At 41.9% G+C, this 72089-nt stretch overlaps 3 protein-coding genes and 1 long non-coding RNA gene across 4 annotated transcripts; 2 read left to right on the top strand and 2 right to left on the bottom strand.

Annotated features, from left to right (window-relative positions):
• Positions 1–20315: 20315 nt before the first annotated feature.
• Positions 20316–24848, bottom strand: cmpk2 (cytidine monophosphate (UMP-CMP) kinase 2, mitochondrial). The gene is made up of 5 exons (XM_079694446.1): positions 24128–24848; positions 23271–23385; positions 22676–22877; positions 22236–22469; positions 20316–20842 (listed from the first exon to the last, which is right to left on the bottom strand). Exons 1-5 carry the CDS (start codon positions 24710–24712, stop codon positions 20722–20724), a joined length of 1257 nt encoding a protein of 418 aa, XP_079550572.1. The 5' UTR covers positions 24713–24848; the 3' UTR covers positions 20316–20721.
• Positions 24849–25014: 166 nt separating this feature from the next.
• On the top strand, positions 25015–27704 carry rsad2 (radical S-adenosyl methionine domain containing 2). Its single transcript, XM_079694447.1, has 6 exons — positions 25015–25785; positions 25873–26034; positions 26188–26417; positions 26512–26661; positions 27016–27048; positions 27171–27704. The coding sequence occupies exons 1-6, from the start codon at positions 25461–25463 to the stop codon at positions 27333–27335; spliced, it is 1065 nt and encodes a 354-aa protein (XP_079550573.1). The 5' UTR covers positions 25015–25460; the 3' UTR covers positions 27336–27704.
• Positions 27705–28578: 874 nt separating this feature from the next.
• rnf144aa (ring finger protein 144aa) lies at positions 28579–63536 on the top strand. Its single transcript, XM_079694122.1, has 8 exons — positions 28579–29546; positions 51056–51206; positions 52319–52423; positions 53358–53418; positions 55084–55300; positions 57571–57718; positions 58112–58201; positions 59694–63536. The coding sequence occupies exons 2-8, from the start codon at positions 51072–51074 to the stop codon at positions 59823–59825; spliced, it is 888 nt and encodes a 295-aa protein (XP_079550248.1). The 5' UTR covers positions 28579–29546; positions 51056–51071; the 3' UTR covers positions 59826–63536.
• Positions 60029–65757, bottom strand: LOC307047256. Its single transcript, XR_013810379.1, has 3 exons — positions 65574–65757; positions 63583–63667; positions 60029–60164 (listed from the first exon to the last, which is right to left on the bottom strand). It is a non-coding gene; the product is annotated as an uncharacterized lncRNA (long non-coding RNA).
• Positions 65758–72089: the final 6332 nt, after the last annotated feature.

Here is a 72089-nt window from a genome sequence, read left to right as displayed (position 1 = left end):
GCACCCAGTTTACAAATGTTCTGATTTATCATTGTTGTTTTTTATCTTACTTTACAACTTACTTACTTACTGCACAACCAAAATCCCCCCCCTCCCCATAATAACTCAAGCCTATTTTTCTTCACTGCGATCCCCTGAGATGTTGCCAGTGAGACATACGAGATGGTCTCTTTCATTGGCTGTGGCGTAAACTGAAACAGGATGTCAGGAGTATTGCCGACAAGCAAGCACTTTGTAAAATGTTATTATGCCTTGATAGATGATTTGCACCTGTTCTGATTACAACCATAAAACACAGTTCCAAGCTTCATCATCCATCTCTTGAAGCGGAATATGTTTGGCGCTTAACTCAAATCCCCTATTGTGAGATAATAACACAACAAAAGATTGTGTGCTTGGGAGCTTTGGCAGGATTTAAAGTTTTTTTTGGCGAGATAGATGACCTGTTTTCTGCTGTCTTCTCTTGTTAATTACCTCTAACAACAGCACGGGTGCACTCTGTCAGACACCCAAAGCCATACTAACACCCTTTGGCATCTCTCATTGCCTTGTCTCGTCTCTCTTCCCCTATACTCTCTTATTCCATACTTTTGCAGTGTAGCCAGAAACGTAACCAGGGGCCTCACTGCCCAGCTATCGATCTGCGTGTCGTAATGATGGCTGAGAGATTGCCTGCGCCGGGGAGTGATCTGGGAGCTAGTGCAGGATTAAGGGAAGGCATGGATTGCTATTGATTTCTATCTGATACAATCATTTCATTTGGGCTCAAATCTTCTTCCTGGTACATTGTGATCCAATCCACATTGGAGATCTTTTAATTCACCCCCCCTCCGCAGAGGATCCTAGAGCTATAACATGCCACTCTACTAACAGGGTTAACACCTCCTGTTGTTCTCGCCATTACTACAAAAATGATTAATTAGGGCCAAGACCGAGAACTAAGACCCCAGGGCCCCACCCCCCCCTGATACGTAGACCTGAGATGAAATGAGGTCTCAAGGAAGATCACAACTTGACCAGCCGACGGTTAATATAGCTATGCCCTGCTGTAAAAGATTTGTGAATAGCGGTGTCATTTACTATAGGCGCGTTCACACCAAGTACTTTTCCCACAAAGTTTCCTTAGAACTCTTTAGTTCTCATGAACTAAGTACAGATCGCGTTCACACCGGAAATTAGTTCCTGGGTGTGGATTAGGCAAATTAAGCCGCTGACGTCACTTCTTCTTCTTCTGCTTTGGGTTTACTGGCAGGCAGCAAACAACTTCACGGCGTATACTGCCGCCCAAAATCACAGGCCGGAAGTCCCCGGAGTTAGGGACTGGCTTCAGTAGAAGCTGCTGGGACTCCCAGCAGCTTCTTCTGAAGCCTTCCGAGTAAACGGCCAGAACGCCGACACCTCCTCATCTCCACCGCTCCCATGTTTTATTTTGTGTTGTCATAAATTAGTCTCTCTGCGTTTCTGCGCTGGGCTAGGCTAATGCTAATGCTAATAATGCAATGCGAGGATAATAAAATGGCGGCTTCACAAAAGTTTTTGGGAGTTTGACGGGGCGTGGTTTGCATTCCGCCCAGCCAATCAGACACAGGAACCTTTTTCTCCCACGAAAGTCCCTGGGACTGAAAAGGAGGTAAAAAAGGTTCTCTAGAACTAATTTAGTTCCTGGGACTTTTTGGTGTGAACTAAATAGTAGTTCTCAGGAAACTTTGTGGGAAAAGTACTTTGTGTGAACGCGCCTTTTGATTGATTGTTTTGTGTTGAGAATGTACCATTTTCCCGCAGAAAATAAGCCCAATTTATTGAACAACAAGTGTCTCATGGGTGAGTGTTTTTAATTTGTTGTCTCTGCTGATGAGATGAATCACTGTCACTGGATTAATGTCCTCAGCTATGCATGCATGGGGATCTTTTAACACTTGCACGCATCGTACAGTGTGAAATCATATATCACTGATGCTCCTCTGTGATAGATAAATGAGGAAGAACGTACTTGATAGGAAACATCCTTTTATAAAATGTGAGCTGTAATTCTACGCCTCAGACCAAGTGGTATTGCTGTTGATGCTGCAGCACAACCACGCTTATCACCTAAATGAGTGTGGATGGATTTAATCAGCCCAAACACAAGCTAATATTATGTTTATCCCTTCTACTTTTCTCTCCAGACTTATGGTGGCTTATTATCTCCACCTCTGCACTTCTGGGTTGATGAGTTTCACATACAAGTATCATGCTGACACAGATATGCTTTGTACGGGGCTTGTTTCCTAGCATGCTCTTCAATTAGTCCAATTTATGTAGCGAGGCCCGGATTCACCTTCAAAGCAGGGGAGCAAACAGCAAGGCTTCTATTGATTTGGCCCTGCTTTTCCTCTCGGCCATTGATTAAATCTCCGGCATTATTTGCTGTACAAGCCAGGGGGACGGCGTTATTGCTCCGCTCTGCCGTTACCTGTCAGTTTCCAGCTCTGCTAGACGGGGAAATAAGGGCACCAGAGGTAAAAGAGAGGGATGAGATGAAGAACAAGAGCATCCCCCACTTTTCTCTTCCCCTCTTTTTTCTTTTTATAACTACAGGGACAGATTTGTCCCCTAATGAAGGTCTCACCACGGAAACGAGAGTGGTCTAGGGGGTCACAGGGGTTCCTGGAAACGCCCTCTTATCCCGTGCCGGCTTACCCCGACAGCCACTGGGGATGTCAGTGCCCCAGTCCAAGTGTTTGACCCCTCAGATTGATTCATCGTAATCAACTGTGGACCAGGAAGAATCCGGAGGATGCCTGTGTAGTGGGGAAAGGCACCTTGGGACCATACAGACAATCTCTAGACCCTCCATCAATTTAAACATGACAGGAACCAAAGACGGAGCGACAGAGAGCTGCTGCTGGTGAGGGTGAGAGAGTGGGGGGCTCAGGCGGTGAGCAAGCTGGAGAAGGACAGATGAATGTGTATATATGTGTTGGTGTGTGTGGATAGGTGGTGATAGTGGGATATAGGACGGAATATGGTCCCTAAGGCCAAGACCGTTAATTACCTTTGTGAGAAAACCATCACACTAACAAGCCAAACAAACTTATTAGACGACTCCCATTATCCTTCCCCTTCTCCCAGGGCCAGCGCTAAAGTGGCAGTTTGAGAGACAGCTTTTCTTCAGCTGCTATTGTAGATTTACACCTTTGCATGTTGATTCTGGTCAGGCACAGAGAACACCCAGAAACTATTTTTCCCCTTCTGGATGACTGCCCTCGTGTGGAGCGATACTCACTCTTTCACAGAATGTTCTTTTAGATCACCTCTGTTTTTGTTTTGGCAGGAGATGAGACCGGTTCAATTATGTGTTAGATACAAAGGGAAATGATTCCACAAGCACTCCTTCTCACTTTTCTTCAGGCATGACTGCACCACTGGCTTTATGTCACTGGTGTATAGTACAATCCGGCGATAAAAATGAGTTTGGCGCGTAAAGTAGCATCTGCCCACGCAATCTGCACAACACTGAGTGGCCGGTCTTCAGCAGCCACTGGAAGCACAAACACACTCCCCTGTCCTAACAGCGCTGCAGCAGAGTAAATAATGCTCAACATAAATCCTAAAGGAAGGGAGTGGATCACCAAATGTGGACTCAACTCTCAGCAGTCGTGATTTGAGCATTTATATGCTAACCCATAAATTGCATGAAAAGTTGGCCTCTGCATGCATAAACACACACTATCTCCCATGTCAGTCTATCACTCATACACAAAGTCACATAAAACCGCATATTCAGAGGTGTATTTATCTAAGTGTATTACCAACGTCAGCGCCATGGTCTCATGTTAAAGCACATGTAGTCTGGTACCAACGGCATATGGACGCAGGGGACGATATGTCATGCTCAACGTAAAGAGGCCACGGTGTAGAGTGAGAGCAGATGCAGTTCTCCAGGGGTGTGGCTGGCACCGGGCTGCTTTCCTTGGCCACTGTCCATGCACTCCCACTGGTGCCGGACTGTAGGAGATGCCTTTAATATGGCTTTAAGTCCCATTGAACAGTGGGGAACCCAGGGATCCAATTTAATACCAGCCAGCTGCCCAACTCGCCTGCTCACGGTCTGCCATATGTACGTCTTAGTGAGAGTGAGTGTGAGCAAGTTGTGTGTCTGTGTGCATGTTTTAATGATGCATGTATGAGTGTGGAGTTGATGTAAATGTGTACAGGAGTGTTAGGATTTCTTTTTAGTCTGAGGATTTACAATGCAAAAACATTGTGTAATGTAGAGAATTGTGTTTTGAATTTAAAACAGCACACCATCTGGACACTTTCTCAAAACCTAAAATCTGGTTATTTCAAATTACGTTTTGACTCAAGATCTAAGGTGATAAGAAAGTTCAGAATTGGTAAATTAATCATCTTATGAAATGAATTATTTAGACAAGTAGTCCAATAATGCTTAGACATAGACAGAATATTTCTGAAAAATCTAAAGAAGATACCTCAAATAGTGCTTGGCAGAATAATGTATCTGTGATAGGAAAAACAAAAATGTAGGGTGATCATCTCCAGAAAGAAGTGCCCTCGTTGCAGTTTAAAAAAAAACAAGGAGGCCAGTTATGGCTCCAAAAAATGGATGAAATCACACTCCAAATATGCTCATTTTATCCCCTCTGTTCTGGTGGGTGCGGTGTACAGGGCGGTATTAAAAAAATGTGGCATTCCAAGAACGGAAGGGCCCCTCAGTCTTCAAACTCCTTGGGTAAATAGCCAAATCCTGCTACCAACCTCCTCCTCTGAGAGCGGAGAGGCTGTGAGAGCTGAGGTTTGACATTGAGCCACTGGAGACCAGCTAGCCTAACCTCAACCCTGAACCCCAAACCACTGCAGGAGTCCTGCGGCCACCCTCGCTCAGAACACACGGATGACATTTATTGTGTGGCGGAATTCACTGCTCCCTCAGTGATCTCATAATCCATATGTTTGTGGATAAATGGGTGCGTGTGTGTAGTTTGGGTTCACAATTTTTACAGAGGGGAGCGAACTTTTTGCTACAAGCTTCATTATTTGTAGAGAGGTCTCGCTTACAAAGGCCCTTTTGACCAGAGCTGTGCCATCGTTAAAGTTTGCTGACTTTCACTAGTTCCACTGCTTTAGACAAATACACAGTATGTGGAGAGGTGATGAAAGAAAATGAACAATTGCAGATAAATAGTTTGGGCTGTGTACGTATGTGTGTGTTTGTGTGTGTGTGAGTGTGTGCGTGTGTAGAGTAATGATGCGCTGTGTCTGGCCGTAGTCGCATCTTAATGATGGATGGTCGATTATAGAGAGATTTTCTTGCTCGTCCCAGGCCCAATGCGCTCTGTTATTAGCATGCATATAAATGGATCATACCCAGCAGCCTCTTTACTCTCTCTCGCTAACGCCATTAGATATGCAGCCCTGTCTCTCCATCAATAAGGCATAGTCATACTGGGAATTAATGTGTGTTTGTGTTTGTGTGTGTGTGTGTGTGTGTGTGTGTGTGTGTGTGTGTGTGTGTGTGTGTGTGTGTGTGTGTGTGTGTGTGTGTGTGTGTGTGTGTGTGTGTGTGTGTGTGTGTGTGTGTGTGTGTGTGTGTGTGTGTGTGTGTGTGTGTGTGTGTGTGAATATGACAGACAACAGCTCTCAGTTAACCCTTTCAGACCTGTCACTAACATCTTTCTCCTCTATCCCCTATCATGAAGGGTTATTTCCTAGGTGTGTGTATGTGTGTGTATTAAAGTGTAAGGAGTGAGTGTTTTTCCAACCCCCCCCCCCCCTTTTTTTTGGGACGTAATGGGCCTGTTAAAAAAGAGTGAAACCTTGTGTTGTTAAAAGACTTATTCCTGGTTTCTTTGACATGTGTTTGAGTGTGTTTCATTATGTATCTATGTATATCATTACATACTGGCAAATGGTGCTGCTACATTTTGTTGCTCAACGTAGTGGTAGACTTGCAGGACAGTGTGTGTTTGTGTGGATGTGTCTGCATGGGTAGAGGGTACACTCTTTGCCAAAAGGCATTTCCTAATTTACTACCTGGCAATCCTCAGTGTGCAGGAAGCACGCCATCCAGGGATTCATAAATCTTTGTAACACACAGGTTATTGCTCTTTTTATGTTGAAATTCTGCTTGCCTTCGAATGTTACAAACAGTGTTTGCTTTAACAACACAATCTGTTCTACACAACAGCCATTTGTTTTATGGACTATATAAGTTTCCGAGTTACACTCACGAGCAAGAGACAGACAGGGAGAGATATAGCTGAGCATAATGAACTGCCTCCCTCCCCAATAATCTACAAAGTGACATCAGCACCATATTTAAGAGGGAAAAAAGTGAATTATGTAAAATGTCTGGCAGTATTTCTTAACCTCATATTGCTGTGGTAAATCATTAGAGAGCATCATTGAGATTTCTGCTACAAACACGGATGTTTCATAAATCTGAGTTTCTGTAATTGTGTGTACAATGTATAATGCCTGTGTGAGTGTGTACTTGTACCATTAGAATAAGCTATAGCCTTCCTTAATGATCCTGATGTGTCTTTCTTTTACGGGTCACTGTCTACCTATTTACTCATAATTCTACTAACAAACATTTCTGTGACCTTTTGCGTTTCTCACAAAAGCAATTAGCTATTTATTTTACCATAAGCATAAATTAAAACGTCTCACGCCAACTTTTTTCTTACTGTATAAAAGCATTTACCAGAATGCTTTGTAGAAATCATAGACCCAAAAGTAAAACAAGGCAACAAATGCACCAAAAAAGAAAAAAAATGACAAGTTTTGAACTTTCCTTCACCCTCAGTATCTTTAATATCTGCAGGCTTAATACCAACACTTCCTGACGTGTGAGTGAAACGTCCATGACAGGTAGCGAAAAAAGTTGACACCATTCTCTGCCGGACAAATATGTGAAATGGGACGCACCGTTTTGGAAATAATGTAGGGGCATATAGTAAGATCTGGGCCTCTCTAGTTAACAGCCACCGGCAGCAGGAAAGGACCTCAGATTGGCATGCTTGTCAAGTTAAATATGTGCTCGGCCTCCTGACAAAACCCAACGGTTCCCATGTGTGTGCACTCGTGTGGCAAAGCAACTGCTGTTAGGGCAAGATTCTGAGTGTGTGTGTGTGTGTGTGTGTGTGTGTGTGTGTGTGTGTGTGTGTGTGTGTGTGTGTGTGTGTGTGTGTGTGTGTGTGTGTGTGTGTGTGTGTGTGTGTGTGTGTGTGTGTGTGTGTGTGTGTGTGTGTGTGTGTGTGTGTGTGTGTGTGTGTGTGTGTGTGTGTGTGTGTGTGTGTGTGTGTGTGTTGTTATGGTAGTATAGAAGAGAGGACGTTCGGGAAGAGAAGGATAAGGGGTGGTGAGGGAGGCTGAAGGGCAGTAATGGGGTCAGCCTCAAAGGTGAGGACTATAATCCATCAGTAACCTTTCCTCCCACATACACAGCATATACAGCCATGTGCAGCGCATGCATCTGTGCACGTAAGCACACATAAACACACTCACTCTCATGTAACCCCAGCATCAAACCCTCAGCCCAGCGTCTGTTGTTTGATGAAAACCAGAATGCCCCTCCAGATCACACAAATCCCCCTTTAACTTTCCAACAACTTTAGCATTATAGGCCAAACTGTGTGTCTGTGTTGACAATATTTAATGCCCAGGGATTATCCTCAGAGTTCAACAAAGAATTCAGACCGCTGCCGTCTCACTGTGGGTTTACACAAGCTTTTGATGGATACCCCTGAATCTATTAACCAGCTGTGTACTGTAGGTGTAGATGTGCCCTCTGGTGTGCTGCATCACTCTTTAGTGCTCTGTAGTTTCTTGTTAATTGTACCAGGATCCATCTTGGTGCCAGCTGGAAGGGATGGAATATCCCAAGCTGTCACCGGCAGGTTGTTCTTAAGCCCCAAAACCCAGTGTTCATATTCAGTTTGTACACTATAGTATTGAGCTGAAAATGTTTGCATCTCTTTTCTCCAGTCACCCAATGAGATGTTCAACAAGTACACAGCAAGCGACCAGGGTGCCAAAACCAGAGGAAAACCGCATAAGCTCTAAGGTTTGCATTTCTTTTTCTAACACAGAAATTGAATGATCGCCTTTTTCCTTTTTAACAGCGAACTAAAGAGAATAACCCAAGAACGTACGATGCTGTTGTAATAATTCATTTTTGGTGGTTGCCACATTGCTTAGAGGCTGTACAGGCATTGAAACTGGGCTGGCCTTACTAGTGAGGAATGAGAGCTTTAAACCTCCGGCCAGGTTCTGCCTGGAACAAGGCAATCTCCTTCGCTCACTGAGCCTGCATTTTTAATGAGAACATCTGCTCCGGTGGCCCTCTGGTGGAACCAAGGCTTGCTTAATCACACAGTCGAGCCCCTCAAGTCCCTCGCAGAGGGATCTGCTCAGCCCAGTGATCAGACAGAGCCGGCCACTTCGGACTACAGCAGAGCTGGTGGGGAGAGAGGAAAAGGGGGTGGAGAGGGCATAGCGGATGTATTATATTTGATGCAAAAGAAAATCCATAGATAGTAGAAGTTAAAAGAAGACAATTAGAGAATATATCTGAAAGGAGAGTAGGGGGAGATGCAGACAGAGGTCTATTAATGTGATAACTGCACTATCCAAAGCTTATTTCTCTCATTTGGGCCTCTGTCCACACATCCTGCCCCTGAAAATGTACCCTTTTAAAAGTGCTCGAAAGTAAAGGTTGGTGTATTTGTAACTGGATGGTCTAAAAGAAAGGAAGCTTATCTAAAATGCAGTTACCTATATACATTGTTGCATAAAGGCCTTATTCTTTATACAGAAACAGAAACAGTTAGAGCCTGTTTGTATTGCCTCCAGCTCCCCCCTCATCTCTTTCTGTGTCTGTTGTTATATGATTGCACAAGCATGAGAGGGTGCTGAGCCTTATTTCAAAGGGTTAGATGTATAACAAATGTACCCCTGAACAACTGTTATATAGGGAAATTAGCCAGAAAAAAATATTCTTCTGGCAGTGCTGTTGGAAATGCAATATATAATATATTTATACATTTTTTTTAATGAACAAACAGTTATTAAACTGACTGTTTTTCTCATCAGGTTAATTTGAAATATTGTCTTCTCCCTATTTTCAGCTGCAAAAGTAAATTGTACTGTAATAGGAAGAAAAAGCTGTTAAAGCTGAAATTAAACAGCAATGAGCTTTCTTATTAAAATATAAATCTCTACTGTAGCATGTTGTTAGGTTTTTGCTCCAAAGCGGCATGTTAAATGAAGATTACAATTATATATGTTACCAATTCGCAACTAGTAGCATTGGGCATTTTATAAGAGGCAAGCTCAATGGAGTATATGCATTTTACCCAAAAAAGATATGTGAGGTTAACTTGTCGATATTTCTAAAAACTAAAATGCATAAAACATTTAATATGCCATATCCACATTTTATTGTTTCAATTATCTCTTTAGTTCTTGCCATGTTTTTGTTGGGCTTTCAACATCTTCCTGATTAAACAAGCACTTTAAATTGAATCACTCCAGTTCTTACCATAGAAGGAACACAAGTTTGTGTATTCGATTGCACAGATGATGTTTATAGTGTGTGTGTGTGTGTGTGTGTGTGTGTGTGTGTGTGTGTGTGTGTGTGTGTGTGTGTGTGTGTGTGTGTGTGTGTGTGTGTGTGTGTGTGTGTGTGTGTGTGTGTGTGTGTGTGTGTGTGTGTGTGTGTGTGTGTGTGTGTGTGTGTCTGCGCATGTGTGTCCTGGCACATGCAAAGTACATCTGTATATTAGCCTGTTATTATATGTGACTGTGGTCTCCCTGCATATCCATTATTTTGTGAACTTTTACCTGTTATTATAAATATGTGCAGGTACATTCGCTTATATGCATGTGCTCGTGCTCACATTCCCGTGTGTATTAGCGACAGACAGACTGACCCTCTTAGCAAACTGAGCGCAGTGAAATACGAGCTGCTCCGATGCTATGAGACTGCTAGCCTCTGGTTGAACCTCCAATGAGGCCCACCTCTGCCTCCACCACCACCAATTAGATAGCACCCATAATGCAACCTGAAAGATGCACTGAACCTGGTAGGCTTTTATAAACATCCTCCCTGTCTGCGACCAACGCTCACAGCCTCGTCCTTTCAGCCTAACTTTGTGTGTGGGTGTGCGTTTAAGTGTGTGTGACTGTGTGTGTGAGTTTGAGTGTTGAGAGTGATAGATGGTCCCTCCCAGGGATGCACTGCCAGCCTGACAATGAGTGTTATAGTCATTGCTCTCTCTCTCTCTCCTGACTACATTATCTTATCTGATTACTCTCTCAGCCGGGATGCTCAGACATACTGGAGACTGCAGTGTAATATAACATGCCTATATGACTTGTGGTTGCTACATGAGATATGCCACCACACACATCATACCACCGGTAACATCAGACCTGTCTGCTTGCCTCTGCAGACCTAAGCTTCATTGTTATTAACCATACACAAGAACTGAGGCACAGACAGTCGGGCATATCAATGCTGCAGAGAAACTCTGTAATTACGCCGTAAATCAAAGCAATCTCCGGCCAAGCTTTGGCCAGTTTATCTGCAGTCGTAGATTTAATGTACACAGCGAGGTTGTCTTGCCCCGTGACTTGTGTTCACCTCGCAACGGAATAAGGAACTGGCAACAGCGAGCAAAGCATAAGTGTACAACGATGATTGATGTCTGTTCTTTATTCATTCCCCGTCTTTTGAGCTGAAAGATAGTTTTCCCGGTGTTGGATCATAAAGTGGCAGTGAAACTGTAGCCTGCCATCAGTATACAGCACTATTAAATAATCCACGGTGTTTTCAGTGGCCTGTGGGGACGAAGCAGAGGATGGTATAAACATTAGAGCCAGGAACAGCCCTCCAGTTAGTTTTTTTATGCCATGCGAACAGGTGTGAACTCTGCCTCTCTGCTTTCAAACAATTGTTGGAAGTAATAAGAGACATGAAGCTTAGGATTGTGCTACGGGCTGCAGCAACACATTCTCCTTGAAGTATATCCAAATGACGGTCTTCTTTTTGCAGTATAACAACAGCTTGTGAATATCATCCTATAAATACTGTCTGAATTTTAAGTACATTTCAACCGCTTTGAGTCGTGTTGTATGCATGATGCAGTTGACACACTTGCAAGGCGTATTGCTATGTTGCGTCAGATTTGCTGTAAAGTAGAGGACTTAACTTTAAATGGGCCACGTGTTGCACCAATCCATCATTCTCAGAGCAGTGTGACTAGTTTGAGGTCAGGGGAGAGGATCAGTTGTTTAGGGGGGCAGAAAATCGAGGTCAGAGGGAAAGAGGAGAGAGAGTGTGGGAGGGAAAGTGATAAAAGGTCACGTACCTTCTTCCTTTCATATACACTAAGCTACGGTGGTCTTCATTGTAGATGCTTCATGCAACTCCCGACTTTGTTGATCAGTGTAGGCGTCTGTCATCAACTGTTAGAGATGAATTTGTTCCAGATTTTGATACATCAGAGTAAATAAAATATCAGTTTCAAGGGAGGGCTGTGACATCAGATTTGAATTAAGACATCTTTGGCTAGGATTTAAGCACAAGAAAAGGTTCCCACGTTTGTCTTCCAAGGTACACGTTCCTGTCTCCATCTCCTGACTGTAAAGGAACATTTTCTTTTGTGTAATATAGATCATTTTCCAACTAATTTACCACCATTTGATCTCGCCTCTCTTCATCTCTGTGTCTCTCTGCTCCTCTCACTCTGTGATCGCGCCAAAGCATGCAGAAAATCCATTTCCTTTTGGCTGATTCTCCGCGCTGAAGCACTCACAAGGTCTTGTACAACGAGTCAGGAAATAAAGTAAGGTGAGACGGGGTAAAATAGATGGATAAAGGAATTGGAAACAATTATTTGGATAAAAGGAAAACATGTGAAGAGAAAGAAGGAAAGACAAGAGAGTGTTTTCTGGCTAAATAACACAGTGTCAGATCTTTGTGGAGAGCAGTGTGGGCTGACATGGCTGGAACAGAGGAATCCAATGGACCGGTGACTTTTCAAATTAAAATGTTGCACTACGCATATTAATCACACCAAGCAAGAGGACTATTACACCCCGAGGTGTATTCATGAAGTGTGGGCGGTTGATCTAGAATTGGTTTTGGTTACATATTAAAAAGCAGTTAGATGGTTAGGAATGTTACACCAGATTATTACTCCTTTATGTTATTATGTTTTCCATCTCTATTCGCAATGGAATGGCTGTCAAACACATTTCCTCCCCTGTAATGAATGAGTGTGTGTGTGAGAGTGTGAGTGCAGGGGTAGGGGTGCATGCATCTATAAGATAGGCTTAACCTTGTAATAGTATCTCTGCCTTTTGTTGCTAGACTTCCTTCAGGGTAACCCAGAGGTCAGTCTTTGTCATGTGTTTTTGAGACTTACCAGTTACATTTGATAACCCTTTTTGGAAAAGATGACTCAATTGCTTTTGAACTTATACCTTACTCTTTTGGAATGCTGGGTCAATTTGATAGAATACAACATATTAGCTTAATTTCCTAGGCACGCAAACTTGAAAACTGTTTTAAAAACTAAATGCTAACTAAGTTATACACAAACAGAAGAGACTTTCTTGCTCAACAGCAAAACCAAGACTGTAGTAATTACAGTACAAATGCCTCAGAGATACTAGAATTTTGAGGAGGAAAATCCCAGCTCTCTTACCTAAATAGTTCGCTCCCGTAAGTGCTTCTATATGTGCATATGGATTGGAATGTGCTGAAGAAAAATGCATAGTGCATGCAAATACATACGATTTCTGTCCTCTGGCAAGATCTACACTATTTTAAATTAGCTGACTCCTCCACAGATCCCCGGAAAACATTTGAGAAAATGATTTTTTAAAGACAACAACAAGTCATTAATATGAAAGATCATTTTAAATTCACTGTTTATTCTTCTCCGTTGCTCTGCTTTGAGAGCACTTTAAATTAGGCGGAGAAGTGAATACCTTCAGGGGTGCTACTGTGTGTATGTGGTGTGTGAGTGTGCGTGTGTGTGTTTAGTGTGCGTGTTCACATGACTGTCTGTCTATCCCTCCCTCAAATTAGTTTTAATGATGCATCAGTCAAAACTCCTACACAACTTGACAGCATCGTGCATTTTTAATAGGTGTATACTGTTGGTACCATATATTATCATTAATACTAATGACTTTACATTATATAAGCAGGATACATTTTACATGTAATTAAGTGCTTGCCCAAACTTAAAACCATGAACAAATATTAACTAGCTTGTAACATTAAATGTAGAAAAAATAAACATTGCTGCTGTAATTGGAAATGTTACATAACTATAATCTTAGTAATGCTGACTTGCTTGTTATGCATGCAGAGTTTTTTTTTTAAAGGTCCCCTATTATACTCTTATTCAACAATATATTATAGTTCTCAGTTATATACAAAACATGTCTCTGAAGCTTTTGGCTCCAAATACCAAACAGATCATTGTAGCATCCCATAAACCCCTCTGTTTCAGCCCTGTTTCAAAAGTGCTGATTCTCTGTCTGTTACTTTGTTTAGATGAAAATAAGGAGCCACTACCCACGCCCCTCTGAGAGAGATTTGGTTAAAAAAAAACACAATGGTGCTCTAGGAGGAGATTCAGGTGATAAGGTGGGTGGGGGTTACCTTGGTTGATGATTGGCTAATGGCTACTCAACCCCAAAAAACATTATGACATCATAAAGTGGCCAAAATCTGATCAGCTCATTTTCAGACAGGTTTTTATATAAATGGATCAGGAAAAAAAGAGAGCAATTTTTTTTTCCTGAAACTTTCACAATATCTTTACACAGAGGGGACACATATGTATGTATAAAAGACATGAAAAAGTGGATTTTGCATAATAGGTGACCTTTAAAGTGACGATTTCAAAAATGTTATCGTAGTCATTTTTTGTTTCCAGCTAAATCAACACATGTACAGTATGTGCTTGGGTTCTTTATATCTACTACAATGAGTTGTTTACTTCACTATATTTTTAACGTGACTTTTGCAATAGCACAAATCCCACCTCAGCTTGATAAAAAAGCATTCTACCCAAACATGATGCTGCATCCAATAGGCAGGATTAATCATAAAGCTGCTATAGTGGGCTGCTCCATCTTGGCCCGCAGGAGACATCAAACGTACTCTCGCTGCCCGCCTGCCTACTGTTTCCCCTGGAGAGACAGAGATGGGTTAGAGAGTGGAGACTGGCCTCTGGTAGTGCAACTCTCTGTGGAGTCCATATTGATTACACCTGCCACTGGCGGCTAGCTAGAGCTGTGTACTCTGACAGCTGGCAGCACAGGGCGAGATGGATAACTGCTCCAGCCACGCTGTAGCCAGCTACATCATCACTTGGCTTTGTAGAGGGTGTTTGGAAGACTTACTTTTTCTTTTCTTTTTTTTTGTCACTGGTGCAGTTTTAGTTTGCCTCTTTACAGCCGGGTTTACCTGTGTGGGACTGATCCAATCTCAGGGCTTGTTTTCTGAAAGTGAGATCTATTGGCATTTCTGTCATACAGTAAAACAACAAAACTCAATCATCAAAACAAGCTGACTTTATCTTGTGTGTTTAAATGGCTGCTAATTATAGGACTACCGCACGCACAAGTGATTTAGATCAATAAGCCCCCTGTGTTACCCTGAATACCTGAAGAAAAGTTGTTATGCTTGCTTGTCTCCAGCGTTAACGAAGAATGAAAAGACAGAGATGATTTTTTTTTAAACGGATACTGCTTTAAACAACAGCAAATCTATACAAAAACTATATTTCTAAAAATGTTCTCTTAAACCTTACCATGTAATACTTTTGATGGGTAGCATGCATACACAAGCGCAAGATTGCAAAAAAATCTTTATTTATTTTTGTGAATATGCTTGGAAATTAGTGAGCATACGACGTGATGGAAACAAATTGGATTTTTACTACACAGGTTGTGTTTGAGTTCATGAACTGATTATTTAATATATATTTGCTTTTGTTAGATGTGCCCCCATTTACCTCGTTTCATTAAGACTTTCCTCTTTCTTTATTCTTAGTTCATCATGAAGGCCAGCAACAAAGACTACCTTTTCTTCAAGAACTGAAGGTCATTAATATAAAAAGGATCATTTTGGTGATTATAGACTAATAATAACCAGAAATGAATTCCCCTTCATACTGGCCCTTTAACGCTGAGATAGAAGCCCTCCAACAAAAATATATATTCTCCATATTGTATTCTACACATGGATGACCACAGGCTTGAGTCCAAATGTTTTCTTATCAGAGATGGAAGCATTGGAAGTGCTTCAAAGTGAGTTAGTATGAGACTTGTTGAGACATTTTTTGCTCTTTCTATCAGGCCCTGAGGGACGCTTGCTAAACTCCGCTCTGAAAGCAGGAGGAGTGACTTGTGGGAAGAGTTGGGAGGTAAAGCCACTGCCAATCCTTTTCCCCTGTTACCTCGCAGTCCCTGCTGTAGGCTGCTGGGTATATGGTGTTGATTATGGTGATGAGCGGCTATAAACTCAATATTTTCCAAAGTGCGGTGAGAAGACTGTAAAGTAGGCAAATGCCTAGTCTCTCTCACAGGAGAGCCATAGAGTGAGCAAGCTAAATGGGTGTAGAGGGATTCAGATGGCTCAGTCAGGATAAGGAATTGGGATCTAGCGGTATGTTTCTCTCATTTCTGTCTCCCTCTCATCTTCTCACTCTCTCTCTTTATCACTATTGGTTTTCACACCCCTAAGGCCTTATTTACAATCCTTAACTTTCACACGGCAGTCTATGACAACGGCAGTGTGATGCAGACATTGAAACGCAAGCCCTGACAAATCCCCGATCATCGCTTTTACAAAATGCACTCATGAAGTCCCTTAACTTAAGCAAGCATTGTTAACAGCGTTGAAATTAAAAAAGTAATTTGATATATGACAGTCTGGATAGAGTCTTGTCTCACTGAAGTTGGCCAAACATTTGCTCTGCTTAATGATTCATATTTCTCCTTATTACGCTCACTTTCTTTGTCAGTGTGCACATTGTCATTTCTTCTTTGCCTGTGAGCGCAGCTTCCCCCAACATCTGTCTTTAGTAGTGCTCATCAAAGACCAGCGGCTCCCCTGACACCGTTACAAGAATCCCAGATCAAGTTGCTCTACTTTTATTTATGTGTAGTGCCATGTGTTTAAATATCTTCATGCGATCTCAGAGCTTAGTCTGTTTTGACCCAGCCATTATTTCTGTGGTGAGGACCACAAAAAACCAGACCTCTGTGTCTCATGAGAGATCAAATCAAAGAGTTAGTCCAGAACCGGAGAGAGGGAGAGAGAGAGAGAGTCAGTTTAGGTATTTAGAGTCAGTCAGCCTCTGTCAAGCAAGTCGCTTCTCAGCTGTCTGCTGATGCCACATGAAGTAGGATACATGCCGAAGCATTAATGGAACTGAAACAAAAATAAACTATTTCAAGTATAAAAAGAGATGCACACACACAGCTGCGTAGAACTTGGCAGTGTTGCCTTTGATTTATTCCTCCGGGGGAAGAAGGACGGTATTTGTGTGTTTGTAGGAGGAGAAAAAAAAAACATGGCACACAAGGAACATTCCAAGTTCGCCACAGGAAATCAATTTATTTGAGAGGGCAGTCAGGCTAAAAATAGAGAAGCCCCAAACAATAGAGTTGGAATTAATTGCCCATATTTTGTGAGAAGGCAAGAACACTCCAGAGAGCCAAAGTTTGTTCTCAGTCTTGTTTTCATATGTGTGTTATGGAAATATTAGGCTGGTCTAGTTGTCATGTTGTTTTGTTTTAGGCATATTTTTGCATGTTTGCAGCTGTCAAAACAGAACTGAATTCTCAATCATTTCCCTCCCTCATATGACGACTTACCACTTGTCAACACTACTGCCAGCTGCCTTATTTGACAGGATATGATGATTTATCGCAAGTTCTCCACAGTAAATAGACAATAACTGTTTTGTCACACTCCACCGAGTTCTAACTGGGTTTTCGGGGAGTGTGTGAGGGAGTGCTTTAGGGGCCTTATGGGGGGCTGATGTGCCGTTTTTAATGAGATCTCACAGCAGTGTTTAAATATTTAACCGTTCCTGGTGAAGCCTCCCCAACAGCCGCAAGGCAAAACTGGTGAGGTTTCATGCAATCATCACACACTATACAGCACCTTTCCCCTGAAAACATCAGAAAATAAGCACAACCTGAATCTATAATGGCATCCTGAATACACAGCCTGCTGTGCCTAATATCCGCACCTATCGACAGAGAGGCTGTCTTCCCCCTGCAAATAGGTGTTCACGCACCATGACAAAGGGTGAGCATCATGATGAAGAGCTGTTGAATTATACATCTGAATTTTGATGGGATATTTTCAAAACTTTATTTTTTATCCCCACAAAGTAATTCCCCCATATCTACCTCGCTTTTTACCTTGACCTATTTTGAGCTTTGCTTTGTGCTTTTTGACAAACATTTCACCACCGATCAGTTCAACTCCTACACCCTTCATGTTTTTACATCCCACCACCCGTCATTCAAAGAGAATGGGGCTGGGGTGTCTTCCAGCCCCTGCTGTGTTTAGAAGAAGGGGGTAGTGCTGTGCATGCATGTGTGTGATGCTGGAGGAGGTTGGGCTGGTTGGAGGAAATATTGGTAATGCATCAAGAAAAGGCTAAGGAATTGTAATTAGGCCCATGTACTTTAATTAAGTCTACCGGATAACTTAAACTCTATAATATAATCCGATTATTGCCCCTCAATCTTGTTTAAAGGTCTTTAAAATATGAGGGTACTTGGATCCAAATCCAAGTTTTTAAATGCCCTCTTAAACATATTTAGTTTATGCAGTCACTGTCTTTTAATTAGATTGTTCTAATCCAATTTGATGTAATTCCTTTACACACCAACCCTGGCATTTGTTTGGGATGTTAAAGAGGTTGGTGGATATTTAGGAAAGACCTCGGATGGTGTTTAAATCTGCTTTGGGAACGCTACATACTGCATTTAGGGGTGAGAATAGTGTTTGGAAAAAACACTGTACCTGCCAGCTGGAGGAATCTGGAGGGATTTTAGCCCACAGATGACAGCATCCACAACATCCCCCTTCACTGCCTCCCCCCCTTTTTCAGTCTTCCTCACCAGCTCCTCTTCCTTCTTTTATCCCCCATCCCCCAACAGAGACCCATCCCTGCCTGTCTAGCCAACAGAGCTCTCCCCAAAAATTCCCCATAACATCCAGGTATTGCTCTGAGGCCCCACTGATTGAAAGGAGCATTATTAGCCCCATGCTAACCTGCTCATTCACTCTGTAAAACGTTGTTTATTTGTCAAGGGATGTATATAGACATTGCTGTAGGGGTCTTAAGAGTTTGGCAGACACTTGGTGCCAAATCATATGCATGACTCCTCTTGCCATGCCGCTTCATGTGGCTGCCAAGTGAGGCCCACTGGGTTCTTTGCCAGGGGACCCAGACTACTATTCAAACCCCCGCCCCCCACCCGGCCACACTCCTCACACACATAAAAACACCTTGTGCTTCCTCGGTGCCCTTTCTCCCTCCCCCAACCTGTACCAACCCTATGCCCTCCCATTCCCCTCCCACCCCTACAACCTCAGTCTCCGCACCACACTCATTATTAATGATCTGAGGGACAGCTTTCATTTGATCTATTACTTAGGATGGGACGGAGGCTGCTGTGCTGCTGCATCCCTGCTGGATCTTTAATTATTTCATGGAGGGCTTTCCTCCTCTCTGCTGCTCCTTCTCTGTTGTGCAGATGAAATATTGAAGTTGAGGAGTGTAGTGCAAAGTGGCCCCATACAGGGTGAGGTGTGTGTGTGCATTTGTGCTGTGTGGTTCAAGTGAACTGTATATGTGGGTGGACGGGCATGTGTGTGTAAGGCTTGAGCTTTCCCATAGGCTTTTCCATAAATGTGGTTTGGACTTTTATCTTGCAACTTCAGTAGTGAGGTCACAAATTGGAAGCAGATTGCATTAGTTATTAACTTTTTTTTTCTCAAACCGCAGTTCAACTTTGAAACACAAACATTCAACGTGCGAGTTGTTGTTATTGTTAAGACCTCTGAGTGTATCCTGGCCATCTGACAAAAACAACCGAACAGTTGCTTAACGTTTCAACATGGGAAAACACTATTAGCAAATGTAAAGAGAATTATTTCAGTGCATGTGTAATGTACTGTGATTATGGGCCATTAATGTCATATTACAGTAGTGTTGAGGGGCAGTAAGTAATGGCATGGTGTCACCACCCACTTTTTGTTGCCAAGAAAAACAAAGCATAACATCTGACGTGGAAATATGGCTGACACCACAGGCACACAGCTTTGCATTCAGATGATGTATGGCGTAATGCTTAATTGCTGTACTCTCCTACTTCATACATGTTGGACCCTCTTGAGACAGAGGCTACTGTGTTAATGGCAATCAAAATTCCACACAGCTCTGTGCTACATTCATTTTGTGTCACACAGCCCATATATAGCGTCACCCAGCAGCTGAGGGCCTACGGATTCAATAAACCCTTCTGAGATACTTACCTCACGTTGGAATCTATACACCATAAACATAATGACACCATATTTTAGTTTATGTGATTACATGTGATGGTATGATTTGCATCCACAGCCTTTCTCCACTCAGTAAAACATTGGATTGCCGTAATTGGTAGTAGGAGTAATCCATGCGCTTATGTGGGGGAGCGTTGGAATGACATTGATATACAGCGCTCCATTAATTGCCATATGAATAGGGTCTGCAGTGGTTGGCGCTCTGCTGATGCATCACAGTAAAAGAGATGGGTCACTCTGTCTTCTCCAGCCCGCAGCTTTGCCAAGCTCATAATTACTAAAACCACCAATTAATCTTCCCATCACATAGGCCAAATATACACTTCCTCCATGTATATGTGAGTTACAGTATGTGCTCTTAGTAAATGTGCATGCTTGTATGCGTGTTTAAACAAGTGGCAGTTATGTGTGCACACCTGTGAGGGTCTGTGCCCATGAGAACATCAAGTACAAACAGCACTATATGTTCTCAGTGTACTCTATAGCTCCCTTGCCAGACACACAGGTTATCAATACAAGTGGCATCAGTTGTGTCAATGTCACACGGTCGAGAATTGCCATCTGCAGTTCTAAAAAAGACTTTTTTTGTGCAAAGAAAAACATTGTGTTCACAGAGGGTTAATAAGCACATACAGTGTGTATAACTTCTTAGGTTGCCTTATGTAAGATAATAAGAGACCACAAGCAAATATTTAGTATCATTTTCTTTAATTTAAAACGTTTTTTAACTAATTAAAAGTGTGATATCTGAGTGTAAATTTAATCCTTTTTCAGTTTTTTTCCTTTTTGCCTGATTTCTGGGAGGTCAGAACGGCAGTGCACACTTCTTCCTAACAATACTTTTGTAAATGTGTGTCAGAATCAGTGCATGCATGTGTGTGTGGCTACATGAATATGTATTTCTGATGGTAGCTTTCAGTTCTGGCCCCTGGCCATTCAACCTTTACTCATTCTGAAAAGAGCCTCTTCTCTACAGTGTATTCTGGTCACTACTCCTCCGACTAACTCATTCACAACACCTTACTGGCACCCAGTGCTGACCGCAGGTACTGCATCCACTTCATGCATGGGTGACAGCAGGGGAGATGGAGAACTGTTTACAAGTGGCATTTGCCCCTAATTAAAAGCAGCACTTGTTGGAGCACTTGGTCTGCAGGAGGACTAGCATCCACAGTCACACACACTGGGCCACTGATCCTCTGATAAGCCTTCTCCACTCTGCACAACACACAAACACATTGGTCAACAAGTGAAGAAAACAAGCATATAAACGCAGCAAATTACATTCTACTACATTACAGTGAATAATCTGTTTCATGACACCTTTGAGTATTTTGAATGCTAATGTTTTTTTTGAGTGCACAACATTTATTCCAAAAAACAACACACATGGCTTATAGCGCAGCCATTTCTGAGACAAATGAAGAATAGTCCTTGTGATACTTTCTCAGCCCCGAGACAGTCCATTCCCTCCCTTTTTTTCTAATTCTGCTGGCCCAACATCTGGCTGTTCCGTGTGGAAAGGCCATTATGTCAGGAAAGAGGATGAATGAAAGTAGCCATCGACCTGTCTGCGTAGCGACTATCATGGGCAGCCAGTGCCTTGCGAGTTTTGACCAGCTTAATGGAGCACAACTGCTCAGCAACTAATCACCTGTTCTTTCTCATCAGCTGCTTCCCCCCCGGGACAGTAATTGATTGTTAAGTGTTTGATGGATCTGACTGAGACTGAGCTGACCTGACTCAGTGGAACGTGCAGTACAGTTTGTTGCCCATCTGTGGTTTCATGTTTTCACACTCACTGGGAACTTTTTTCATCACAGACTGTGGAACATTTGTCCACATGTCACATCGCTGAGTGTGTTTCAGTCATTACCCACTCTGTGTAACAAACTGTTGTACTGTCATGCTGGACCTAGGTCAGATTAATAGAATGTTTGTATAATGTAATCTCAAAGACTCCTAAAGAATTCCATTTATGTTGCAATGCAAGACTACTACAGATTTTCTATTTGTCAAATTATTTATTAATGCTTTCTGTATATGGGATTTATTGATTTCAATCCTAAAACAGGTGGCCATTTTTGATGAAATAGTTGTTTCTAGTGCTAAATCACTGTTTCAGGGATTTTCTAATAAGGGAGTTGGTATGATTGTTACAATTTAAGGAATCTTCTAACCCTCCTGTTATATTATTGTGTAGGTTGGACAGAAACATGTTTTTTTCAGGTTTTTCCTTGGATTGAGGATGAATATTACCATTAATAGTGCTTAAAAGAGTGTCCATAAAACAATCCTTAAAAATTAAATAACTATTATGATTGGGTTTCTTATCTTCTGAGCATCTGTTGCTTTTTTCTGATTTGTATGACTGTAAATTAATTATCTTTTAATTAACTTTTGGACACACATTACAAGCTTTTTAAAACATAATCTTGGGTTTCTGGGAATTTGTCCCAACATTCTACATCATCAACAAAATCTATTTTTCAAATAGCAATCAACAGATGCATTTATTATGAAAATAATTAGCTTTATCTGGTATTATAAATGCCAAATGATCAGCTCAAAGGTGTATGTACTGCACACTATAAATATAAATATGTCTCACTTGAGTCTGAAAAGCTGGTTGTGGTCCAGCTCTTGCTCTTCCTCAGTCTTTCCTTGCCCTCTGTCCCTCAGCCTCCTCCTCCTCTCCTCAGGGTCCAGCGTGAGGCAGACCACCAGGCTGGGCTGGAGCAGGTCACTGGGCCAACAGTAGACCTCGGACCCCTCTGCTGGAAGGTTGCACACTGGACCGCTGACTGCTGTGGCAATGGCATACGCTGCTGTGCTGTGCCAGAATCTGAGAACAGTTAATGGATGGTGGATTGAAAGGGGAATGATGGATTGATGTATGATCAGGTGACTAACAGGTGGAGTACACACAATGTTTAACATTGAATTGTAGGTCTAGATCCCAGTGGGATGTGTCTATTGTCCCCTCTGACTCAAAATAGGTCACAAAACTGGCAAACGTCACAACACCTGTGACATCTCAGCTCTCTTTACCTGTCTACGATGACAGGTGTCTTCATACCCTCCTGGCCTATTTGTTCTGCTGTGATGTAGTTCCCCAGAGCGTAGAAAGCCCTGCGGATGAGGGGAGGCTCCCGATCAAAGCGGGCCCTCATGGGGGACAGGCAATGGGGAGGGGACCGCAGAAGAGAGGCCCCGAGAGCATCCCTCAGAGACTCAGTCAGAGTTGTCTTACCTGTGAAGGTAAGAGGGAGGAAGGGAATAGTTACTTCAGAAGCAAAGAAGACACACAAAGACTGAGAGAGATTTTAGAGATCAGAAAGAAGTATTCGTCACATTTTCTATAAATGTAATAATAGGCTTAAGAGTCTCTTGAAAATACAAAACTCCCATCCTACCTACAAGGTTGGGTTTTCATGAGGTTTGAGAAGAGTATTAGATGAGCGAGCTCTTCAATAAACCATTTTCACAGTGATGTAACTTTCCTGAGGTCATGATACATGATATTCCATTAGGCGAGGCTCGCTGGCAGATAATGGCTTTAGCAGAGAACAACTGGCCATCACTTTAGCGAGACATCTATACATCAAGCTGATCCCATATTTATTTATGAAGTAATGGCATTAACCTGTGGCATCCAAGCCTTCTATGACAATAACAGGGAAGTCTGGTTTCCGTCTGGGCTCCTCTCGGCTGGGCAGCAGCTCCAGCACAGCCCTGGCCTCTGGGATGATGTCACCACACTGCAGAACAGACAGAGTCAGTTTGCTGCTGAGAGAGCAGGCAGGAGGGAGTCAGTGACTGTGGTGCGCATGAACACACACTCTACTGTGAGCCACCTGGCACTGATAGATAAAGGGAAGCATTAAGAGGCCTTTTGGACGCACTGCTATACCTTCCTTTACCACAAGAGTGTGCAATTTTAGCCATAGCTTGCAAATTAATCAACACTTCTGTTTGTTTATGTTCTTCAAATCAAGCAGTGGTGAAAGAGGTTCTTGGATATTTTACATAAGTTAAGAAGCAATATACTTAAATGTAAAAATACTCTGTTACACGTAAAAATCCAGCAGAATTTGACTTAAGTCAAAATGCAAAGGTGTACCACAATTGTCCCATTTAATAAACAATTATATTAAATGACTTGGTTTTAATTATTGATGCATCAAAGTGTCTATCACAGCTAATTTGAAATGCTTTATATTTATGATGGATAGCTTAACCTATGATAATATTATGTGAATGTTTATTTATAATTTGATGCATATGTTTAGTATTAGTTTTTAATATGAATGTATAAAGTACCTAACAAAAGCTGTGTAGTAGGTACATTCAGTGGAGTAGAAAGTACATTATTGGCATAATGGCATCCAAAATATAGTGGAGTAAAAGCATTTGAGTATATGATAGAAGTCCTCGCGCAAAGTAGAGTTACCTTCCTCTACTGTAAAAAGCAGATTTATATCATAACGTCACTATAATAACCTTTTCTAGAACCTGGTAGGCCTCCTCAAAACTGTAGAAAACATCCGAGTTGATGATGTTGAGAGTGGATGGGTGGTGTTCTGGTGCTTCTGCTGGTACCACATAGTAGTCCTTTGGCATCTGCATGGTGTGGCTGTCTCCATCAGACCACAGGTGCTGAGTCCACACTCCACCTGTCTCTCCTCTCAAGTATGAACACACTAGCACCGGGTCACGCTGTGTTAAATCTCGCAAAAGACGTTCTGTAGGGGACGAACTCTCGGAAGTATCTGTCAAAAAGTAACCCTTAAGGAGAGAATCCTTGATATTTGGAAGAAATGAGCACATGGGAGACAAATGACATTCTGGAGGCAGGTTTGTCAACAGTTTGTCTTTGAGCTCCGCGTAAAACTTTGCACGTCTGATTGTGTCGCTGCTGCAGACAAGCAGAGAGTAACACTGGCCATCGTTTCCTCTGAACACCCGGGGCACTTCTTCTCCTCGGTGCTTCTCTTGTGTTGAAAAGTAAAAGGGGGTTCCATTCAGCTCCACTGAAAAAACACGAGAGGACCAGTGAGGAAGAAGAGACATTGTCCGCCGTGCCATTTCTTACACCAGACGCATTGGTCGGTTTCTGGTCTGGGTCAAGGATATTAACTGCGTAGCATTGCATCATTGCCGCTGAAGGGAAAGCGAAAGTTAACTCCGCTAAACAGATAAACGAAACTTATCCTTCACTCTCAGATGGGTTATCAGAAAACTGCATTGTTGTTTCCGAGAAATGAAATCCTTGGCTCTAAGTCATGTTTATGGATAAGTATGACACACCATAAGAAATAACTTCTGGTTGTGTTAAGTTCTAAGTGTTAAGTTTCTCTTTGAAGTTAGTTATCTCTTAAACCAGGTGTTTATTGAAGATTTAGGAAGAACATAAAAGTCAACTTTGCTGACAAATAATAAACAGAACAGAGCAGGCAATCCATTATAAACATGCATTTCACTTTTTTGCCTCAACCCACGTTTTATTATTATCTTTAATGGCATGCAATCTTACTGAAACCCATATTATTGTTATAGATGTTAAGCCTCCAATAAAGTGTCTTATATCATATCATTGTTGCATCTGTATAATGACTATAATAATACATATTGGAGGTATTTTATCTTCACCTGCACTGTCACATTTGATCAGTGCCTCGCTGCACGTGAGCTGCACCCAGCTGAGTTCCGTTTTCGACGTTTGTAAACAGAAACTTAACAGCTCAGCTGACCGACTTTCCTTACCGCTATATAAAGCCCGTGCCCTGCCGACCTCAACATTCGCACTGACAACAGTGATACGGCTGGTTTGAAGATGAAAACCTCTTATTTGATCGCTTCTCCAATGCTGCTGCTGCAGCTCTGCATCAGCAACCTGCACCACATTTTTACGAGCGTCTTTTCTAAAGTCTTTAACTGGACACTCGGAGTCCGCATCCCGTCGACATCCTCTGTCTCACAACTTGACAAAGAAGAGGACCAAAGCAAAGACAAAAATGCGACGGATCCAACAAGTGTAAATTATCACTTTACAAGACAGTGTAACTACAAATGTGGATTTTGTTTCCACACTGCAAAAACATCCTTCGTTCTGCCTCTGGATGAAGCCAAAAGGGGGCTCAAACTCCTGAAGGAATCAGGTAGGCTGCATTTTAAATATCAATCTATTCTGTTTGTGTGGTGTAAGACATGTTGTTTACAGTTAAACTAATTGCTTCTTTAATTAGGCATGGAAAAGATCAACTTCTCTGGAGGAGAGCCATTCCTGCACAATAAAGGAGACTTTCTGGGGGAATTAGTTCAGTACTGCAAACAGGACCTCCAGCTCCCAAGTGTCAGCATCGTCAGCAATGGAAGCATGATCAAAGAAAAATGGTTCCAGAAATATGGTAAGGCTCCAAATTAGCTTCAGCTTTGTAGGACAAATGCATCCTTCTTCTTTTATTACCATATTGTACCCTAGATAGAGGGATATTTTTTGTTTGGCACAAATGCACATTTTAAGCATTTTATGCATAAAAATGATGCTCTGGGTCCCACAGGTGAAGATCTGGACATCCTGGCCGTCTCCTGTGACAGCTTTGATGAAGCAACAAACCAGCTAATTGGCAGAACTCAGGGCAGAAAAAGCCACATTGACAACCTTCACAAGATTCGAAACTGGTGCCAGCAGTACAAAGTGGCATTCAAAATCAACTCCGTCATCAACACCTTCAACATAGACGAAGACATGACAGAGAACATCCTCCAGCTCAACCCAGTCCGCTGGAAGGTAATGACAGAAAGGGAGAGTGTGTAGTATGTTTGCTTAAATTACATTTTGACACTTTAACAGTACTCACGCTGTCTGTTTTTCCTGCAATCAGGTGTTCCAGTGTCTGCTTATCGACGGGGAAAATGCAGGAGATGAAGCCTTGAGGGAGGCAGAGAGGTTTGTCATCAGCGAGGAGATGTTCCAGGAGTTTCTGGATAGACACAGCAGCGTCCCCTGCCTTGTTCCTGAGTCCAATGAGAAGGTATGAGATGAGATCATTATAAGTGTGTGAACAGATATTAATCTAAATAAGTTTACATGCCAAAACGTATACCCATTCACTCAATTTTTGGATAGGCATTGTGACCTTTGACACTTTGTCATATAAATCAGTAAATCAATTTTTGTATTCGCAAATGTTGTGTTATACAACCAAGTTAAATGTCAGCCATGTTCATTGGTGCACTGCCTGATGAAGCTGGAAAATGACTGTAGGACTAATATTGAGACTGTAACCATGTCAACAGTGTTATTAGCATGTGTTACCATGTCAAAAATAGATGCCAGGTCCAAGACAAACACAAATTAAAACGTGTCCTTTTCTTTGTCTTTACAGATGAGGAATTCCTACTTAATCCTCGATGAATATGTAAGTATTGTGTGATACTTATGGAGTAAAGCCTCCCTGTTGCCTTAAGTGTTTTATACATAACTTACAACATCCGATGAGTATTTAAATGTGTAACCAATTGACTTTTTATCAAATTTCAGATGCGTTTCCTAGACTGTCGAGAGGGAAGGAAGGACCCGTCCAAGTCCATCCTGGATGTGGGTGTGAAGGAAGCCATTTGTTTTAGTGGCTTTGATGAAAAGATGTTTAAAGAGAGAGGAGGGAAATATGTGTGGAGCAAAGCCGACATGAAGCTGGAGTGGTGAAAACACTGCAACTCGAATTCGATTGCACAGACGATGTTTATAGTGTGTGTGTGTGTGTGTGTGTGTGTGTGTGTGTGTGTGTGTGTGTGTGTGTGTGTGTGTGTGTGTGTGTGTGTGTGTGTGTGTGTGTGTGTGTGTGTGTGTGTGTGTGTGTGTGTGTGTGTGTGTGTGTGTGTGTGTATATTTTTATTTCTGTTTCTTACTTACATCACTGCTTTTATTTTTGGAAAAAAAAAGTGTTCTATTAAATAAAAGTTAATATGATTGCACATGTTTTGTTTTATATATGTATATATAGATATATATAATGTTGCACTGCAGATAATTTTGTTGTAAAAATATTACAAAATAAAAGGATTTTATCCAATGTTTTGTTGCAATTTATTTGGGTCAGCATGTGATCTCATAAAAAAAGTAACTTTGTAGCCAACCCTGTAACTCACCTGATGGCACGGTGCCATTTTACGAAGGCTGAGCTCTTATGGCAGAGTCGTAGGTTTGAATGCAACCTGCAGCCCTTTTCTACCTGTCAGACCCCTCTCCTACCTGTCAGACCCCTCTCTTCCCCTTTTCAGTATATCTGTCCTATCCCTGTATAACAGGCAAAAAATTACTTATTTTCAATATTATTTCAGTATAAAGGCATTAGATAAACAACAATATGCTGATGTTAAAATAATATGACTTTTGGTTAAACAACTTCAATGTAACTTCATGTTGCACATGATGTCTGTCCTGACTTTTTATACCACTAACGTAGAACGAAACACCAGTCTTATTAGCTCTATGAATGGCATGTGAGTTCTTGTAAAGCGATTAATAATATGTTGTTATCTATAAATATAGACGAATGTTGTCTAAAATAAAATGTTCCTGTGTGGTTAGACTTTAAATTTCACAAGAGTTTCACTCTAGTCCTGCAACTGATAGCCTATGTACGTCATTGTATAGTGAATTAAATGAAACTCAACTGGACCTAATTTTGCATGAGGACTATCTCCAGACTCAAGGGCACATGGAGTTCAAGATTACGTGATCAGAATCTGGTTTATTGGCAAGTAGGTAATAACCTATGGTAATAACGCACTAGGAATTCATTTTTGAAATACAAGTACACAAAACAAAAATAATAAGAGAAAATCAAATTAAATTAAATAAAAAATAAAGTGTTGCAAAAACAAAGACGTTTAAAAATAGAAAAGGAGAATAATTTGCATTCTATAAAAATATGTACCGTTTACCTTAAATGAAATAGCTTTGCAGCTTTATTTATTTGTATTTGTTTGTGTAAAAATTGTCCAAGGAACTTGCAAAGGTTCATAACAAGAATAATAACAGTTACACTGTTTCACATTCAAATTCACCCAAAATACATTGTTTCAATAAACGTTTTTAGTTTGGTGGTTTTTAGTTTGTGAAGCTCACATTAAAAAATGAAACCAACAACTATATTCCAATCACCTGAATTGCATTAGTGTTGTATTGTTTATCTCGAAAAATAAATATCTGCAAACGTCACTGTTTACATGGATTCCACCACTAGAGGGAAGTATGGAAATGTGTTCATTTGAAACCGACCGATGACGGTGTTCGGGCAGCAGAGGGCGCTGTCGCTCATGGCTAGCTGGTCGGTGCTGCTGAGCTCTCCGGTAAGCGGCAGCAGAGGGGAAGCCTCTCACGAACAAATGGCGTCCCTCCAGTGCGGAGCAGCTGATTTCCAACCGAGCACGGCAGCACGGACGGTGGGGAGGTAAACACACCGCCCCCGGATTTCTGTGCAACAAGATAGCCGCTTGCCCTTTGCAGAATTCGTGTAGCAGAGCCGGCTGGACGTTGCGTTCTTCAGTAATCGAGATTAGACCGGTGTACAAACAACCCTGGTGTCAAGCAAAACAGATAGGCGAGTGTCAGCTGCAGCTTTAGCTTCCCCTCCGGTTTGCTTATTTATCTTTTCAGCCGATGGTTGTTGGTGTGAGCGTTTCACCAGGGCCTGGTCTCAGCCGCTGTAGGCGACAGTAGCAGGTCAAATGTTTCCACCCCGTCGTTGGAGGGACACATAATGGACATGGGCATCACCCCTTCATATATATCCTCCACCGCCTCCTCTGCCTGACTGGTTGGTCGCTTCTTCCTTAATCCAGTTTAGGATATCAAATTCCAACCTTGTTGCTGAGGGTACACCATCGAGACGGCGTTATCTCAGAAAGCCAGGTAAGGTGTCCTGCTTTTATTCAATATACCGTTACACAGTAGGTGCTGTAGCAGCCTGTGGTCTGGCTTCATTATAAACTGCTGGGTCGTTTCATTATTGTTCATCGACATGTTGTGTTTCACACCAATTTATGCTGTACTAATTTGGGGTATAGCCAACATACTGTAACGCTGTGAGTGTGCACCCTTTGTTGGTATATTTTGGAGTAAACCGATGTGGTGAAAAGATGACGAAGCACTGGCTGCAGGTAGATGCTTCTTAATGGTGTGTGTGTGTGTGTGTGTGTGTGTGTGTGTGTGTGTGTGTGTGTGTGTGTGTGTGTGTGTGTGTGTGTGTGTGTGTGTGTGTGTGTGTGTGTGTGTGTGTGTGTGTGTGTGTGTGTGTGTGTGTGTGTGTGTGTGTGTGTGTGTGTGTGTGTGTGTGTGTGTGTGTGTGCTGTTGATCAGAGTTGCAGTAGTTGTTGTTCTCCACAGCCCTTAAATCTTCCTAGTTTGTCATACAGCAGCTGCCGAGTGTTGCATCTGAACTCCCAGCATAACATTCTCAGAATGGATGTCTCTGAAAGGTCACTCACTGTCTTGCTATTTCCATTTTAAGCAGCAAGTCCTCCCTCAGGGTACAGTCAGATTATATGAAACCAGGCTACCAGACAAATAGAGCTGCAGTGTTCGCTGGCCAAGGCTCAGAAGTGTGAATTCATTTCCAATGGATGTCTTACCTGTACATAATGTATAATTCTTATGTCTGTTACCTCCTGTCAGGTTACATGTTTGTATCGTATCCTTTTAGGCAAAATGGCATATCATCTTTCTGTAAAGACGTTATGTCCATTAAATGACAGGTCAATATTTGTGTGCTATTGATTCCCTCTCCAGTTTCTTTCCCCTCGCTATATTACAGGAGCTACATAGTGAAACACATACTTTCTCTGACACACACACACACACACACACACACACACACACACACACGGACACAAACACACATCTAGTTCTTTGTGAGTTTGAGTGACATGCAGGGGGATGTTGTGATGCACTTTTTCCACTCTGGACAGAAACGGCAACTCCCATCGGGGGAATAAATGCATCAAGCCGCAATACTTTGCTGCTGCTGCAGGTTTGTTGAAAACAAGAGTCTTGTACAAAGCAGTAACACATTCCTCAGTGTCCAGCAGCAGCCAGCCCTTTTTCCCAGAGGAAAGTAGAGATGAGTTTACTTAAGAGTGAGAAGGAATGAGGTTATGATGCCCAGAACTCGGCGTGCCACTGCAGTCCCGAGAGAGTACAGGTCAAAAATAAACACACACGAATGTACGTAAACGCAGATGTATACAGGCGTGCACATATTATCAAAGGCACTGTATAAAGACAAGGATGAGATTGGATTGTTTTGGTGTGCCTCACAAAGCAATGGCTCTCTCAGTAAACAATTAATGTTTATCTAAGCCTTTCAAGGGGCTGCCTGACCTTGGCATTGCAATGTGCTGAATGAATATTCCCGCTGTGTATTGAAAAGACTCTGCTGAATATGCTATTGTGATGGTGATGATAAGGCACTATAGTAAAACTAACAGATATTCTGATTCCAGGAAATCTGTATCTGGGTTTGTTTTACATAGACTCAAATTTGGGTTGGGCCTTTTAAGCAATCTTTAAACAGTCTTTCAGCAAAACAAAGCCCCTGACAGACTTACAGTTTCAATCATGGACATAATACAGTAAGAGTTATGACTGAGTATTGTTGCTGATAAAGTAGATACTTTCTTCTGCCTGCGGTAGGATGTCATTTTGACTTCTGTTGCGATCACACAAGTGTGTCTGGGGAATAAACAAGGGAGTGCTTTGGTTTTTTCCAGTCCTGAAGAATCCATCCGCGTTTTTAAGAGCTATAATTCGACCGTAGATCACACAGCAACACCTCATGTTAAGGAGATTAGTCCGCCTGAGAAGGAGTTGATCTAGAAATATGACACCCATGTTGTTTTAATACTCTTAACCAGTAATTAAAACTCAAATTAGTGTCCGCTCCTCATAAAGTCGTATTAGAGTGGTTTTCCTGAATTGAGGAGGCTTTTTAAGGGCACTGAATCTAAATCTTCTGTGGTTAGTTTACTGGCATTTCTAAAGACATTCAGCTGTCTCGTATGTACAGAGCATCAATGCGGTGAACACTTGTTGAATCTCTCCTTTTATTCTAGTTACATTTACATGTCTAGCGAAGTCATTTTGGTGTAATCTGACTCGAGGGTTTGGAGTCTTTTGTGCAGTCGAGCTGCCAAGGATTATGCAACATCCTAAATGCCATTTCAGCAGCAGGGTTTTTGTGTGTGTGTGTGTGTGTGTGTGTGTGTGTGTGTGTGTGTGTGTGTGTGTGTGTGTGTGTGTGTGTGTGTGTGTGTGTGTGTGTGTGTGTGTGTGTGTGTGTGTGTGTGTGTGTGTGTGTGTGTGTGTGTGTGTGTGTGTGTGTGTGTGTGTGTGTGTGTGTGTGTGTGTGTGTGTGTGTGTGTGTGTGTGTGTGTGTGTGTGTGTGTGTGTGTGTGTGTGTGTGTGTGTGTGTGGTTTAATCTCCAGACAGTCAACAAAGCAATCACTTGCCTTCTAAATAGATCCTGAAAATGATGTTCATTGCTCAGAGAGCACTGTATCTCTGTGTGTTATGGCTTGTCTCCAGCCAGTTAAATTGCTGAGATAGGGATTGTTATGAGCATTATGAGTCGCTCGTGTGTGTGCCGTGATTCTTCCAGACGGCTGCTTGGCCTTTTAAAATGCTCTTGCAGGCTCCATTTTCTCAGGTAGGGCTGGTCAAGTGAGACACCGTTATGTAATAATAAGTGAACCACAGATTCTGCTGACCGTCTGACCCTTTCTGAAATTGAGCATTTCAGGAATGGTTTAAATTGAAGCAAGCCCCCGGGGTTGAGTGAGTGTCACAAACAAGCAGCGAGAGTGAAATCATTCAAGGAAAAAAGGGTTGCATTTTTGAAAATGTCAATGAGCTCATGTTTTTCTGCTCATGTTCTTGGGATATTAAAACAGACATAGGCGTCATACTAACTGTATGGCCTTCAAGCTGTGATACTTTAGCGCCATCCTTCCAAACATAATGACTGACTTCCTAATGAGGGCCCCAGTGAACTAGCTTTTAGAAGCAGATGTCAGTGCAACTCTGGATTCACTTTTATGTGGTGGCAGATTTTACTGACTCCTGAGGAAAATGCTCCTAAAATAGATAATGCAACATCATTATGTCAAAATATTTAAAGTGCAGCTGTGATGGATTTCTAAATGAGGAGAAGTATTTCTAAAACATTTGTTCCAATTCTGCCGTCCATACCACACAATTACACTGCCTCCGCCTAAAGTAACTCATTTGAGAGAAAGTCAGGAAGGAATATTTTCGAGGAGAGAGTAGTTTTCACACTGACACTAGCTGCAATTGACTAAAGGTCAACAACACATTATGTTTCATGTTCATTAAAGGGCTTCTACTCACACTCCAGCTCCACTGGGAATAAGCCAACACTTTGCTCTTATTATGTCTATATCTTATAGCTGATTCTTCCAACCTACACATACAGTAGAAACGGCAGAATAAACATGTCCAGGCTTGAAAACTGCTGAAAGTTATTCTCTGAAATGTTGGATATCACTAACTTAAATCTAAGTAGGTGAGTCAGAAAGAAGGCCGGGATCTGGGAGTGCCAGTGGTGAGCCAAAAGCTGGTGCAACCTTGTATAAATGCCACAAGGGAAGAAAAACAAACGACTACGTAAAGGAGGGAGGAACAGATCTGATTACTAATGCCCCTTTCACACCAACGCGTTTTCAGCTCCGGCTCGGAGCTGGAGCCTGAAAAGCACAGTTTTTTCCTGTTCACACCGCAGCGGCGCCGCCTCTTAGCTCCGGAATCCGGTTCACTTCCAGCTCCAAAATATTGTCAGTCTAGACTAGAGGCAAGAGCTTCGGAGCTAAGAGGCGGCGTCGCTTACGTCGAGGTGTGCAGGAAACTAAACCCACCTCCCCTGAACATGGGTCGACTGAAGAGTCTCGTCATGCCTGCCTACAAGCAGTAGTGCTGAGCAAAGTGACTAGAAGGCAACCACACATTTATAAAAAGAAACACACTTTATAAAGTCAGGCAACACTAACCAGGCTTCGTGTGATTCTGTTTATTTGCACCTTACTTTGACCATCCGTTCACTGTTATTGATCACTGTGGAGAGCAGGCAGATACTTTTTTTTGTATTATAGCAGCTATCGGATGGAATCAATACATGGGCTGCACAGGTTGTCGTGTCCGACTATCACAAGTAGAATCATAATGAAAAATACGCCGATAAAATCTGCCTGTAGAAAACGGCTTATGCAAGTAGTCAGTTTACCTTCTGTTGCTATGCTAACATCACCCATTTTATGCCAGAGACACTTTCATAACAGCGTTGTGATGCCAAACAGCGTCCATTCAGACTGACACACATACTTAAGGGGAATTGGGGATATGTATCAGCTGCTTGTGTGACAGTCAGACAGTGAATACTTTAGAGAGGCCGCTCTAAAGTATTAGCTAACCCGGAGCTAACGGGAGAATAACTCCCGTGGAAGAGCAGCCAGCACTGCAGCGGTCGGTAAATGCCGCTGAAACACATGAATAAACAATGAACCACGTTACTCTGGAGAAAAGCATAAGGTTGGAGAAGTCGTTATTTTATTTAATCTGACTTTGTGTGATTAAAAGCAACACGATCATCGACCCGACGCAGTCCCCCGTTGTTGTTGTTGTGAGTGCCGTTGGGGAGCAAATCAGCGATGTAAACGGTGACGTCATGACGCAGCAGCGGCTGCACCAGTCGGGCTCTGGGTGGTGTGAACAGAGCGGGAGCAGAAAAGGGAAACCGGAGCTGAACCAGAAAAGCTCTAGCTCGGAGCTAGAAAGGGAAAAGCGCTGGTGTGAAAGCCGCATAAGTGATGACTGAGGTGCTGCTCACACGGGAACGTTTGCGTTTATGCACAGTATGCGTTTTCCAAAAAGTCTCCCGTTCACACGTATTCGTTTCATTTGACGTGTCTGTTCAAACGAAAGCGCTGGACACACTGTAGTACATATGCCGGGCCTGTAACTGGCGCTGTAACTTCCGCCACAAAATAAACCAAAAGCAGCGAAGAAGACCCTGGAGCATGGTTGCCATGGTTGCCCTTCTGTTTATGCCCCGCAGTGGATTTAGCAACATGTAGTAGTTCATGTAATTCTCCATGTCCACGTGTTGCTGATGGTTGTGGTAGAGGAGCTGTAGATTTTGCACTAACATCTGTAGCATGGTCGAGCTGTAGATGTTGTACTAACATCTGTAGCATGGCCAGTAGCACTAGCAGTAGCTACTGACAGTAGCTACTGACCATGCTACAGCAGTGAGCAGCAGAGGTGGGGAGAGGCGGGGCTATGGCTTCATCCATCTTTCATTTGCAAATCTATCCACCTTGGGACCAGTTATCGTTTGTGGGGTCCGTTTCTATCGTTTTGTTACGGCCTTGTGTAAATGAAAGGGCTATACGCAAGAGAAACTAAGCGGTTCCAACCCGTTTTGTTCTCGTGTAAACTGGCTCTTAGCATGCTTTCCGTTGTTTGGACCTATCCTCCTAAAATCTAAATCTGTTTCTGGTTATTTGTCTCTCTTTGGAAGATCCTGACTAATACTTTGAAATGACTCACAGTCTAAATGCTGGAGGAACCTTTTAGCCTGTTAACAAGACAAAAGGTTTGGTCTGTTGTAAAAGTTGTAATCCTTGAGTATTTGGGCCTGACCAGTAGATTATTGTCGCACTTTATCAGAAATACAATAGAAGATGACCTCATGTTTAGCCATCAGCCAAAGAAACTCTTGACAACTTAATTAAGAATTCGATCTCAAAAATAATTCCAAATGCAATCTGATGTATTGCTTTGTGTAGTTTTTCACACAACAGCAGGACACAGTGAAGCTGTGAGGAGTTGTTTCCTCTGTCCAAAATGAAAAAGAGCCAAACGGTTATCATGGTGACAAAAGCATTGTATTTTCCTCTGGCTGTTCCACAATAAAAGGGTAGCAGCAGGAGAAGCAAATGTTCTGTTTGCATGAGCAGTAAGACTGTTATCATAACATAGTGGATTACATTCATGCATTCTTTGGATCCCTCATAGGGGAGGCAAACTCAAATGAAAATGGTCACCACTACCAATACAAACGACGATGTAGAATTTTTCATTTATGATACATTTAAAGTGCACCATATCATGCTATTTTTAGGCAATAGCATTGGTCTCAGATATATAAAAACATTTAAAAAAACATGTGTATGAAGTGTTTTGCTCAAAATACCAAACAGATCATTTCTAACCATGCCTCATATCCCTCTATTTCACTTCCTGTTATCTGTTTTTTATCCAAAGCGACTTACATACTCAATACTGTGGGCAATCCCCACATGAGCAATTTGGGGTGAAGTGTCTTGCCCAGGGACACAACGACATGCTGACTGCAGTGGGACTCAAATTTTTCTTTCCTCTGACTCAAAGATCAGCGCATTACACACACGCCTCACATTGTCATAAAATATGAAATAAAAGTTGAATCAGTTATTCCGAAGAGAATTTCCTCCCATGCTTATAATTATAATTATTGTCTCATGTCCCAACCCTGACAGCAAGTGTCGCATTTTGGCATCTTGACCTACAATCGGACATACTGACGAACTTAAGCCTTTAAAAAGAGAATATGTCACATCTGAATAGAGTCTTTTAATAGGGCAAAACAACAAGAAAAGTGTATGCTCTGAAATTCCATCAGTGAAAAAGATGAGTAGAAGAATGCAAGTATTGCTCATACCACTCCCTTGAAATGTGCCACCATGGTTTTGTAACTTCTCTTGGCCTCCCTCTTTTGAAGTGTGAACTCACAAAGAGAAATCTTCTGGAGTGTTTCCTCAGTTTTATAGCGTTTACATCGTTTGAATATCTGCAACACACCCAACAACAGGACGCCAGCGTATTTCCTAAGGTAGTTCTTGACTTCCTCTTTCCTGTTCTCTTGTATTGAAACGTAGAGACTGGGGTCGCTTTACATGGGAGCAGCTCACCAAACAGCATGGATGAGGGTGAGGGGCAGAACAATAAATGAGACAGATTGTGCTGTTGTGTTGAGATAGGATTATATAAAATGTGAGAGAGCTCTCTGTGGAACGTGATGTGTTGCAGTGTCCATGGAGACTGAAGGAAGGTAGCAAAACAAAAACCTTGTATGACACAGGACGTGACAATTATTAAGTCTGGTAGTTTGATTTCTGTCTAGCTCATCGATTACCAAAATGACTTTTCGAATTGTTCTGCTCACTGCTGGTTAGAGTGTCACCGTACCCTGCAGATTAGGCTCTGAGTGCCTCTCTGTTGGAGTGGCTCTCTGAATGAAAACTCTTTTGTCCAGTGGAGTGACGGCAGACCTGACCGTGCAGCAGTCACACTCGAGTTTAGTATTTGCTAAATACTTTAGTGTTGTAGTGTTCTCACCAGCCATTTCAAGGACACAACTGTTGACATGATATGACTCCATTTACATGTAAGTCTCAATCGGCATACAATCACTTTTGAAGCGAAATAGCACATATTGTACTTTACTTTTTGCCGTGTTATGTTCAAACTGATTGCAGGTCCTTTCCCACTTGTGTGAAGATACCTTATATATCTGTGCCATACTGGTTCCCCAGAAAGAAAGTCTGTACATTTGAATCGAAGACATGCCAATCAAGTGCCTTGACATTCAACCTCCTCACGGCGTGTAAAGGAAATCAATTGCATGTGCTCATTCCTGTGAGAGTAAACACACACATTGAAGTGACCTCCACTAATATGAAGTATTCATAAGAGACCCATTCTCCTATGAAAAAATATGCAAGGAATAGTCTGACTAGGGCGTTTGGTGAAACATTCCTTTATTCTTTGGACAAAGATCATGTTGTTAGTTGTTCATTTAATATCATGCAAATCATTTATACATGTTTTAAACATTTCCATCAGGTGAACACCCTCACATTAGGGTAGGAGATTAGTAGTTAGTTTAGTCGTTGCATTATTCATGATTTGACTAATGCAGTGTTGTTACATGTAAATGGTATAATGGCTAGTGGTGTTGTAAATACAGAAAACATTAGTTAGAAATCAGAAAATATCCCATTTATCCACTGTTTTGATGGCTCTAATAATAGGGTTTATATGGGCTGCCACACAGTTTTTTGGCCAGCAGCCATAAGGCCTCATTTTTTCAGATTCGCTGCCAGCAGTGTGCTAAGTGTCCACCCGTTACGTCACCCTTCACTCGGTCAGACAGCCTGTGAATGCAGCCATTATTTGTTGGTTTTCAGCCACTGCCCTCGTGGGTGTGACCTTGTGTCCAGGGGCGGACTGGCCATTGGGAATACCGGGAGTTTCCCCGGTGGGCCGGTGCTGTGTGTGGGCCGGAGGGCCACAAAAATAAATTATTAAAAATTTTAAAAAAATATATAATTTCTTCTTTTTTTTTTTGCCTAAATCCTATCGGCCCACATTTGTAAGTGTTCCGGCCACTCCCTTTTTGTTTTTTTGCTTACCTAAATCCTACCGGCCCACATTTGTAAGTGTTCCGGCCCAGCCCAGCCCAGCCCAGTGGGGGGGTTGGCAGGGAAAGGGAAACGGGGTTCAGGGGGAGTGGCTGTACCCGTAGGATAGAAAAGGGGGAAGTGACGTCTGACTCAGAGGTCGCGCGGCTGTGGAGAAGAACGTGTTTCCCATATTCTGTTACTGAGTTTAGGCTAGTTAGCTAGCAGGTTTATTGTTTTGGGTGCAGTCACTTTTGCCTCCACTTGCTGTTCAAATAAATGTTGAAAGCAAAAGTAAATCTGTTTACAGTTCTGTTTTATATGGGTGTTGAAGAAGAAGAAGAAGAATTGGGAGGGATGAAACCCTCTGTAATGGTCACACATGCAGAGCACACAGCACACACAGTGAAATGTGTTCTCTGCTTTTAACCCTTCCTAGTACCAGGAGTCTAGGAGCAGTGGGCAGCTATTGTACAGCGCCCGGGGAGCAATGGGAGTGAGGGGGGAAGGGGGATGTCCGGTGCGTTGCTCAAGGGCACCACGGCAGGGCAGGAGGTGAACTGGGACCTCTCCAAGTAGAAGTCCACACTCCAAATGTAGGTCTGGTCGGGGAATTGAACCGGCGACCCTACGGCTCACAGTCCAAGCCCCTACTGACTGCCATAGATTTAGTCCCTAATTTTGTTCTCAAAGTGCACCAGATTGATGCATTCAACTTCAACATTTAAAAAAAAAATCTTCCCGGGGGAGCTTGCCCCCGGACCCCCCTAGAGGAGGTGAGATCCACCACCTGCCCACAACCCCTGTTAAATTGTTTCACCCACATTGAGGATGCTACCTACGTCCATGTTTTATTCCATGGGTCAAGTCAGGCAAATTGGGTCAAAATGTTATTGCATCAATGATCTGTTAACAATAAAATCACTATATGATGTAACTATTTTGCTCTAGGCAACTCAAGGGCTCAGGTAATGTGATTACTATATGAATAATTGTCCAAAATAACATAAAATGCATAGGGTTTTTTGTTAAGTACCATACTTTCGTCGCCGGCCGGCCGATACATGCCGCGCATTAAGTGGGCCTGTCTGTCAATTAATCCCCGGGCCACTTTTTCCCCCCAGTCCACCCCTGCTTGTGTCTGTTCTGCTGTGTTGTAAGTGAGAGCTAGTAAATCTATTCTATTCCATAAATAAATAACTTGTTTGTTTAGTTTTATTTTTGGAGAGGGGGCGCTGATTCAAGGAGATTCTAATGAGGCTTACTTCAAAGATGAAACTGGAAAAAAACTGGCAGTCAAACCACTTATGAAATAATCTAAAAAAAAGCCAACAATATTAATAAACAAAACTGATTGAGTTTTTAAACGGTAGGTTCTGCCAGTTATTTGTGTTGGATTCTGTTTGGCATGGAAGTACAAAGGGAATTGTGGATGGGTGAATATAAATATCTTTAAATGAACTGAAATTAAATTAAACTAAAAATAGCTTCCAATGAAAACACAATGAAGAGAGCAGTTGAGTCCAAACTTGTTCACAGCCAGTTGAGCTGTGGACTGTTTGTATGAAAGATTTTGCTTCTATAATCACAGTACAGGCAACTTTTCCAAGATTGTCACAACATCCACATTTCGCATTTAGAGCTTTATCAGAGTATTTACTGTCATCTTGCTATGGTGTGCATGTAAACACAAAGACTGAAGTTGTGAGTGACAACGGATAGCCACCAAAGTCGACCTCTTTGGCTCTCCGCATCTGTCAATAGAAATAGGCTCAATGTGGCTTGCCTGTCATCTTCACTTAGCTTCTGAGACACTAAAGGCTAGGTGGCTTTTTGGGAGGGGGGTGCAAGCCTACTGTCCCTGCTCAAAGCCTTGTTTTAAGCAGGAGTTGGCAATATATGACTAAAATAAGAGTTGTTATTGTTATTCTGTGTTTTTATGTTCTTTCGTTATCTGTTGTTTTGTAGAGAACAGAATGTTGTCACCCTTTTTCAGCACAGTCTGGCTATTACGCTCTAAACAATAAGATATTGTGGACAAGTTGCTTCTTGCCTCAGCCACTTGGTCAAAGGTTTTGCACTGTGCTTTTTGCTCACAAATATATCATCAAAAACTGCATTCTTTGTTGTGAAGGCAGAACAGCAGGGAGTATTATCCCTGGTTGCTAGCTAACCAGGGGTCCATTGAGACACACATTGAATGTATAAAGTTAAGAAAGAAACTCATACCATTTTAAATGCTACTGAATCTCAATAAGTACTGCCATAGCCTCAGCTTGTTAGTGCTCCACTTACAGGGGACACTTAGAAAATTGTACTTTTTAATAAAAATTTCAGAGGATTTCTGGTGTTTTTCCCCATTTCGTCTGTTTAAAAAAATAAAAAAATTGCCCAATTTCCCTTTTTTGCATTATCCCTGAACTTTTCTTCCCCTTCTTCTTTCCTTCCTCTTTTCTTTTTTGGCCCAACTCATTTTCTGTTTCTGTTCTGCTTGGTTTTGCCGCTGTAAGACTCTTATCTCTGCTGACAGACATATTTTCTGCTAAATGTGATATAGCTTTGCTACGTTCACAGGGCTCATAATTTTTAACCTGGAGAGACTGTTGAAAACTTGATAAACTTTGAATCAATATAAGGTCTGAACTGACTCGTTGAATCCTGCAAAGTTGATATTTGTGGTCACCAACAAACCAAAATAAAGTAAATACAAACCAGATCAAGCAGGCCAATCTTAGTTTTTCCTGTGTACTCTGATAAGAGAGTTGATTGTTCTTGTGTTGCTAAAGAAACATGGCAAGGGTCCAAGTAGGCATGAAAGTACAGGTTATACCCAGACATGACCTCTGACCCAAACTGCCAAACAGACTTTGATTTGATTTTCACCTCATCACATAAACATGTAGCCTCTCCACACGGCTAACAATGCTAAAATACAACTGGGTTATTGTGTAACTCCTCAGGGCACGAAGAAGTAGGCCTATCGCCTCTCGGCTACCCTCTAAGCGTACCCTCCATGTCAAAGACAGATGGAGACTGTCACCAACCACTGTCCCTCCATGAAGGCATGTAACCTTTCTAGGGATGCACGATATTGGTTTTTTGAAACCGATACGATAACTTCCTGCTTCTCAAGACCGATACCGATAACCGATAATAATATAATATAATATATATATATATATATATTAAATGTAACTGTAGTTTTTGCACACCTGGTGGTAAAAAAAAGACTAGAAGTGAGCAAATGACATGAGCATTACTACTATGAACAAAACAAAGCCAAGAACAGTTTTGACTCTTCAAAGTGACCATATTTATATTTATTTTTAGTTTAGCAGCGCAGGCGTCTTTGTATGCTTTTAACACACCATCGTAGCGATGGCGATGTTTCAGGTGACTAATCAGGTTGGAAGTATTATAGGTCGTTGCCTTTTTCCCTCCTCGTGGAACTTCTGCATTGCATTTGTTAATACAAATAGCAAGCGAACTATCTAACTCTGAAACTTTGAAATAGTCCCATACTACCAACGACATGTTTGTTTACTGTCCTGGCTTCACGGCCGCACACTATTTACGTCACAGCCAGGCATGAGTTAGGGAGCGCTGGATTTGTGAAAAACTCCCCTCTTCCTAAACCACTAATACCACAGTACTGGCAAAACGGGAGGAGCCGAGTGAAAAACAAGCGCCCCTCATCCCAATCCACCCACACCGCAGTATTTTTTTCTTTTTTTTTACCCAAAAATATATTGTATATTATCGGGGCTATTAATACTTTTATCGGGTTTATCGGGATGACGTCATAATTCCTAATATCGGACCGATAATTATCGGGCCGGTAATTATCGTGCACCACTAAACCTTTCACAGTCAGTGATGATTGAGATGTCTAAATATAAAACCCCTATGAGAGTGCTTAGGGTTATGAATGTGGGTGAGTGGCTGGAGTCATGTCTTTTGTTTAATCTAACCTATGGCCCATATACACCCATGACCTAATTCCTGCTTAAAAATAAACCTTCTCAAAATAGACACTGGCATAATTTATCAATGTTATTTTTCCACCAGTTGTCGGCATTGATGTTTTCTTACTGATAGTGACGTGTCTCACATTGACTTTATTTGAAAGGTGCGCCAATGTTGTATCTAGAAGGAGATATATTGAGAGTAGTACATTTACTAACTGGTAATTATTTTGAATATTTCTGACTACTTAAAAGTACCTCTTGGTTTTGCATGTGCATGATTGTTTCAAGAGGAATAGTTTAATACTGTATGAATAATGCAGAACATGTTGATTACAATCCAGGCTAGGGCAGGATTTGTGTATGAAATTAATGTTGACTTTTGGCGATGTGCTGTCGACCTTTTTGAAAGGCTAAAATATGGAAGGCTGTAGATGAGGGAGAACAAAATGAATTTCCAAATATGTTTTTATATGATACAGGTAAAGGTTATTAACAATAGGGATGGTTATTTGAAAGCAAATTAATATTCGAATATTTGACTCCCCATAAAAACGATTAACCATATTTACATATCATATACATTATTATTTTTAAATGTTTAAAGAAAAGAAAAGTTTTAAAAATAAATACATTTTCAAATAAATATCGACACCAAACCAAGTTCTCTTTGATATTTTTGTTAAAATATTTAAAATGGCACTGTCGTATACATTGAATGAATCCATTTGATAATATGTAATCAATTTAGGCACCTCTCCCATAAACATTTTTTTTATTATTCTATTAATCATTCCCATCCCTAGTTAACATCGTACCATGTTTTTGTACTCAAAGTTGATAGACATCAGTTATACAGACATCAGTTATACTCCCGGCCTTTCCACCGCTGCGTCTCATTCTCCCTCTCCTGGAGAGGGTGAGGCGAGAACGTCTGTCAGTCATCCTTGTTGCCCCAGGTCGCCGCTTGGCGCCGTGGTACGCAGAGGTGACACAGATAATGGTGGGCCAGCCCTGGACGGTTCCTCAGGTCTGGGGGGCGTTGTCTCAGGAAGCAGGTGCAATAGGGGTGTTACCCTCTCTGGGCCAACCTCTCCAGGCTTGGCTCCTGAGAGGGACAGGCTGAGACAGGGGGGATTGTCTGACAAAGTTAGCCAGACTATCCAGGCAACAAGAGCAGGATCCACCACAGCCTGTTACAGGCCAAAGTGGTTTGGATTCCAGCGATGGTGTGAAGAGCATTGTATTGTACGTTGGGCTCTATTCTGTCCTACTTACAGTTACTGGTCGACAGAGGGCTTGCTCATTCCACAGTTAAAGTGTATGCAGCAGCCATTTCGTCCTGCCATAAGGGATTTGGCGGCAGGTCAGCCTTCAGTCAGCAGCTTATGTCGCAGTTTTTTGCAGGGGGTCAGGAGGTAGCGCCCAGTAGTGCACGCCTCCTCCCCGCAATTTGACCTGCCCTTGGTGCTCGAGGCTCTGGTCACAGAACCATTGAGCCTCTGGAGCTCTCCTCCCTGAAAGCACTGTCATGGAAGACAGCGTTGCTACTTACCTTGACTTCAGCCAAGAGAGTGTCCGAGCTGACTGCTCTGTCAGTGCACCCGTCGGGTGGGGTTCGGCCCGACCGTAGTGGGGCGACACTCGGGCCGAACCCCTCCTCCTTTGTTCCCAATAACTTAAGGAGTTTGTTCAGGTCAAGGGCTATACAGCTGGGCGACTTTAGTCTTCCACGCCATATTGGGGACAGGGAGGCTAAACTGCACCTCCTCTGCCCGGTACGTGCGCTGGCATGTTATGTGGAGCGCACGGCTGTCATTAGGCGCACTGAACAGCTGTTTGTGTGCTTCAGGGGGGGTTAAGGTAAAGCTCTGTCCAAGAAACGGCTGACAGGATGGCTCTGCGAGTGCATTGCATATGCCTACGGTAAGGCGGGGAGAGCCTTCCCCACGGGGGTCCGTGCGCACTCTACACAAGCTATGGCTGTGTCAACTGCCTTATTTAGCGGTGTGAGTGTGGAGGACATATGCACCGCGGCATCTTGGTCCACGCCAGGCCCCTTCATAAGGTTTTATCTCTTGGACATGTCTGGCTCTTTCTCATCGTCTGTGCTTGCTGGGGCAACACAGGACTGGTGAGGGGGGGAGGCGGTCTGTGGGTCAGTAGGTATCTGACCCCCCCCCACCCCCTGGACATGATGCACTTATGGTTTCCCATGCTCCTTAGGGACCTGGGAAACATGGTGCGCAGTAAGCCCCATACAGGGCGGAAGGACTCTCCCTTCAGGCAGGGGGAGAGCCTTTCTCACTATTTTCCATGCACACTCTTCACAAGGTAAGCGTGTCTGAGTGTGCTCTATCAGCAAAGTAAACTGCGGCCCGACTCCTCCACGGTCATGGCCGAGGGAGGAGAGGTTGCGGTGCAGTGGCTGCTAACCAGAAAGCCGGTCAGGGGCAGTGTGATGGGTTGTTGGACGACAGGGCGTGTATCCACCCACTGTACCCATAGAATCCAGTAGAGGGCGGAGCCTGTGAGATATAACGATGGGTTACGTATTGTAACCCTAGTTATATAAGCACAGGCGGAGCCCTCTACTAGGGGCCCTGTCTGTCCTATGCTGCTCGCTGAAGAGGGTGTAGGATGACAGTCGGGAGGTGAGGCCACCTTATATACTGTGGGCTTGCGCGCGCACTCAGGTAGGCCCGCCCCCGGGGGCCGGCTACGTTTATAAATATCTCAGTAGGTGAACGCTCGCATAGTAAGGTCAAGGGCAGTACCCATAGAGTCCAGTAGAGGGCTCCGCCTGTGCTTATATAACTAGGGTTACAATACGTAACCCATCGTTCTGGGCTACTGTAGAAACATGCTGGTCAAGGGCAGTACCCATAGAGTCCAGTAGAGGGCTCCGCCTGTGCTTATATAACTAGGGTTACAATACGTAACCCATCGTTCTGGGCTACTGTAGAAACATGCTACAATGCGACACAGTGCATCATTTCAAATTGTCATAAGGTCACCATCATATTTTCCTACTATATACTTTATATCTTCCAAATAAATCCAAAACCCCCTGCGAATTTTGTAGAATTTGTAGAATTGCATGGATGTTTTTTTTCCTGCCTGTTTTTTCCTGCTGCTCAGGAAGAGTTTTCAAAACAAGTTGATAGAAATTATTCGCAGGCAGTAAAGGTGAGCCAAGGGAGTCAGAAAAAGTGGACCAAATTGGCAAGGTTGCCCCTGCCCCCTCCCCCTCCCCCTCCCTTTTGACTCTGTCTTTCCTCTTTTCTCTGCAGCAGTGGACACAAAGAGGATATGACATAAATGAAACTTAAAGGCCCTACTAATTGGCCATGAAGAGCAGGGCTGGGCTGTTGGGGGGGGGGGGCTAAACGGCAGGAAGGAGCGGGGGGGACCAGACCTCAGGATAACTAAGTGCTTATTAAAGACCCTGAGCTCGCTCTGATTAAATTGCTCTTCAGCGTACTTTGATTTCAGGTGATTCAATATATGTGGAATTTGAGGTGAATGAAATCACATGCTTTGTTAACATACGTTTATGTGTTTTTGGGGTGTGTCAAGTTAAACCATAGCAAATGCCATTTGCAGTATGTCTGACAGAAATGTTGACAAGAGTAAACTTGGTTTTAGATTAAGTTTCGCTGATATGGCCTGTCGGAACAACGTTTGTTTGAGTCAGCTGGTATCATATGGTGCTTTTCACTACAGTAATTACAGTATATGATAACCAATCGAACATCTTCTGGGTTTGCTTGTCCCCAGACTTGACGTAGAATATTATCTGCATAGTCTCTGTCCTTTTTCAGGCTCTGCCTTCGTCTTCAGCCGCCCTTCACTTCCTTTTCTCTCTAACTTCTCTAAGTGGTTGACAGCACATTCTTGTGAATTTGCTGAAGGACAGCTTTGTGCACGTATTGAAAGAATGGTTCGCAATAGAAAAACACGTGGGCTGCTCCCTTTCCCAGATCAGCTAACAGTTGTTTGCATCTTTCTTTCACATCAGCCATAGATGTTGAGGTATATAAATAGAGACTTACGCAATGCTTTTGATGTGACATTATATAATTACGAACAGTATAAGCCAGACCAGGTGAAAGTTAAGGGCTTGAAGATTGTTTCTCTCTTTATTTTCCTTTTTCTCAAATATGTTGAAGGAGCAGATGACGAGATAGAGTACACACTGGTGCAGTGAGAGCACTTAGTTTAGTTCCTGGTGAACGTGAACCCTGCACTGCAGTGTGAGGCTTCCTGCTGTATCTCTGTCTGAGTCTACTCTCGTGAGAATTTGCATTTTGTTTCCTTTGGACGTTAGGAAGCAGCATTTATTTGAATGCAGAAGAGGCTGTATATTGTGTGAGCATTGTTAGAGTAACAGCCAATACAAGGGTGTAGCATTAAATAACAGTCTAGTATTGATCTCAATTGACTTGAATAAACATATTTTTAAATCAACATTTTATTGTCCAGAGCCTGAAATATTTATGCCAAGTTTTGAGCACCAACAGTCCTTCACAAAACATTGTTATATGTTCAGTTCATTTGTGAATCATTCAGTACTCAAAAGATTATAGACAATTGTTAGAGTTGACATTTGCGGTGATAATAAATCAATTATACGTTTTGCTGGCGTATACAGCCATGAGTGTTTTTTTTCAATATTTGATGTTATGTGTGCTGTAACTGACCTTTATTTCATTCAACACATGACGTAGCTGTAGATAAAAAGAAGAAAGCTTAATGGATGGTATCATGTATACTGCAGTTCTCCTCAACTGCTCCTCCATGCCCATTTCCACCCCAGTGGAGAGTTAATGGTCGTCTCTGAGTGTATACGCCAGTTATAAAGCCATAATGGCGGAAGTGCTGCTGTAGCCAGTGAAACTCTGAGCCTTCAGACTGGTGACTGACACATGGTGACCACTGCTCAGGATGGATCTAAGACTGGTGACTCATTCATGACTCCCCCTCTATTCATCTTTAGCTCTCTGACCTGACCTTCCTAGACGTATAGTGTTCTGCAGGGCTATATCTGAAATGAGCGCACAAAGAGCATTAGAAACCTGCATGCACATCCCCAGTGCTCAGAATATAATGTCTATGAGCGTGTTTGTGTGTGTGTTTCTCAGTGATAATGGACTATCTAGTTAATAATGCAGCAGTGGATGCACTGCACCACCTTTTCACATGAAAACTCATTTTCGCTTTCTCTCTCTCCCTTCCCCATCTTTCCTCAGGCCATTCTTACAAAACTATTTCATTTGTCCCCATCGACCCGGTCTGTCACTATTAGCAAAGCCAATATAAAGTCTGCAGGGAGAGAAACTGATTTGAATGTAAAAGCACACACTGATAGTCCATTAGAAAGTCCTGCATGGCACAGTGCAAATTACTTTCTACCGTCAGTTTATTTTTCCTGCCACAGGGCTAATGAAGTTCGGCGGCTTAGGCATGGACACAGATAAAGAAACAGACTCATTTCAGTCCGTGTGGAAATGCTGTCTATCAAATCGTCAGCTGTCAGTTGAGACTCTCTGCTGTGTTATTGAGGCTCCCCAGGCCTTCATTTGTATTTTTCAGCACATGTCGTCTGTCACGTTCCTAATAAGTTAAGTTTAACTTGCAACTTCATCATCAACATTCAATTATTTTTTACATTTAACGACTGCTGCTCCTGTTACCAGCACTTTGTCCCCTTTGTGACTAACGTTATGCTGCTTTGCCTCTCAGACTTGAGGAATAGACCAATTCTTCTGTTCCACTTTACATCTCTGAATTTGACTTTTCTACAGACAGTACTGTAATACTACTGTACCTGGTACAAGTGTTTGTCAACTGCTTTAAAATCAAAACTGCTCCACCTGTTCAAAATCTGCTGTTGGTCAGAGGATTTATGAGTCAGCCTATCATAATAACCTAGTGAGGCTGTCACAACAACAACATCATCTCTGACTCAAACCATGTTCTGAACAGCAAATATGAACTGCTACCATCTAATCTGAGATACAGGGGTTCCACAATTCAATCAAGTCAGACTGAAGCACTCCTTTGTGGACCAGTCAATCCTCACAGTAAATACAGAGCCGAATCCCAGATAAAAAGCACGCTAAAGGGTCTTTGAGCATGTTTCTCTCAGTGATTGTGATGTTATGTTAAAGGTCCCCTATTATACCTATTTTTCATCAATATATAAAAGGTCTCAGATATATACAAAACATGTCTCTGAAGTGTTTGGCTCCAAATACCAAACAGATCATTGTAGCATCCCATAAACCCCTCTGTTTCAGCCCTGTTTCAAAAGTGCTGATTCTCTGTCTGTTACTTTAGATGAACATAAGGAGCCTCTCCCCACGCCCCTCTGAGAGATATTTGGTCGAAAAGAACAAAATGTTGTTCTAGGAGATTCAGGTGATAATGTGGGGGGGGGGGGTTACCTTGGTTGGTTATTGGCTAATGGTTACATAACCCCAAAAAATCGTTATGACATCATAAAGTGGCCAAAATCTGATCAACTCATTTTCAGACAGGTTTTTATATAAATGGATCAGTACAAAAAGAGAGCGAACTTAGTGAGGGGACACATGTTTATGTATAAAATACATGCTAAAGTGGATTTTGCATAATAGGTGACCTTTTAAATGTTAGTTTGTTCATGTATTGTGTCTTGCTATTTGTCCATGTTGATGTTGCAAATGGAGCTGCTGTGATGCATGTCAAATTTGAGACTTGATCCGACCATTAAAGTATCATTGTTTTCGAACATGCCACTTGTTTGCATTGAAATACCTAAACATAGCTATTTTCCAACTGTGATTAGACTTCTTCAGTTGTAAAGGCCGTCTCCATGTCATATTTTGGACCACCAAAGCACATTCACTCCCCAGAGGATCATGTTTTTAAATCTGTGGCTCCATCCTGATAACAAATTGCCATTTAAGCCTTTGTAAACGAGCTGCGCACCTACATAATAAAGCTTCCTCAGCACTCTGGTCAGTGTGATGGATGGTGGATAGATGGATGAATGCCAGGTGATTTGAGTGAGTCAGACATGAGGTTCATCTCATTTTTTCCTACTTTGCAATACTCTCCTCTGTCCTCCTACCTGACACGATGAAAAGATGCAAAGGAGGAAGGATTGAGGGTATCAAATGTTATCAAGTAGGACATTTTTCCCGGTCAAGCACGATCTGAAAGGATCATTTACCGGAAACACAGCTGGGTCACCTGAGAATAGGCTTTTAGCTTCTGTACCGTCTTTTGTTACCACAATGTCATGAAATGCTTTGCATGTTATCTGATAAATCAGCGATTTTTGACAAGCCGATTTGTTCCTATTAATTGGCTTTTTATATTCGCACCTGCTGTTCGCACATATTTACAGTTTCCTGTCTTGCTAAATGTGGGTGATGATGCTCTGTCATTATGTGTTGAAGAATCTGTTAAGCGAAAAAAAAGTTGATTCTGTTTCTGCCCAAAATGATAGGGGAAACTGGGGAAAATAAGTGGACATTACATTTCTTTGACCGTGCCAAGATTCATGTTGTGAAAAAAAGCAGATCTTTCTTCTAAAACTCTCATTTGACGTACTATATATCCAGTAAATGTCCAAATGATGAATAAGAAACGTCCTCCCATACTGTACCTACATTTCTGCTGCTATTTCTTCTGTCACTTCCTGTAGTTTAACTGCAGTGAAGTGTAGTGATGCTTCACCTCATCAGCTGCAGCATTCGATCGCTCACAGATTTCCAATGAGTGTCTGTCTAATAATAGACTCCCACATAGGATGTACTCATGTATCCTCACTGAAGTACCCATTGGGAAATCTTCCTCTTTCCTCTCTCCTTGAGCTGCATTAAGACAAGTGAGACGTCCTTACTGAATGGAATACCTAATATTGTTCTGTATTTGGTGTGGAGCAAGAACATAAAAGAAATGAGATGGAGACACACCATCTGGCTAACACCGAAGGCCACAGCCTATCACATGGCTCCCTGCATTTCGCCTCATTTTCACAGCAGATTATTCTCTGCTTTATTTTTATTTGTATGTGTATTTTTGTATGTGTGGCTTGCCTTCACCCTATTGACGTTCATCCATGGTGGATGCCTTTTTATTCTACCCTCGAAATGCATTGTGGTATGAAATTATATAATTACTGTTAAACCAGAACACACTGTCTCTCTTTTTCTCTCCACTCCCTTCTCTGGGTGGCATATATATACAACACAATGCTCCATGAAGGCAGCACGTGAACTCTTCAACCTCTTTCCTCCCACACTTCCTGTATGTCTATGATCAAGCAGCCGCAAATTGAGGCCGACTATACCATGACTAGTGAAAGGAAACCGTAATCTCACCCTGTCTCTTATCCTCGGCCTTGCTTCCCTCCCTCCTAGCCATTGCCCCTTCCACCTCTGAAAATCCTCCTTCAGCTGGTTGCTAAGCAGCACGGGGGGAGCATGACGGTGTTGACGTTGTGTGCTCGGTACCACTTCCTGTAAACAGCCGAGTGGGTGCTCTTCGCTCTCAGCTGCAGAGGGAAGGAGAGTGAGACGAGACGGCCTAAAATAACCCTTTCTGAATGTCATGACGTAGCGTAGAGAAGAAAATAAAAAAAGTGTTGTTTCATCCAAAAGTGGAAATGTAACAAGGAGCTGAGAGAGCTGATAGGTACAAGGTGTGTGTGTGTGTGTGTGTGTGTGTGTGTGTGTGTGTGTGTGTGTGTGTGTGTGTGTGTGTGTGTGTGTGTGTGTGTGTGTGTGTGTGTGTGTGTGTGTGTGTGTGTGTGTGTGTGTGTGTGTGTGTGTGTGTGTGTGTGTGTGTGTGTGTGTGTGTGTGTGTGTGTGTGTGTGTGTGTGTGTGTGTGTGTGTGTGTGTGTGTGTGTAGCTCTCTGACCTTTTCCCCCTCTTTTTTCTGTGTTGCAGCTCAGTGGCGGTGAAGATGACCATGGCACGGTACCGTCCCACCTGGGAGCTGGCCGTGGACCCCCTGGTGTCGTGTAAGCTGTGCCTTGGAGAGTTCCCTCTGGAGCAGATGACCACCATCACACAGTGCCAATGTGTCTTCTGTACACAGGTGAGAAGGATGCTCTGGAAACAGTAACACATATCCTGTATACTAAAAATATAGGACCTACAAATCAATTTGATTAAAAGTCAAAACTATTTTCCGTCTAGCGATATTGAAAGATGTTACAAGTTGATTTTTTTTTGTAATTGCAGAGTGTAGAAGCCCCACTATTATACTATGCTAAGTATTTTCAGAGGTAGAGTTAATTAATCAGAGCCACACAGGATTTTCCTGATTTAAAATGTAGAAATGACCTCAGGATCTATATCTAATCTCCATCCCTACTCCGTTACGGTGGTACCGTGTGAAAAGGCTGGGACAAAGCAATATAACACTCATTGGCTGTCAGATCCAATCTAGTCCAGAGATGAGGAAACAATGTCCAAGAGCTAAAAATAGAAGCCACTTCCTAGAACTCAGTTTGGGCGGTGGCAGAAATCACCAAAGTTCAAGTGGTTCAGTTTATTTCAAAAGAGGTTAAATACATTATAAACACAACAAACACAGCTTTTATCTCACTCAAGCTACTTTTATCTCAAACTTTTTTTTTTTTACAAGTTTTTAATAAATAAACAAAATGCATAGTCTAGCAAAATGATGAACATAGAATAGAAGCCAATAAAAGCTTGTGCATGTACTCAAATGCACATTTCATAAAACCTCAGATTCTTTTTGATTTTTCAGCCTTCCTAAGTATCTGTTTTTTCCATAATTGTAAATTTGCAACCATTCTCACTGATATGCTTCAAATGCTCATTTCATCTAAAAAAAAAAAAAGATCTATAAACACAACATTGTATAACATTATAAAGTTGAACAGTATATTTTAACTTCCAGCTTGGCAGCAACATCCTTTGTGTTTGTTTTTGTATTTCTTGACATAGAAAGTCAAATATTCACTCAAATATATCAATCTTAAACTCTAAATTCTTCATTTTCTTCACCAACAAGCTACTTTTTTCTAATGCAACAGACAGAGATAGTGATAGAGGTCGACACTGAGGCTAGAGTTTGTTTACCAACTTTTCTGTCTGTTTGATTTTCAACGTTGCCATCCAACTGACTGGATATTGAACTGGGTCAATGTCTTATTTGCCTGCCTGTCTGTTTTTCCTCAGTGCCTGAAGCAGTATGTTGAACTCCTGATCAAAGAAGGCCTTGAAACTGCAATTAGCTGTCCAGACTCTGCCTGTCCCAAAAGAGGACACTTGCTGGAAAATGAGGTATTGATTGATTAAAAGGAAATGTCAGCTTTTTACTTTGATCATCATTTGATTAAATTTCCCTTTTGGTGGTGACTGGTTGCCATTATCGGAACAATCAAGCTTGTCAACATGTTGGACAATGAAAAAAACAAAACCGCAGCAATTTCCAGAAACATTTTAAACGTTTGTATATACACACAATGGTCTACACAGAATTGTGGATGCTTGAAATAGGCCAAACTTATCCCTAAAAGTTATTACTTTCATTTCAGAATCGTTCTACAATGTTGCTGCTTTTTTGGTCCACTTAAAAGGTTAAGAATGGTAAAACTAACATTTGGTTTATACATACTGTATACTTCAAAGCTCCAGATGACCACTGTGCTCCACCTGCCAGTGTGTTTATTTTATAATGAGCAGCTGAGGTCATTCTGAGGGCTAAGCGTTCCTCGCCCTCCAGGCACTTTGCTTCATGGACTCACCAAGCCTCTCACTTGCTCACGGAGGCCCTCAGGCACCGCATGGTTCAACACACCGTCCTTATGTTTCTAATCAATCAGTGTCACTGGCCCTAATGGAACCCCGTGCTACTCCTGCCACTCAGGCAGAGCATCATCCCGTCTGCTCTGACAGCGGCGTCCTCACCCTGTAATTGAGTGCTATTTTACAAACCCTCAATGCTCATTTCATTGCCCAATAAATGAGTGCCTTTGACCTTGGGTTGGCCTGTGTCTGCACTTTGAACACACTCTGAGAACTGGATTAACTTTTTCTATCTGAAAGTGTAATAATTGATAAGTAGTAGCAAGTTCTGATCTTGTAGGAGTATGAATTTGACATGAAATGATATTCACACACGGAATGCACAATCGCTTCCTGCAGCTTCTGTCTATAAATATGCACAATGACCTGCTTATTTCCCTCCCACTTCTCATCCCTTCTCTCCCCGTAGATCGAGTGCATGGTGGCCACAGACATGATGCAGAGATACAAGAAGCTTCAGTTTGAAAGGGGTGAGTCAACGCAGAAGCAGCCGCAGTGTGTCAAGTGTTATCTCCAGCGTTCCTCACTGCGTGGTGTGTGGGCAAAGGCTGTCGTATACAAACTCACGTCGACCCTCCTGTCCTCTAAGGAGACTGTATATTATTAGGACACGCAAGGATGACGACAATCCCACCTTCAAAGTGCAGCCAAGATGCCGCTCTGTCAGAAAACCTTTGACGCATGTGGACATGTTTGCTCTTGAATTACGCAGTGGGGCATCTGCGGAGAGCTAATAGAAAGTATTCTTGTTTGTTCAGCAAACCTGAACAGCTTTAGAATTAAGTCTTTCCATTTGATTTTGATACCAAGAAATGGATTAAATCTGATTTTTTTTTAACCACAAACAATCCTGCAGGGAAGAAATATTCATGCAACAGGTACCAAACCTCGCTGTAGTATTCCTACTCAACCCTGTCATCCTCATCAAAGTGTAACCCCAGCTCCCATCAAATATACATAAAAGGGAAAGCCTCCTCGACTTTGTTTAAAGAGATTCTAATTGGATAGGTCCGGCTCTCTGCTCGTAAACTGTCTGACTGACTGTAATGCGGCAGGTCTCTTAGCATGGCAAGATATTTTAGTTAAATCCTTTCATCTCTGCTTCAGTGTGCCGCTATGTATTCAATGTCCGCAGTTTACACTGTTTGTAGAATAAATGTGAAGTGACTGGTAATAGGCTTGGATATCGTTGGTGGATAGATGATGTGTCTGTGTCGCTCCTGGCTGTCAGTGCAGACGTGCTAATCGGTAATATTAGAGTTCCCTCGCTACCAGAGAAAGAAGAAACCAAGCCGTGCTTTCAGATGGTACTCGCCCTGCAGGTTTTCCACCTACACACGGGCTTCATTTGTATACAGAACATGCAGATCTCACATGCACAAATAAATGTAAACAAAACAATATACATAAGAACACAGTGGGGGGTCCTGTAGATGAATACAAATCCTCAGAAAGCCTCTGCAATAGCTATTGATGCTGCCTGGATAAGAGCAGTCAGCCGTCTCATCAATGTCCCAGTCCAGTCAGGCAGAACAGTTGCTGTAACCGTTCCATATTTCTCAGCCTGAGCCAAGAGTGCATGAGGAGTGTGGGCTCTGAGTTCTTGGCAGAGAGGCGAGGGGAAGGAAGGAGAGGATACAAGGGCAAGTGCATCACGCTACCAACTTAGAAAAGAACTGGCAAAACACGAAATGTGGTTGTCTTTCACACGTATTCAAAAGCATTTGGAGAAGTCGTGGAAATGAGTGAGAGGCATCAAGAAAAAAGTTATCTATTGTATTAAAGCTATCATAAGTATGTACACATTTGAACCTTGAAAAGTGTACATTAAACGAAATATGCATTAGACAAAAGGCTTTTATTGATTTGCAAGGTTAGCTCATCTCTAGTCGTAAATTGATTATCCCTTACTTGAAATGCTTGTGGTTTTCTGTGCACAGTGTTCTGGGTTTTTCCCACTCTGAAACATAAGCGGCCAAGGCACCATGGTGGCCAAACATTATTAAGAAAGATAAACAATTTGAAATACCTTCTACCAAAAAGAAAACCACCTCCGAATGAAAACAATTTTGGTTAACTAACCGTTTTTAAAAGAGCTGCTTTCCATGACGCTGGCGCTTGTTTTGTTCCATCAGAGGTGCTGTTGGACCCATGCCGGACGTGGTGCCCTTCCTCGAGCTGCCAGGCCGTGTGCCAGCTGAAGGAGGCAGATTCTCCTGCGCTGCCCCAGCTGGTCCAGTGCGCCGTCTGTGCCCTGGAGTTCTGCTCCGCCTGCAAGGCCAACTGGCACCCCGGACAGGCCTGCCAGGAGCACAACCTGCCCATCACCTCCTTCCTACCAGGAGAAAACAGGTACTGCCTTTATCCCTCTACCATCTACTTTACAGTTGCTTTTGAAATCCATGTTTTTCCAAATGTACCATACATACAGTTGCAAGAAAAAGTATGTGAACCCTTTGGAATTACCTGGATTTCTGCATAAGTTGGTCATAAAATGTGTTCTGATCTGCACGTTTGAAGTTTGCAAAAGAGCACCTGGATGTTCCACAGCACTACTGGCAAAATATTCTGTGGACAGCTGAAACCAAAGTTGAGTTGTTTGGAAGGAACACACAACGCTATGTGTGGAGAAAAAAAAGGCACAGCACACCAACATCAAAACCTCATCCCAACTGTGAAGTATGGTGGAGGGAGCATCATGGTTTGGGGCTGCTTTGCTGCCTCAGGGCCTGGACAGATTGCCATCATCGACGGAAAAATTAATTCTCAAGTTGATCCTTTTGCTGGAGAACTTAAGGCCATCTGTCCACCAATTGAAGCTCAACAGAAGATGGGTGATGCAACAGGACAACGACCCAAAGCACAGAAGTAAATCAACAACAGAATGGCTTCAACAGAAGAAAATAGGCCTTCTGGAGTGGCCCAGTCAGAGTCCTGACCTCAACCCAATTGAGATGCTGTGGCATGACCTCAAGAGAGCCATTCACACCAGACATCCCAAGAATATTGCTGAACTGAAACAGTTTTGTAAAGAGGAATGGTCCAAAATTCCTCCTGACCGTTGTTCAGGTCTGAAATGCAACTATAGGAGACGTTTGGTTGAGGTTATTGCTGCCAAAGGAGGGGCAACCAGTTATTAAATCCAAGGGTTCACATACTTTTTCCACCCTGCACTGTGAATGTTTACATGGTGTGTTCAATAAAAACATAAAATCATATAATTGTTTGTGTGGTTTTAGCTTAAGCAGACTGTGTTTGTCTATTGTTGTGACTTAGATGAAGATCAGAACACATTTTATGACCAATTTATGCAGAAATAGGTAGTTCCAAAGGGTTCACATACTTTTTCTTGCAACTGTACCTTATACTCTGTTAACACATGCATACGCGCTTCTATCAAGGAGGCATTCAGCATTAATATATTACACAGTTAATAAGAACATTTATATCTATTTGTATCTCAATTGCCAAGATATCTGTATTTTGTGCTTCTTTCATTTGAATGTTTGCTGGTGTCTTGAACTTATGTTTAACAAACTAAATGTATTCGGTTATTGGACTCTTAGTTGCACAAATCAAAGAAATTGTTTCAACCTGGCCTTAGAATGTTTTTGCTTTTATACCTTTTTTTCTGACACTTTATGTATGACAATCTTTCTACAATTTAAAAAAAAAAATGAATTTCTCCCGTTTTGTCATGTTGTGACAGTATGAGCTGCTATATGACTTTCTGCAGATGCAACCCCATAGAACTGAATCAGCAATCCATAAACCATGTTCACCTCGCCTGACTGGAGCTCTGAGCCTCCCGTCAATATGCAGGAGGATTCATTCAGGGCCTCCTTTAATATGTATCGACAGCTGCTAGCTGTTTTACAGACGCTGCTCTGCTGTGCATCAACCGGGGCTTAAGCTTAAATTAATAGGCAGATATATAAACTCCTCTAAAAGCGTTTTGAGACTGGCTTATTACTCCTTTTAAGAAAACATGACCTACCTGTGAGGTAAGTAGAGAGTTGCCCGGAGACATACGCAGCTGACCCGTTTCTTTGAGATATCCTCTTACTCTGGAAACCTCATTAACTCTGCAGAGCTTTCCTCTGTCAGCGCAGGTTCAGGATCGAGCTCAAAGGCCACCGTGGAGAGAGACAGAGGATTAACCGTTGGGTCTACTCTTAAATTGTAAAGAGGGTTTGAGCTACACTTGTTCACGGCAAAGTCTTTCAAAGCTGGATCCTTCACTAGAAATAAGTGGGATTGTGCGTGGTCCTAGGACGGGGCCTAGAATGACCGCTACCTGCTCACCTCCATATTATCAAGGGTCAGCAGCACCTTCCTGACACATGACCAATAGATACAGACAAACCAACACCAAGGGATGGAAGGGTAAGAGTGTTGGAGGGATGCCATTTAGTGATTGGTGGTTTTGAGAAGAGTTGTCGACCCCTGCACTTTAGTGATCACACGGTCCTGTTAGGCCGGAGATTGTAAGTATTGATTGCTGCGTTAAAGCAATCTCATCCCCAGCACTTTTTTGGTAAAGCGAATGTGTGAGTGATTTTCTTTTTTCAATGTTGTTTGGAATACAAATCCCATCATGCTTGTGTCTCTCTTCCTCCCAGCTCTTTTTATAAGAATGAAGAAGATGATGCACCAATCAAGCGCTGTCCTAAATGTAAAGTTTACATCGAGAGGGATGAGGGCTGTGCACAGATGATGTGCAAGAACTGCAAACATGCCTTCTGCTGGTACTGTCTGGAGTCCCTGGATGTGAGTTTCGCTCTTCTTTGTATTTTGATGTATACTGCAATAGCGTGACTAAAAGCCCCCACAGTTTATTATTGTACCGTTTGCACAATGTGATAAACGTGAATGTAGACATCATTTGCATATTGACAGCAATAGCTTTTATTAACAGGAAATTGTAGCTTAACCATGGTCTTGATAAGAAAGGGATGAGATGTTTTAGATTTTCTTTCGAGAAATTGAGCTTGGATAAGGGTGACTTATGAGCAGTGGTGCGTTATGTCATCTTAATTGTGTGGGCACGGACAACCGGGCCACGTGGGTCATTTAAAAAACGATTTTCTCAGAACAGCTGCCCTTGTCCTTTAGACTGCTAATGGTCAATCTTTACCTGTACTGTGTGTGTGTTTGTGACAGGACGACTTTCTCCTGATCCACTATGACAAAGGGCCCTGTCGAAACAAACTAGGTCACTCCAGGGCGTCTGTTATCTGGCACAGAACACAGGTGAGAAACCCATCTTCCTCCCTTCTCCTTTCTCTCCCCCCCCTCCTTTCTCTCACACTCACCACACTGCAGCATGTGGCCACACACATGCTCCCGGGTTCTGCCTCTTTCTCGCTCAAACACTAGCCTTCTGTGACGGGCTAAAATGATCTTGACATGCACAATACGAAAAAGGACAACTCGATCCACGTACAGCCCCGAGTGCCTGGTGGTCGGAGTCCTGCTGTGTTCAGCTAAGCCCATTATGTACACCTTTCAAACAAAAAAAGGAGAAAACGTTTACATAACAAAGGTCCTTCTTTACCGATGGGTTAGCAAATGAAATGACGGATTACACAAAGGATTGGATATGACATGTCATTTCTCACATGAAAAATGGTGGATTACACATGATCGGGATTAGATATGACATGTGTTTTAAGTCTTCCACACAGGCCGACTCTGGTGTTCACTTCTCCTCAGTATCAATCCTTAGCAGAATAACCTATTATGGGTTGGCACGTCCCTTTGTCCAACATACTTGTTATTTTGTCAACATTAGCATATAAACTGGCATCTGTTGCCCAGTGGGGCAGGCTGAGTCATATGATTACAGTTCAGCTGGTGGAAGACGGCTATAGCTTCACTGCTCTGTTTCTTTGTCTCTCTCTTGCTCTCCTCATTTCCCCCCCCCCCCCCCCCCCGCTCTCCTCCACATCTAAAAGCTCCACTTACAAGATGTACCAGGGCAAACCTATCTTACAAAAAATATATTTTCTCCCTGTCTACACCATATCTACCGTTGGTTACAAGGACAGTCATGTTCTAAACATGTAAGCATCGTCAGGGTCAATGATTCAGAGCACATTGTGCTTTCCAATACAGCACAGCCTGTATACAAGCTAGGAGAAGGTTAGTTAGGTATGTGTGCTTAAAAGCAGAAATCTGTTTCCAATCAAATACCCTGGAAAAGCATATGTGTTCCCTCAGAACTATTGCGTGTGACTGCATGTTATGTATTCCATTTTGGGGCTCTGAACTTGCTGGTGTCTGGCGCCCCCATGTGGGGAATTCACCAACATTCATGCTCTTAAAGAGTTTGAAGCTAATAATGTTGAGAATTGCTGAGTGTTTTTGTAATCCATCAGTAAAAATGTATATATTTTATTTTTGACATGGTCTACTAAACCAATTAGTTGTAATAATGTTGATGCTGGAACAGAGGCCGTAACAGCAAACATGGTATATTTAGAGCTTTTAAAAAGCAATAAGTAAAGAATATATAGTTATACATTCGTGAAAAATTGCCAACATCCCCTGTAGTATTCAAATAGCTTCTGATGCATCTTCAAGAAACTATACTGTAAAGATATGTCGTTTGAGCATTGAGTGCTATCTGCAGGGCAAATTGAAATATTGCAGGATTCAAGGATGGAAGGGAATACCATTTTCTTTTGGTTTAAACTACTGTATTTACATATATGTATTCACTCTTTCTGATCTCTCCCTGCAGGTTGTTGGGATTTTTGCTGGTTTCGGCCTTCTCCTGCTGGTGGCCTCCCCCTTCCTCCTTCTGGCCACTCCCATCGTCCTGTGCTGTAAGTGCAAGTGCAGCAAAGGCGATGACGACCCGTTGCCAACCTAAACACACCATCGGAGCCGGATGCTTCATGGATAGGCCATGTTTTATTTCCTTTTCATCCCTTTTCGTTCCTCTCCTCCCACCAGCTTCATTTTTTTTTCTGGCTGTGCCCGCTCCAGCCCCCGGCCGCTTCGGGATCCATCGCTCTGCATGAGAGAGGCATGGTAGGAAAGCGAACCTACACCCTGGCTGAAGAGAGGTTGTACGGTTAAAGTTCAGAGGAGGTCAGACTTGTCTAAGGACCACTGTGTCCGTGTGTCAGACATTGGAGGTCTGGGGATGAGGAGAACGTCCGGGCTGCTTCGAGAAGTCCTTCCTGTGATGTGGAATTTTGACGCGTCACTGCAAACAAAGGGAGAATCGAAGAAGATGAATGCTTTTCTCTTGTATTGACAATATAATGCAGGAACCAGCTTAGAAAGAACTTTTACTTTATCGCTCTGTTTTGTCGGTTGGTCGTACGCAACAAAAGCTTTTTTCCCCACCACCACACTTCAATGTAGCTCTACAGATTCAGTCAGTAGCATTACAGTTGCACCACGCATGTTTGGTGTTCACTCGATTTGCACACGGAACATGATTTCTACTTCATGTTCACGACTGAGGTAGAGGAGATGGGAGGCTGTTATCACTCTCAACTTGATGTACAGCACGTCCTCTTGATGATGTCAATGTTTTATAACCGGTTGCTTTTAATAGAACTGTGCTCAGAGTAGTGTCTATGTTGTACTTTTTGATTGTTTTCCAAATTGTTATGTACACGTATTGAAGGGGATTGCCACTCAAATCTAAAACTACATTTAATTTGGTGACAGTGAAGACTGAAGTTTTTTTTTTTTTCCGAACTTCCAGCGTATGTTTTTCATACTATCTCTACTATTTTCTTTAACACACCTCCAGACATTATGCACATGCTTGTGAAAGAGTGTGTTACCCAAAAATGTCACAGATTGTTTTGTTCTTAAATCCAGACATTTCCCAAATTGAGTGGTACTCCCCTTTAAGTTCAACATTAAGTCTATTCGAGGACATTGTGTCCTCGCGTTGTGGAACCATTTTAATACCACAATAACAGAGATGTCACTCCTGTAATTCTCAGTCCCCAGGTGGTGGTTTAGCCAAATAGAAATGAAGAGCCTTACATTGAGAACAGCCAAAATCAGGCATTTCCCCTGTGCATTAAAAAGAATTAAAGTCCAAAAAATCCCAGGGAAAGCATGTTTAAAAGCATTACAGACAGTCAGTGAAGCCCTTTATATTCAGATGAGTCTATGATGTCATCCATATGCCACCCTGTTAATAGCCATACTGTAAAAAACTAAAGGAAGACAAAAAAAACAGCTGTCCTAAACTGATGTTTTGTGTGTGACCTATGGCCTGTATTTCCTAAGTCTTTTTGAGCAGGAGAGCAGAAAAATAACTCAGTTTAATTCAGAGCTCCCACTCTTTTGAGACTTAACAAATATCTGCCCAAATTGCAAACTTGCATATGTTAGTGGTCCAAGTGTCGATGTTTTGTTTTGTTGGTACTCCAACAACAAGCAGCTATTCCCTGCAAGAGGCATCAGAAGAGCTTATAAAAGAATGTTCTGCTTTTGGGCATGTCATTATTAAGCTGCTCTATACTATATCACTTTATCTATGCAAGTTTGTACATTAACATTCTGAAAAGGATATGGATTTATCATAAACAACTTTATGTCATGAGTAGGTTTATATAGTGAAAGCTGCAGAATGTCACCATATATTTGCATATCATGACTTTTATTTAATCAGGGAGTTATTCAGAAAAATATCCATTTTATTTTCACCTTCCATGTCTATGTTAATGTTTTTCGCTATATTTGAAGTTTGTGAACCAGAACAGGGTTTGGCCATTTTGTATTTGGTCATCTTCATTTCAGTGAGGGGAAACTCTAGTAAGGGAACAAAGGTGAACACATTTTAATTATAAACCAATTATCTCACTACGACTGCCTGTGTTCCGTCTCGTTTTTTTCTTACCATGCATTTCATACCAGCCATTTTAATGTTATGACAAGCCATTTACTACTGCTTTTGTATGTAGCGTTTCATGAGAAATGGAGCTACAGTTACCAAAAAACGATGAACAGTGGGTAGCCAGTCTGCAACTCGCTCCAGTCCTTTTACATTTAACTAAGTTGCTCTGTATGAGAATCCTCTTTATTGGTAGTAGCCTTACCATTTGAATACTTTTCCTGTAGCCTGTGTTGCTTTCACTGACCTCCCCTATTGTATGAGCATGATCATTTGAAATTCAAGCCAGTCCAATTTTCTACTTTTAAAGTTTGGTGCTTTTCCCAAAATTATTGTTGAATTCTTTAAGCTTTTGTTGTTCTAATGACAATCGTGCCAAGCCGATTTCCTGGAACAGATAAGGAAACAGAGCTGTCCACTGTATGTGCATTTTGACCATGTATTTGTAATGTATTAACAGTTTTTACAGGGTGGAAAAAACGTTTTAATGCTTCTTTATGTAAACGCTTCACTGTATCTGGGTTTCATTGTTTTCTTGATATGATCTGTGACGTGTGTGGTATGGTGCCTGCTGTGTTTAACAGGGGAGATTAGCAGATGAAAACAATATCTACTCAAAAGAAGTCAATATATATATGAGAGATTGCAACCATACTTTTTAAGGGTTTTTATCATTTGTATTGTCATCAGGGCTCTGATAGCAAAAATATTCATTTAAACACAACTTTCACCACCATCGAAGTCTTCAGCAGGCACAAACTAAAGTCGATCAAAATCATGGCCACTTCCATTTTTGTACACAACATTCTCTTTTACTTACGTTTGCTGGCACCACTCGACAGGTATTATTATGCAACAAACATAAAAGGGCCAAACAGCAAACTTTACAATCACTGCAGTTGCATATTGTTTTCCACAATATAAGCTTGTAAGGGCTCAATATAAAGCCCTATATAACAACTGGAGCAGATGAAACATCAGCACAGGTGTTGAAAAAGGACACTTTGACCAAGTTAAGGGCTTGTTCCTAGGATTTGGCCCTTGAAGCAAGATAAAGTTTGTTTTACAAGAGCTTAAGGTCTACTTTGCAACTATTCTAAGATCAAGTTTGGTTACAAGCAGCAATTTATATTTTATAACCGGTTGTGTCAAGAGATGAAGCTGCATGATTTTTCTCTGACTTCTACATGTTAAATATAACAATATTGTAGCCTCTAAAGATCTTTGGAATGGTAGCTTTGTCACTATCATTCAGCTGTCCGGTTTTCATTTAATTTTGAACAATATATTTGTATTGTTCAGCCATATGATATACAGCGTTTTGCCTTCCTATATTTAACAGGTTGGCTTCATTTGTCTGTTACCTTTTTGTTGATTTTTGTATACACCTGTTGTACATCATAGTTTCTTGTGTATGCATTGTCTGTTTAAGAGCAGGGTTGGCAGGCGTAATGGTCAATGACATTTCAGTCACATCAGTAAGTGTATTTTTGTCAGAGGAAATGCTGTCTGTACGCCAGACTTCTGTATTTAGAGATATTAAACAATGTCTCTTGTTTAGTCAGTAATTGAAAATTAATTGACCTGGGACAAAGATATCAACATTGTAAAGTGGCATATTTGGATAAGTTGGACAACTTAGACTCAGCATCTCATTATATCTACAATTTCACTAACACTGTGACACCAGGTATTAAAGGTTGTTGTTTTTTGTGAGTCGGCTCCTTTCATTGATACCAATTGATTGAGAGCTTTGTTGCACCTGAAGTGTTGAGGTCCAGTTGGTTGTGCAATAGCTCCCTCTGGTGTTCAATGTGGGTAGTTCTCCTTTCAATTAACAGGAAGACCTAGGATGGAAATAAAGGAGATAATTTAATACCTAAATACATTTAACGACTTCCTCAACACTTCCAGTTACAAACGATTACAACCAATGCACCCTTAATCCTATGAAGGCTCCCTTACGTAGTCTCAGTCATAACACTTTAAGAACCCTTATTTAAGTATGTAATCAAAAAACTAATAATGTCGCACTTAAAATGTCCTTATCGAGTATGCCATAAAAGAACATTGTATAGTAGGTCTCAAAATAAATCATGACCCAAAGTCAAAGTAAGGGATATAATGAAAAAAGTCATTAAAGATTAATATTATAGTCTAGCTTTAAAAAACCACTATAGAAAAAGTCATAAAAATGTCTGGAGTGACTTTAAAACCTAATCTATATTTAAACCACTGAGGGCTGCGAACGGGAGAACTTGTTCGGACCATGGTTCGGACGCATGTTCCAGACTATAAAACAATGTCCAAATGAGTCGTATATCTTTGAATCCATCGATCCATTTATTTTGTGTCCAATACAGTCACCTAATCAATGTATCCACATTGCTTCGTCTGTTACCATTCAGAGAACAACATATGCATGCCAGTCAGTCACGCTGGATATAAACAGGTTAACACACAGCTCATCTCGACACGGTCAGTAACTGTTTGCTTCCCGTCCCACACACCTGATTCTGACCACCAGGTGATTTACCTTTATGCACTCTCAAATGAATGCTCCATCCTGTGTTCAATGTCTGAACTGCATGTTACGTTCAACTTGTGCAGATAAAATAACACAAACAAAATACATTATGGCTCCAACCCACCGACAGGAGGGCATCATTTAAAAATAAATAAAATAACAAACTTGTACACAGATATAAAGCAAACAGGCCTTTACAATAGTCAAAACAAATCAAACAAAAGAGGCAAAAATAAAATAAAATAATAAATAACTTGGGTATTCTTTCTTTCTTTCTATGTTAAGGCTTGTATAACGTTATTGGTAATTTAAACCGTAGTTGAACAGTTAAAAACTGTGCCTCGACGGCATCTTTCTGACAGGTTGCCCATCTCTGTCTCTGTTAGAGAAGGCGCTGTGGGGTTTTAGTATTTTAAACTTTGTTGACTACAGACGTCACGATTTGGTGACCCTTTTTATAAAAACAAAAATACTGGCACTAACACACCGGCCCCTATTGTTATGGTCATCTTTAATAACAATAAAAATAAAATCCAATATACTTTTTTTCGACATTCTATATTTTGACTTTTTTCATATTATACTATGACTTTTTATTTTACGACATAAGCCGCGTTCATACCGGAGTACTTTTCCCACTTTAGTTCCGATATAGTTCCGAAATGTCGCGTTCATACCAAAAAGAGCTGGAACTAAATGAGTTCATGAGAACCTTTTTACCCCCTTTTCCGTCCCTGCTAGAGAGCAGGGACTCTCATGCGGCTATCTTGTGAGAAAAGAGCTATATTTCTGATTGGCTGGGAGGATTGCAAACCACGCCCCGTAAAACTTAAAAAAAGTGTTGTGAAGCCACCATTTTATTAGCATTATTAGCATTAGCATTAGCCCAGCGCAGAAACACAGAGAGACTAACTTATGGCAACACAAAATAAAACTAGTATAGTAAGTCTTAAAATAGTCAAAAGAAAGTCATAGTATTGAAAAAGTCACAGTTAAAAATGTCAATTAAAGAAATCATAGTCTAAAAGGTTTTTTTAAAGTCATAAGTGCTTTAAGATAAAATCACAAAAAAAACAGGAATTGTATTCAATAAAAATGACAGGAAAACAGCATAGTATAAAAAGTCAATAAAAAGTAGTGGTGGTCTATTTATGATGTCCTTCTCTTAACAATGACCTATTGCAGAATATGTTTACATCCTCTTATCTAGTCTCTTTTAAACTTGCCTCTTTGTTCATATTCATGGCAGTTCTGTATGTTCTCTTGCAGCTCTGCGTGTTCATCAGGCATGTGTCAGCCTTTTGTTAAGGTCTGCCAAAGAACAGGTTGTTCTCTCCCTCTCTCTGCCTTTGTGTCTATTTCCTGCCAGATGCTGGATTGGGAGCATTAACAAGACAACCCTGAAAATGAAAGTGCAAACGCTGGGTGATATATCATCCCTCACCAGCTGTTCTCTGTTTGGAAGTCTCTCCACCAATCACTGGGCAGGACCACAGGAAGTTGCCATCTGTGGGCATCATGGTGACAGAGTTTGTGGATGAGCGTTGAAGCTGATGTGTTATCTGGAGCAAATAAAGTATTAAACAGGTTGGGGGGGGGGGGGGGGCAAGGAGGTGCAGGGACGGAAATGGAGAGATGTGACAGAGAAACCAGGATGAATGTATCGCCTAAAAGACAAAGAGCCCTGAGAGAGGGATGGATGAAAAGAGAAGAGACAAGGCCTTTGCACCTGCTCGGTATAGAACACAGGGTTCTGCTATCACACGTGTGCTGGCTGCAGGCCGATCAGGATGGTCTGCTCTGGCTTTACCTTCCAACACCTTGCTGCCAAACCCTCCTCCTGCTCCCCATCAGCACCCCCCTTAATCCCCCCCCCCCCTTCCCTCCCTCCTCTGCTGCTCTGCACATACAATCCAACAAACAAACTCTTAGCCTTTTAACTCTTACACCTCAACATCAATGCAGGAGGATATAGAAAATCTTATCACAGTCAGACGTCATAATAACGGCAGGTTTTTCATTTTGAGTGGATTGGACTTGCATATTAAAACTGTTACGGTCTTGTCCGGTAGTTCCAGAAATAATTTTTGATTGGGACTCCTTATTACGAAGCAATATCTATTTATTACAGCTGTTTAATGAAGGCACATTTTTCCTGGACTCTTTTATTTGACTTTTTTGAAGTGCAAAGAGATACAGTATTTAATAACATACAAAATTGTATAGAATAATATAACAAATTCAGTGACATCCGTGAAAGATGGAAACACCTTTCCTCCTGGAATCTATTCAGCGAGTAAGGAGTTAAATATACTATTGTTGCAGTGTTAATTAATGGCTTTGTCAGTGTTGTAGTAACTACAGTGCTTGTAATGCTATACGTTAAGGCTACATTCCGCATAGGTTTTGCTTCATTATCTGCAACATGTAGTATTGTTCCAATGCCTCTGCTTCATTTGAATAGTGTGTTAGTATTGTTAGCTGCCTCTATGATTGTTCCTTGAGTAGAATACAGAAGTTAAACACATTTTAATACCCACAGGGATTCTTAAGGTAAACTTTCATAAGCACTAGCTGAAAGTCATCAAATAGTTGTACTGGGTAATATTATAACTTATGTGACATGATTGGTTATCTGCTTGCCAGAAGAGGGAACTAGAGAGCTGTAAAAACAGGACAGTTTGTTTGTCAATAATAATACACACACTGACTTTTGATCAGATACTGCGAGCAGCTAAGGTTAGATAGATCGAGGGGTTATTCTGTATGGTTAAGGAATCTTATTTGTTTGCTCATGTGTCACTGAGTGCAGTCTTCAGCCCAGCATACAGCAGTACAGTACAGTTGTCTGACCCACTGAGCATTGAGGCCCATTCTAGAGGGTCTTTCTCAGTTTTGACATGTCACACTGACGGGCAGCATCAGCCCCTGCAAAGGAAAAATTCAAGTAAATGCACATTGACATTTCAAGCTAAGAGCTCTCGATGGGGGGTTAAGGGTTAATAATAGGCATGTGCATTTGCTCATACTTGCACGCCCAGCCCCCAGGACTCTAATTGTGACCAGGGGCCATTGTACATCAGCAAGTGACTGACATAAGATGACAGGTTACCGCCTCTGATCTATGTAATCACAGCACATTTTTGTTATGCTCATTGTCCCTTAAGCCTACGGACACCTATTAGCTCTCATTAGCTCCCTGTGGTTCAGCAAGACACAACTCTGGCCTGTCAAACCAACAACAAAGGATGTACTCTATATGTTGATGTTGTTCTAACCATTAGTTGGTGAGATGTGACTCGGAAAACCTTATTTCTAGCAAATAGCACTGGCACACAGAACAGCAGTGTGATTGTTTTAAATTATTAGAGCAAGATTGTATCCAATTAAAAGAAGTATAGTTTGATGTTTTGAAAGCTTGAGCAGATCAATACCACTTGTTTGTGTCAATTAAATATCATGCTGACAGTTTGCTTACCTGAGAACAAACTACAAGGAGAAGAGAACAACTAGGCTAGCCCACCGATCAGCACCTGTACAACATAGTTACAACGTATTTTAAGTCTCAATGTCTTGTGAGGTAACCAAGAAACACACTGAGCTTTGGAGGTGCCGGTAATCTAGTACCTAAATAGAACAACAAATGTGTTCCTCCAGCTTGATGGATGAAATAATAGTACATTGAAGACAAGACTGGGCAAGTGTTAACATTGTAGCCCCTGGTTTCCAATCTTGTTGCAAAGCTAAACTAAGCTACAGCTGAAGTTTCCTTTTAAAGGACAGATAGGAGTGGAATCAAGCGAGCAAAATATGTTTCCAAAAACGTAAAAATAAGTGTTTTTCCAAGTCACCACAGTGTCAAATATATTTTCCTCCACTCTCTTTCTAACCTTCTCCATGTGTCATTCCTTCCTCCGCTCCCTTTACCTTCTCTCTTGCTTGATTAAACCTCTTCCACTTCCTGTACTGCAACCCTCTGCTTTTGTGTTCCTGCTCCACCTGCCTACCGTCTCATTCGCCGCTCTCCCTCCTTCCCCTTGATTTTATCTGGGAGAAGTTTGCCTGGGGCCATTCACCTGAGCCTCCTCACCTGGCCTCTGACAGGCCTTTTGGGTGGATAACGGTTGTGGAGCGCCGCGGGGAGAGTAACAAACTCTGTTTTCTGTCATGATGACATACCTGAGAAGAGCGAAGACCTTAGGGATTTGCTTTGCAATGAGCGCATAGTCAAAAACAAACAGGCCTAAGTTGATTACAATATTGCCAGGTGGAAAGAGAACTGGGGGGAAATCACTAAAGAAAAAATGTTCAAGTTCTATTTATATTTGGTTTAGCAAGAAACTTTTTCCTTTCATTCAGCTTACAAATTGATTTTTTAAATACCTGAGGCTTAGAAAGAAAGATTTTGTCTGTGGATTTACCCTGAAGTTTGAGAAATGAAGCTCAATTTCCAGCTCGCTGCTCTTTATGTAATGTCAGTCATGTGTCCTTCAGTCACTGGCACGTGAGTGTGTGTTTGATTGGTGGGACTGTCAGCTATCAGAGATGTCTTACTGTACTATCAGAGACCCCTACTGCTCCTTCCACCAACACAGCTTCCGGCCATGCACCTGTTCCCTCCGCCTGCTGAATCTCTCTCTCTCTGACACACACACACACACACACACACACACACACACACACACACACACACACACACACACACACACACACACACACACACACACACACACACACACACACACACACACACACACACACACACACACACACACACACACACACACACACACACACACACACACACGCCTGCGCCTGTGGTTTCAACTTGGCTTTTTCTCATTAAAGACTCAGTGAAATTTGACAGGTTTTGACAGCAAAGGTTTTTCACATAGATCCTGCCATAGTGACAGATATCCGACAGCTTGATGATAACTGCTGCCTTATGGCGGAAACACAGGTGTCCCTCAGAGCTGACGACAATAGGCATCTCTGAGTGATGGACGGGTTTGATGAAAAGTTACAGAGCTGGAACAAGTGGAAAGTCTGCATGTTGGGACAGAAACAAGAGAGGGATTGTGTGAGGTCACTGTGAATTATTGAGAATACTCTCCTCATTTAGATGCATGTTTTCAGATTTAATCTCCCTGATTTTGGTGTATTAATGAGTGTACCCAACCACAAGAATTCCTCCCAAGGCCTCTTCCCTTTTTGAACCTCCCTCCTTTCCCCCCCCCCCCGCCCCTCATCTTCTATTCTTGCTCCTTTACCTTCTGCTTGTAAATCAGCTCCTTAGTGCTCCTTTTAATATTGCTTGAGTGTGCAGTCTTTTTAACGCACTCTGGCGTTCACTCCTCTCGCGTGCCCTCTGTCAACAGTAAACTTTCTGAAAAGCGAGCTTAACAGGCCGTGAAAGGGCGGCACAGATGGCTACATCCTAGGTGGTAATTATCAACCACTACCTCCCAACACACACAAAAAAGAAACAAGCCAAGGTGTTGCCGTCAGGTCAACTGATGCCGCTGACACGTTTGTAAGCTCTCTGGCAGTGAGCTCCAACCGACGTACAGGAAAGGGCCTTCTGGAGCCCAGACAGCACGTTGACAGTGTCACAGGTCAAGCACAGCCATAAGAGGATGATTTTTGGCTTCAGTGCACATAAGCCAGACAGAGATCTATATTAAAACCCAAGTCGGCAAGAAAATAACACTTTTTTTTTATAACTGCAGGCGTTACATTAGCTTGATGTCACATCTTGTTCAACTGGAGATCTTGGGAAGCGTTTTAATTGCATTCTAATGGGTTGGTTTCTAATACTGTGTAATGTACAGTAGACAGGCAATAAAAGCCAATTAGTTTGAAAGTTTTTCATTTAGCACAAGGTGTTGGTAATGGCTGAGTTTATGCGCTCTCTTAACAAGCGAAAGGCTTTCTGAAGAGCTTTAACATTTATTTCGCTGTAGATCTATTAAAATGGAAGGTGACAGCTAATTTGAATCCTCTTTAATTTGGGGGGAATTTAATACACTACAAGGTGATAGTCGAGGCTCCCCCTACCTCCGTACAAGCCGCCTGCCGCATGCAAAAATATGTAAATGCAGCTCGTATTAGAATCTTTGTCTGGTTGTCATTCTCACATGGGGCACATCAAAGCCATATGACCTGATTTTGCACCTGCTGTTTAATTAAATTTACAAGACAGACACAGTCTCCACTCCCGGTGATATACAAATCTGGCTTTATTACCCCGGCACTGTAATTTACAAGGCAATTTACTGCTGGGCGGTAATGGTGCCTGCCAAAGTGCTCCCTCTGAAAAGATACACAAACATGCACCATAACAACTTTTCTCATTCCCCTTCCTGAAGATGGGACCAAGAATACCAAGACGCCTCGACAACACCTGACTCACGGATTAGCGTTGTTGAGGCCCACAGTGCAACTTCTGTATATCTGAAGTACTCGGCCTCGATCTCTTACTAACTGGAAATTCCAATACCAATATCCAACAGATTAGTTTACCCACCATTAACCTAATGAATTATTATTTATTTGTGTTTTATTGAAATCTCATTTAGACCAGAGACTGCGATGATTATGCTAGAAAAATGACGCATACAGCAAAAATGTTTTACAGTTGTCCTTGTAAGGCCACACTGTGCTGTCATGGAGAGACGGGAGATGATGGTTGAATATAGTTTTGGGCTAACGGCATACCTTTTCAGACTGGAAGGAACTCCTGGTGTTGCTTACATTATAGTTGTGTAATGAATGAAAAAAAGAGAGCCTGAGAGAGTTGTTAGAACCTTGAAACTACCTCATCTCCCCACACCAGGAAAATAACTGTGAAATGAGTGAGCATGTCAGATTGTTGGTTGCTGAAAGTTACAGAAATGGTTGGATGTGGCGACCCTATTCAAACATGACAACGGTGATTATGCGATCTGATGAATTTGAGCCTTCATAGCCTAAAGATTGATTCTAAGGACGGATCAATATACGCTATACTCATCCATAATAATCTAAGCACAGCTCAAATAAAGTAGCAATAAACGCTGCAAATGTGTTTGCAATAGAGCAGAGCTGCAAAGACAAAGAGTGAGCAAATCATAGACACATGAAATCTCATAATCAGAATATGTACAAAGTGGATATTTGGTGTTTATGCTCTGACTTCATCACTCACCCATGGCTTACATCAGGGGCAGCACAGCATAAAACCATATTAGATACTAAGCCGGACAACAGCTGTTAGATAGGATCTACTGTATGTGGACTGGGCTCCATCTGCCATGTAGCACACCTCTGCCCATAAAATGAATATGCTATCTAGTGAGCATCTTCTACATAAGCCAACAAAGCCCCTCTAACCACTGCAGAGGATATATAATCTTGTGAGTTGACATGGATAACAAAATATATTAACAATTCAGCAGGAGACACATTAGCTAAACAGCAGATTATTACAAATGTAAGCATTCTAATATGCACAAAGGTTAGAGTCTCAGAATAAACAAACTTTTCTTATTGTGAGGCATGACACGACGATAAGCAGAACAGATTACATTATATATTTAAATGCAGTGGCGGCCGGCCCATAGGGGCGCCGCCCCCCCTCTTCCCACATGTTTGATTGTCATTAAAAATTAAAAATATATATTTTTTTATTTTTAATGAACAGGGTAAATATTATATAGTTGGTATCAGTAAAATGTATAATCTACAATAAAATCTCGTTTAAA

Source organism: Notothenia rossii, assembly GCF_949606895.1.
Source record: "Notothenia rossii genome assembly, chromosome: 7".
Taxonomy (NCBI): Eukaryota; Metazoa; Chordata; class Actinopteri; order Perciformes; family Nototheniidae; genus Notothenia; species Notothenia rossii.
Note: the sequence above shows the minus strand (reverse complement) of the source record. Positions and strands in the feature narration are given on the sequence as shown.

Bases quoted from the DNA above. Each gene is read 5' to 3' on its own strand.
- cmpk2 (XM_079694446.1), bottom strand. From the start codon at position 24,712: ATGGCACGGCGGACAATGTCTCTTCTTCCTCACTGGTCCTCTCGTGTT. The intron at 22,878-23,270 runs GTTAATGCCATT...TTACCTTCACAG, and splicing joins AGAAGGCTTGGATGCCACAG to GTAAGACAACTCTGACTGAG. The intron at 20,843-22,235 runs GTGAGACATATT...TGTGTTGTGCAG, and splicing joins AACCAGCTTTTCAGACTCAA to AGTGGAGAAGGCTTATCAGA.
- rsad2 (XM_079694447.1), top strand. From the start codon at position 25,461: ATGAAAACCTCTTATTTGATCGCTTCTCCAATGCTGCTGCTGCAGCTC. The intron at 25,786-25,872 runs GTAGGCTGCATT...TTCTTTAATTAG, and splicing joins CAAACTCCTGAAGGAATCAG to GCATGGAAAAGATCAACTTC. The intron at 26,035-26,187 runs GTAAGGCTCCAA...TGGGTCCCACAG, and splicing joins AAAATGGTTCCAGAAATATG to GTGAAGATCTGGACATCCTG.
- rnf144aa (XM_079694122.1), top strand. From the start codon at position 51,072: ATGACCATGGCACGGTACCGTCCCACCTGGGAGCTGGCCGTGGACCCC. The intron at 52,424-53,357 runs GTATTGATTGAT...CTCTCCCCGTAG, and splicing joins GACACTTGCTGGAAAATGAG to ATCGAGTGCATGGTGGCCAC. The intron at 58,202-59,693 runs GTGAGAAACCCA...CTCTCCCTGCAG, and splicing joins TTATCTGGCACAGAACACAG to GTTGTTGGGATTTTTGCTGG.